The following is a 68,582-nucleotide window of genomic DNA, read 5'->3' on the forward strand; positions in this document are numbered from 1 at the left end:
TTATAAAATATGTTTTTTCCCACTAGTTTGAAGCAAAGGTTTATTTCCTTTTCATATCATAATAAATACATGAGTAACGACGACACATTTTATTTTATGTTATATTTTGTTTTTTATTAACTTTGGTATAACGAAAAGTATCTTCTTAATCAATTTAAGAAATCGAATATTTAATTTAATAGAGTATTCTTAATTTAGTGGAACTTTATATCAATGAAAATTACAAATTTAGTTCTAATATACAAGATTTTAGTGATTATTTATTTTAATTTTTTAGGTGTCAAATTAATACAAGAATCAAAATTAAATTATTTTATATTAATTTGATTCTTAAAAAACTAGGAAAATCAGAATAATCCCAAAAGGTGTTAAATTTGAGTCAAATGTGTTATTTTTAGTTTTTTATGAATATTTTTAGAACATTTTGATCCATATGTGAGATTATTTAATGTTGAATTTAATATCATTGACAATTAATTTAAATTTTTTTTTACGAAAATTGCTTCACCTAACAATTTAAATGCATATGTTCCTCTAAATTCATTTTTCATTTCTGTTTGCGGCAACTAAAGCCCACTCTTATATTCAGCGCGTGTAGCTAACTCCCAATCTCAGGCCTTACTAAATGACGTGGAACATGTCCAAGATGCCACATTTAATGGAAACAACTTTAAAGATCAAATTCTAATGAATATGGTACTGTCGCTTTTTTGTTTACGAAATTACCCTCAGACAGAGGTCTAAATTACGGAATCTACCATTGATGTAGAGAAAAAGTTGAAAGGTGTTAAGGGTATGAAATGCGTGTCTCAAATGCATGCATATGGATACAAAATTTAATAAGTGGAATACGAGGCGCGTGGCAAACACGCATAGATGTCAGTGTGGTCGAATCGCCACATATTATGGACATAAGGGTCAGATTTGAGAGATGAAAAATGACATATCATTTTATAAAATCTTTCTATATAAGTTGATACTGAGTTTTAAATTTATATACAATCACCCATAAGTATTGATTTAATTGTACAAAGTTTTATTAGATCCTTAATAGACAAAATATTTGATTCCATTAAAGGATATTTATTAAGAAAATAATTATGTATTTCGAAAGAGATTAGTTTCTTATCAATAAATAAGATATTGGTTAAACCAAAATATATTTATACAATCGATACAGTATTTATATTAATTTATATTACTTTTATTTAAGAATTAACAATGATTAATACACGAATGATAGATAACATGTTACTAAAAATGTACCATATTAATTCCATAGAATAATAATTTGAAACAATATTATATAAAAATACTCCTGGTTTTCGGGAATAAAAAATGGTTTTCTCGAAAACCATTAACTGGTTTGTGGTTTTGATGTTGGGACTATGGGCGCAGTTGAAGAAAGTACTAGAAAAAAGGGGTAAGTGTATTATTATAATACAAGCCTATGGTTTGTGTATAATTTAGTATTAATAAAATTGCTTATCTTATAAGACTTTGAACGTGGCCAACTAGGAAGTGTTTGGTGGCTGATTTTCATTGAGTGCATTAAAATAGTAGCTCCTGTTTTAATACACGTGTTTTCCAATTCATTCCTATTTTGTCTCTTTCTTGCAATTAGGATAGAATAATCACAGGTGATTTGATGTAGTTTAACGTTAGTTTGAGTGTTTAAATTTTAAATACAGTCGATTTTCATAAAAAGAAATTAAAATTCATTTACATTTAAAAAATTTATATTTTAAATTAAAACATTTTATAAATGTTGTTAAGATGTAATATATTTTTCTTTATTTACATGGAACAATAATGCATTTTTAGCTATGCATCAAAATTAATTTCTTTTTATTTTGAGAAAAATATATATACTAATAATATAAAAGATTTTTATAGTTGTTGCATCATTCACTATTTATATTTTACAATATTGAATCTTAAATAAAAATAGGATATATAATGTATAAATCTTTATAATGTCAGTATTACTCTATTTTATTTTTTGTTTGTTTAGGGAATGTGAAATATCTCTTAGCCATCAAATGCATTAAAAAAAAATTGTTTACATTAAAGCATTTTTAGTTATGCAATAAAAATAATTTCTTTTGATTTTTTATTTCGTTAGATTTTCTATGGACAAGAGTTTTACTTACTCATATGATATGATTATGAAGCATATATTCTCTATCCGGTTGTGATATTCCATGTATGCATATCTAAACTCAGATCTTGTCTAAATATTTAAGTAATGAATATAAAAACTAAGCTACCCAAATAAACTAGTTATTTCTTAAAATTGAACTGGATTATTTAATATTACAACTTCAATTAAATTAATTTTTTCCAGTTGTTTATTTGACTTTGACTAGTGAATAAATGTAAATTTAGAAAAGTTATATTTTAAAAAAGTGAACATGTCATTGAAAAAAAATAGGTAAGAGATATTAACTAACTAATAGATTTAATACTCCAGTATAGTTTTTAGTGACAGAATATATTACTTTAATACTTTTGCAATTTTCAATTTACTTTTTCCTCTACATACCAACCATGTTTTTACACCACCGCATTCACTAGATTGAAAAAAAAACCATAATCAGAACCGTTGTGATCTCTTCTACTAGACCTATGAAAAACCGATTAACTAAAAAACCGAGTCAACCGGTTCAAACCGGATATTGAAACCCCAGCTTCATCTTAGAACAAGATTCATTCTCATCACCATAACTTATTAAATAATTCAATCTTTCTCTTCTTTACTGGTACCACGTGATGAACACGTGACACCGGTTCAAACCCCAGCGTCAATTCCAATCTAACCTCCTCAGCATTCTCTTCGGCCCGATCACCCAATTTACGGTCTGACTCCGGTTCATCATGAAATAAAACCGACGTCTCCGCCGACACCGCACTATCACTATATTTGCTCTCTCCTTCAGCCGCGGCCGCAACCTCAGACTGGTGGCTCAGCGCTGACTCATGACTCGCAGACCGGTTGACCACCTCTTCAGATTCCGGTTCAACTGGACCGAACCGGGATACATTGTCAACATCCGGCTTCACCCCATCTCCTCCTCCGGTCCGTTTGAACCGGGTCCGGGACTTGACTGCTTGAACTTCTTTCGACACGTGGCGTATGTCGTAGGGCTTGAGAGGTGGGCCCCTCCCGTTTGAAGCCGCCTCTGAAGTTATCGGCGTGATCGGCTCACCATTCAAAACGGCTTCAACGGCGGCTTGACAAAGCTGCCAGCTACCAGACCATAATAGACCAACAGATCCATAAATCGGGTTCACTATTCGGCCACATGCCTCATATAGCAAAGATCGAAAAATCGCTGCAACAATCAAAACCAATTGACAATGAGAAAAGTAACCAATAAATATATAAAACATGTCTAAAAGGATCAAATAGACAATAAGAGACTTAATTCCCAACAAAAACAAACTCTATCATTTGTTTTAGATCACCAAATAATTCGGACACTCGTGCACGAGACATGCACCCAGTGATGTCTGGTGAAGATAAATATACATAGTCACTTGTCGGTCACTAAACAACAACCTTATCAGAATCGATATGTGAAAACATTAGGATGGTGTAATAAAGTATGAGAAAAGTAAGAACCTGGACGAAGGTTTTGAGGTCCAGCGTTGATGAGGTTGATGAGACCAGCACGACCATAAAACTTAGCAAGAAAAACAGTAGCATTAGCTTGTGACTCTGGTTTCTTGATCCATTGCAAACATGGTCTGATGCTACAATCTTCACTACAACCTTTTCGTAACACCCTGCATCCGTTACAACTCATACGCATTTTTATCAAAGAGATGTGAAAGAATAATAATAATAAGAAGAAAAGAAGATTGTGGGTAAGAAAGAGAGAGAGAAGAGGGTAATATAGTTGTTTGGGGTTATAAGGCGCTGCTAGATTTCACATATTCTAGGGGATGCACCTGTTTTCTTTATAAAATATGTTTTTTCCCACTAGTTTGAAGCAAAGGTTTATTTCCTTTTCATATCATAATAAATACATGAGTAACGACGACACATTTTATTTTATGTTATATTTTGTTTTTTATTAACTTTGGTATAACGAAAAGTATCTTCTTAATCAATTTAAGAAATCGAATATTTAATTTAATAGAGTATTCTTAATTTAGTGGAACTTTATATCAATGAAAATTACAAATTTAGTTCTAATATACAAGATTTTAGTGATTATTTATTTTAATTTTTTAGGTGTCAAATTAATACAAGAATCAAAATTAAATTATTTTATATTAATTTGATTCTTAAAAAACTAGGAAAATCAGAATAATCCCAAAAGGTGTTAAATTTGAGTCAAATGTGTTATTTTTAGTTTTTTATGAATATTTTTAGAACATTTTGATCCATATGTGAGATTATTTAATGTTGAATTTAATATCATTGACAATTAATTTAAATTTTTTTTTACGAAAATTGCTTCACCTAACAATTTAAATGCATATGTTCCTCTAAATTCATTTTTCATTTCTGTTTGCGGCAACTAAAGCCCACTCTTATATTCAGCGCGTGTAGCTAACTCCCAATCTCAGGCCTTACTAAATGACGTGGAACATGTCCAAGATGCCACATTTAATGGAAACAACTTTAAAGATCAAATTCTAATGAATATGGTACTGTCGCTTTTTTGTTTACGAAATTACCCTCAGACAGAGGTCTAAATTACGGAATCTACCATTGATGTAGAGAAAAAGTTGAAAGGTGTTAAGGGTATGAAATGCGTGTCTCAAATGCATGCATATGGATACAAAATTTAATAAGTGGAATACGAGGCGCGTGGCAAACACGCATAGATGTCAGTGTGGTCGAATCGCCACATATTATGGACATAAGGGTCAGATTTGAGAGATGAAAAATGACATATCATTTTATAAAATCTTTCTATATAAGTTGATACTGAGTTTTAAATTTATATACAATCACCCATAAGTATTGATTTAATTGTACAAAGTTTTATTAGATCCTTAATAGACAAAATATTTGATTCCATTAAAGGATATTTATTAAGAAAATAATTATGTATTTCGAAAGAGATTAGTTTCTTATCAATAAATAAGATATTGGTTAAACCAAAATATATTTATACAATCGATACAGTATTTATATTAATTTATATTACTTTTATTTAAGAATTAACAATGATTAATACACGAATGATAGATAACATGTTACTAAAAATGTACCATATTAATTCCATAGAATAATAATTTGAAACAATATTATATAAAAATACTCCTGGTTTTCGGGAATAAAAAATGGTTTTCTCGAAAACCATTAACTGGTTTGTGGTTTTGATGTTGGGACTATGGGCGCAGTTGAAGAAAGTACTAGAAAAAAGGGGTAAGTGTATTATTATAATACAAGCCTATGGTTTGTGTATAATTTAGTATTAATAAAATTGCTTATCTTATAAGACTTTGAACGTGGCCAACTAGGAAGTGTTTGGTGGCTGATTTTCATTGAGTGCATTAAAATAGTAGCTCCTGTTTTAATACACGTGTTTTCCAATTCATTCCTATTTTGTCTCTTTCTTGCAATTAGGATAGAATAATATACTAACATTTAAAAACTACGCATTCCACTAGTAACACAAACATTGTAAATATGGGTAAGCATGCTCTCGGTTGGATTGGGTATAGGTGTTGAAATATTATTATTTTAAACTCAATTAAATATAATTATATTATTTTTAGTGAATGTCTTTTGAATATTGTATATTAATATGTAATTTGAATATAAAATGATATATTTATATATATTATTAATACAACTAATGATACTTATGATCAAAGAGATATTACTACTTTGTACATAATTGAATAGACACACATACAAATATAATAATGAGCAACCACAAAATGGGGTCATGCCAATCATACTTATCTTTTATCTGACTTCAAATATTGATCGAATCTAATTTTCGAACTCTAATCTAACAATAAAACTTGAAGAAACTTGATTATATTTGAATCTATCACGATTAGGTTAAACTGAGTAGCATGCAAGGTCGTTTTATGCTCCCCACCAGTAATAGAAACTTATTGTTTATGTATGTTTTGTTTATTGAGAAAATAGGATAAAAGTATAATAAAATATGAGCATAATATGTTTTTATTATATTTCATGTTTGACGTGTATAAGATTATTTATATGATAATGATAAATATTATAAATAGTACATGCAAATAATAATATTTTTTAAGCTAGAATAAAATATACAACAAATGGGCTCATCAATAAGTTTATTAGACAAAAAAGTAAATCTAAGATCTTGTTTGGTATTAGTAGATTTTTAGAAAAGCTCGGGTTCATAAATTATATATAAAAGTCCGTATTAATAAGTTTTATTACATTATTTTACACATATAAGCCTTGATAAGTTAATTTTATCAACTACTTTCCATTTTATATATTAGCTTATCAACCTTTGAGTTTTCAGCCTTCAACTAACTTTTTAGCTTTTAATTGAGGGACCATGATTAATTAGAAGAAAGACTTATTTCAGAATCAACTTGTATGTAACACAAAGACCAAAAACTTTGATGCAAAAACTTTCAGAATCATATCTTAAATTATATCTCACATCCATCATAATATGAAATAAAACATAAAAATAATAAAAGTTTAAAATTTTTAAATGACATGAAATATTTTTATTGATATAAAAGATAATTCTATATACAACTTAGAACAATATATCTCTATTTATTTGTATGAAGGTGTCTTGGTGTTGGACAATTCCAATAACAAAATTGATTTTAAAATATGCTTACTTCACAATCACATTAAAATAATCAAGTTTTCTACCACGGAAAACAGTTTCAACCAGAGTCTCGCAGTATAAATTATCTATGCCAAAATAACACTATACCTCTATTTCCAACCAATTAAATACTATCAAGTGGAATGTTATTAATTTAAAAAATAATTTAATATCTATTTGATGTATATTTGTCAAAACCATATTTGATAATAATGGATTGGACATAAAAAATCTTTCAAGTGATCTGTGTCCGAATTAAAACTATGTTCTTCATATCACATTCATAATAATGCAATCATAAATATCCAACACTTATGAGCATTTTCAATCATAAATATCCAACACTTATGAGCATTTTCAATCAAATTAAATATCACATCAATTTTACATTCCCTAATAATTTCTTTTAACATAATTATGAAATTGAGGATGTCACATTGTTGGTGATAGTTTGCAAAACAACTTCATTAATTCACCAATGAATAAGACATGTTTGTTTCACAAATGAATAGATTGTGCTTGTGAACTTAATTGTTTGTTTATCAATAAAAATTATGTTCTTTGATTAGTTTGTCCACAGAATAAACACATCTATTGATGAATTCTCTTATAAATTGAGGTTATGTCTTGCTCCTCAAAATATCTTCTTCTCCAATAACATTAAGATGATTCTCGAAAATGAGATTAGCAGAATTAGTAACCGATAATCTCTGGGTGTTTATTAAATAATTTCTAGAGCAAATTTACTATAATCCTGCATCAACTAGGGGTAGGAAGCTAATAACGTTTTAAGTACATTGTTATCTATTTGAGAGTGATACTTATTTGGAGGGGCAACCACACCTTTAGGAAATGAACTAATTCCTTATGTATTAGGTAAGAGAATACTTTTGATAGTACAAAAAATATATATATTAAAGCACAATTTATTTGTGTTATTCTCATTATCTACTCCTTATTTCAATACACAGTATGTTGGATATTCCAAGTGTGAATGAAGAAGTTACATATTGGGCAAAAATGGATGAATTAAAGAGTGTATAAGTGGATGAACTCATAGACCTAATACTTTAAAGTTTTGGGTCAAAATGTGGTGTCAAACTCATTTATATGTTTTTTTCACTTACAAATATTATAATCCATAGATGAGATAACACTGTATATATTAGGGAATACATTGAATAATTAATATTATATATAAGAGTATCCTTATCTCTAAAACTCTTCAGATTTGACACACCAACATTTCAATCACTACGCACACATTCCAATAAACACACAAAAACTATTGTTTCCGGGCATTTGTAATTTGAGTTTGATCTTATGCTAAAATGCTATATGATTGATAATATATTGCTTAACATTGATAATAGTCTAATATTAAGCTCTAACAATGCAGAAAAATAAAATAATTACGCTCTAATGCTAATGCTGGCAGAAGTATAATATCTATAATAATGAGAACTATTAGTTAAACAATGTAAATTAGTTTTATCATATTTTATCTTAGTAATAATTGATGTTTCTAATTTACATCATATTCCTATTGTCTCTTTAAAATTAAATCTATCATTAACGATGATAATAATTTTATATTCAACTTTTTAAAAATTTAGTCTATTTTAATATAAATTTTATTTATATAAGTATTAATAGATAATAATAAATTTATTGAATTAAAAATGTGGGTTGGTTATCTACCTAAGACTAAATCTATGACTATAATTATACATAAATTTTATATTTTTTTTATAATTTAAGATTATATCTACATATTTTTTATTCATGTCAATATTAATATAATATATTAAATTCATTCAATTAAAAAATACGAGTCTACTTCCAGCACATAAGTGGTTCTAAAAAAGATAAAGTAATATTTTCATTTTTTATTTATTTATAAGAATTGTGTATTATATATTTTTCATGTCTTTATTTTTATTTCATAATATTTTTACTATATAAAATTATAAAAGAAAATGTTATGAGAAGATGACATCTTAAATATCTGAATGAAATTTTTTGAACTATAACTATATTTTCATAATTTATGTTGTTTGTTCCAGTGTTGTGAAACCCGAGCCGGACGTCAAACCGGCAGAGGTCCCGTATTAGGTTTAACCGGTTTAAACGGTTAAACCGTTCGGTCTGACCGGGTGATTTCGTACATAATTAATAATTTTTATTTATAAATATATAGTTATATATAAATGTAAAACTTTATATAATTAATAATTATGTATAATTATATGAAATAATACCTCTTTATCTTTTTTTGGACCGTAGTAAAACAAAATATTAGAACATTGTCCCATTTTTTTTTCCAGAGCCGTTTTCAAGTCCGGTCAGCGGTCAGACCGGTCGGACCGTCCGGTCCGGTCCGGTTTCAACAACACTACTTTGTTCTAGTTAATTTGGATAATGACATGAAAGATAACTCATAAAAAATATTAGTAGAAAGTTAAAGACAAATAGCTTGACATGAAAAAATTATGAAGAGACTTGTCTCATGAGTAATGACATGTAAGAGAAACAATTATTTTTCATGTGAAATAAGTAGATAAACAATGACATAAGAAAAAGAGTTAATTAAATGGACAGAAATTATATAAACCACTAATATATTTTTAACTTCACAAACTAATCATATTTATATTCATACATTATCCTAACTATATTTGCAAGAGAAATAAATGTAATATTAAAAAAAGGTGATGAATGTAATTAAGTTAAACAAATATATTATATTATGAAAATAAGTCCAAATAATATAAAAGTGGTTGTCTCTTCATTATTCTTGTTCCTTAGAAAATATATTAATAATTTTAAAGAGATATTGTTTAAAATTTTCTTATACTATATTGTAATGAACCAAAAATAATGAAGAGCTACATATACTAATTGGTCTTATCTCCACACTATACCATATTTTGTTTAACTTAATTACTATATTCCTTTCTTGTTTAAAAAATTACACTTGTATCTCTTATATAAATATTCAATGTATGTATGCAGTGTTATAAAACTTGGCTCGGACCGACTAGTCCGATTGGTTCAACCATGAACCAAGCCTCTCGTGTAACTGATTTTGCATAAAAATTGATTGACACAGTTTGACTCGGATGATTTAAGCCTAAAATCGTTGACTTGAATAGTCGGACTAATTGAACTGAGTCAATCAAAACATATTTTTTTTAAAAACAATCAAAACACTATCATATTTAGATTAAAAATCAGATATTTTAACTTATCTGTATTTATGTTTGTCATTTGTTAACTTATATAAGAAAAGTTTCCTTGTTTAATTAAATTTTAAACTTATTATTCGCTTTTTTGCAATTAAAGCATGACATTTATGTTGTTTGACGATGTTTTCAACTTATTTGTCACATTTCATAGTAGTGAAATATTGTTTATTGGTTATTTAATTAAGTATAATAATGTTTTTAAATTTGAAGTATAAAATTATTAAATAATGTTAGCTAATATTATAAATTTTTTAATTTTAATGCAAATTGAGTCGACCAATTCAACTATTGACCCACTAGTCTAACTGATAACTCATTAACCTAATACTCTTATTGAGTTATTCACCGATCCCAGATTAATAATACTGTAAATCGGGAAGGTTTGTGCATATATAATAAATGATAAGTGATTTTGCTTATTTCATTAAATTTGAGGAGGTGTGAGTCTAATTTAAAAAGAAGGAAAGGAGACACATGGAGAAAAATGAAATAGAAATGTGAAATGTGTCGTTCATGCAATGGAGGGTTCTGAATCTAATTCTGAAAAGCAGGGTGCGTGGCATTTAAGTTAAGGTGTGTCATCACTGAACCAATTTGGTCGGAATCTGAACGTCACTTTTCCACTTCAGCTCCTGGTTTTTGGGAACTCTTGTATTTCCTTTAAAATATTAAATCATTTTTTCAACTTATTCCATCTCCTTTTTAACTTTCAAATTATATTCTTTTTTGTTGCTTCTTTAATTTTCAATATGCATTAAATTAAATGAAGTTTTTTAGTCACAACATTTCAATGTTTAATTATTATTGACTATAAGTATAATCTTAAAGAGTCAATGTGAATTAAATATGAATAATGAATTATAATGACAATTAAATGAGAAAAGTTTTATGTCGTGACAATATGAGTTTTATATATTATCTTCGCATTATTTATTATTCACTTTTAATCATTATTGACTATTCTATGAATTAATACAAATTAATGGTAGATGATGAATTAAGTGTATATAATATTACACTATAATTAAATATTAATTATTTTATTGTGAGTCCATACAATTTTTTTCTCTAACCTTAAAGGATCAAAATTGTAATATTTATGCATTATTAGTATAAAAATTTATAATACTTATTTGATCATTCAACATCATTCGGATTACTTTTCTTGAAGAACTAACCATGATTAAATATGTATGGTGAATAATGTAATAACATGTTATAAAACTCAAACATCGTGAGTGGATATTTTTTTTCACATTATTAAGCTCATATCACAAATATATATATTTGATGGTATAAGTATTAAATGACAAACATACTTAAAAAAATATTAACTCTCAAATACTGGTAATGAAAAAATCAACGGCGGGTTTCTGGTTTGGATTTCACTCCATGGGCGAGACCCTTCAGCATCCCCTATATAATAATAATAAAAAATGAATTAATAATTCAATAGCTAATTATTTAGAAATTTTTATATTTTATATTTTTACTAAGTGACTTCTCAATAATTAATTGCTTAGATTACTCGTAATCTAAAAGGGCACACTTTATAGTATTTGTTTAAGGCATCGGGTACGCGGATCCGAAGTTCCACATATGCCACCCATTGTATTCATCATTTATGCTTAATAAAATAAACTATTGACAGGTTTGAATATAAATGATAAATAATTGAAAAAATTGTATATATAGATAGTGTATGAGCTTATTATATTCATCATTCATGACTAATCGTGATTGAATTTCAAAAAAGTAATAATATAAATAAGTAATTGATGATGTACTGACTGTATATCAATTTTATACTGACAATACATAGATATTACATGGTGAATAATTTAGTTTTTTAAGTAATTGATAAAGGTTCAATATTTTTTTGCCTTGTGTAATTTTTACATTTAGAAATTATTACGGTAAAACTTCAATTGTTGGTCCTAAATTACATGTAAAGTAAGTAGACTAATTATATTATATCTATACTAATATATAAAGAGAAAACATAAAATAACTATCTATGAAGTATTTTATGTTTCTCTCTTTTATCTTTTATAACTTTTGATTTCATGTTTATCTATACTATACTAATAAACATAAAATAGCTATCCATAGAATGTTTTATGTTTCCCTTTTTAACTTTTATAACTTCTAATTTCGTGTTTATATAAATTTCTATAATTTATCTATATCTATATTATTAATAAATTTCATACTATTAATAAAAACAAAACAAATAATAACCATCGTCATGACATAATTTTTATATTCCAAATTTATGTTTCGTAACATCTTTCTTAATAACTAATATAAACTTCCACATATTACTTTTATTGATTTCATTTTTATATTAATATATCTTTAATCTTTCATACACTCTCTTATTTATATTTTCATTATCTATTGAGTTTATATGTTGCATTTTTTAAATTTAAATTGTTTCTTCCTTAAATAATATAACATGAAGCTGATAAATTATATATTAGAAAAATTATGAATGCGGACCAATTGGTACGGAGTGCTCATGGATTAAGATATTGAAATTCCATCTTAACTTTTTTGACGAGGTTAAACTCTTAAATCCTCCCAGGCTTGTCCACGTGAAATGTATTCATATACAAGGTCAAATATATTATTTTGAATTTCTTTTTAAAAATTCGTTTATTTATATATGTACGAGAATAAATTATGGTCTTGTCCTTCTTCTTTTTTCTTGTATTTTTATTTATTGTTTACTTATTTTATGTCTCATTTCGATCTTCAAAACTATATATTTATTATTCTATTTCCCCTGCAAATCATTATTTAAGCAGGATTTGGTTCCTCTTATAATGGTTTGAATAGGTCTTTTTAAATCACAAATATTTTCCTATATATACATAATCTTATTCAAGTAACAATTATTCACAACACCTATAGGGTAATTAGTTTTCTCAATCATTTTTTTTTCTTATGCAAGATTTGAAGTAATCTTATTTAAGGAAAAATAAATGTATCACTTCAATCAATCACTTTTATTACATGTATGAATGCACTAGAAAATAAAGTATAGATTGATTAGAAAACCACGTATTGAAATGATCAGAATACACATATATATATATATATATATATATAGAATGAGATTGCAACTAAGATGGGGTGAACTAGCTGACTTAAAATTATGGTCATTTTTTCTGCAAAATCAAAAGTTAAAGTGCAGCGGAAAATATATGCAGAAATTTAAACAAATAAATAATCAAAGAGATAAGGGAGAAGATAATACACAATGATTTTTATACTAGTTCATCTGATTACAATATTTCACCCCGAGATATTTAGTAACGCATTGTCTAAAGATTTTTTACTCTTACAACACAAGAGATTTTTTACTAAAGATTTTGAGTTGCAATTACAATATTTCACCCCGAGATCTTATGTACCTTACACACTCACTAATCCTTATTCACTATTGGAAAACATCTTCCCAAGTGATTCTCATCCCCTTTCTTATCACACCCTTATGAAAGAAAGTATTATGTAATAATAATGAAAACTATATAACAATGGCAGATTGCCTTTACAAGTTTGAAAAATAATATAACATGCAATCCAATCAACTCTTTTGTATATTTAGTAATAATACTCTTTATAAGTCGGTAAACTTTGGAACACTTTACTTTAAGCAATTTCAGAAAAATCAACTTTAAAAGTTTAAGAACTAGTTGTCAAAAGTGCAGAAAAAATAATTTCAGAATGTGTGTAAGAGTTTTTAAAATTTGTAGGAGAGTTGTGTATTTCTGATGTGAGATTCAATGCATTTAAATAGACTTTTCAATCACCCATAGTGCCTCTATGAAAAGATAGGAATAGATTGGAGTAAAAGCATTTCGTTTGGGATGAAAATCTTTCATTTTGAAATCTGAAATCTGACGCAACAACTCTCAGTAATTGACTACAACTAGTGGGTAATCGATTACCCAAACATTCTGTCCAATGAGCATTTAAATTTGATTTAGAGTGACCGATTACAAAAAGTGGGCAATCAGTTACTCAACTTCATTAAAACTAGTAATATGTTACTCAAAAACAATAATGGATTACTCTGATCAGTTTTAAGTTGGATAACTCTTTTCTCACATACATAATCTCTTACTTAGATGCAGTAACCCGTTATACACTATTGTTGAATATATTTTTAGTATACTTGAAGTGTTTCAATTTTCTTTTAAAATAATTTGAACATTACTACTATTGTATATTCGAGAGTATAAGATAAAAGTACATATTTAGACTTAGACTAATTTGTCTTGAAGCTTTGTCTTCACATATAGACTCCCACTGAACTAAGGTATCATGAGAAATAATACCCATATGAGCAATATGGTCATGAAAGACTTTAGGTACCAAACCCTTAGTCAGTAGATCAACTAGCATAAATTTGTCCTTATATGTTCTATGAAAATTTGTCTATTCTGAACACTTTCTTTAATAACCAGAAACTTGATGTCAATAAAATTTGGCTTTGTAGAATTCCTATTATTGCTGGAGTAAAAAACCACAAACTTACTATCACAATAAATTCTCAATGGTCTTTCAATACCATCGACCACACGTAAGCCAGTGACAAAATTTGGCAACCATATGCATGGTCTGATGTTTCAAAATAAACTATGAACAACGCAACCATGGTTGAAGGAGTTATGGTCGTCTGATTAGCAGACTTCCAAGATATAGCACCTTCAGCCAAGATAAACACATATCCAAAGGTGGAGTGTCTATTGTCTAGACACCTAAAAAACAGAGTCAAAGTATCAAATGATCTCTAAATTCTCAAACCTCCGATAAGTGAGCACGCACTCCTTTGTTCTCTTTAAGTAACGCATAACACGTTTGACTGCCTCCCAGTGATTCATTACAGGATTGCTCAAATATCTTCCCAAAAACTCCTACGACAAACATTATTTCGGGATGTGTGCAAAGTTGAGCATACATTAGACTTCCTACTACAAATGCATAAGAAATATTTTGCATCTCATATCTTTCAAGGTTATTTTTGGGGCACTGTTCGAGACTAAACTTGTCTCCCTTAGCTATAGGGGTATCTTCTGGTTTACTGTCTTTCATGCCAAATCTATCTAGGACTTTATCTATATAGCTTTCTTGTGACAACTTAAGATATATTGAGAGCGATCTCTTAGTATATGAATACCTAATACAAAAGAAGTTTCCCCAAGATTTTTCATTTCGAAATTATTCGTTAGAAATCTCTTGGTCTCATGCAATAGTCCTATATCATTACTCATAAGCAGTATATCATCGACTTATAATACCAGAAATATGAATTTACTCCAATTGAATTTGTGGTACACACAATCATAAACTTTATTTTCCTCAAAACCATACAAGGTAATAATCTGATGAAACTTGTGATTCCATTGACGAGAAGCTTATTTAAGGTCATAGATGGATTTCCCTAATTTGCATACTATTGACTTTGAGCCAATTAACACAAAGTTTTCTGATTGCACCACATAGATCATTTATTTAATGTCACTATTTAGAAACACAATCTTGACATTCATCTGTTATAGCTATAAATCAAATGAGCTACTAGTGTCAATATTATTCTTAAAGAATCCTTCGAACATACTTGAGAGAAGGTTTCTTTATAATCAATGTCTTATTTCTAAGTGTAGCCTTTAGCAACTAGACGAGCTTTATATTTGTCAATATTAGCCTTCATATCCCTGTTGGTTTTAAATATCCACTTGCAATCAATAGGTTTCGCATATTCAGGTAATTCGATAAGATCCCAAACGTCATGATCAAGCATAAAATTCATCTCATCCTTCATGGCATCGATTCACTTTTGAGATTTAGAAATTTTTATGGCTTGACAGAAGTTCAATGGATCATCTTCTGTTAAATCGATGTCTTCCTCATGTTCATGAAGTAATACAATATAATCATCAAGAATTACACTTCTTATCTCTCCAGTGAATCTCCTTAATGACACTTCTACTTTCGAGGTTGTTGAATTTGTTCTATATGTACTTGAGAGTGAACCTCATTGTTCTCTTGTTCAAGAATATTGTCTAGAACAATATTCTGAACATTATCTTCTATTATGGAAGTTTTTCCTTGAGTGGTAATAAGCACAAGAACTTGTTCACCATTAGTGATAGGTTCTTCCTCAAAGACAATATTTTTTATGTTCTCTTCCTCCGAAAATGAACTTCATCAAGAAATCTTGAATTTCCCATCTCAAAAAAGGTCTTGAAGTGGGATCATAAAATTTCTTGTCCCGAGAGCGTTCAACATAGCCAACAAAATAGTAGCTAACAGTTCTTGAGTCCAGTTTCCTTTTATACGACCTATAAGTCGCTCCTCAGCTAGAAAACCCCAAATGTGCAAGTGTTTTAAGCTTGGTCTTTTATTACTCCAAAGAGTCTCTGACAAAAAAGAATGACTAATCATACTTCTCACCATATCCTTTAGAGTTCAGTTTAATCGCTCAACAACACCCTTCATGCTAGGTTTGCCTGGCATAGTGTATTGTAGAACAATTCCATATTCTCTAAGAAAAACACAAGAAGTCATTTGAGAACATTCTTATTGTTCTTTCTTTTCTTATTCTGAGAGGTCATAGCTAAGTGATTACTTTCAGTCTTATCTCTATGCAACCATAAATGAAAAATAACCATACATAAATGAAAAATAATATAGTGATAATAAATCAAACTCATACATTATTGGTGAATACATTTTTTTAATAATTGACAATTTCAATCATGTTAGGTCGACATTATTATCTTTTTTGTCTAAACTCTCTTTTATATATAATAATTATTTTACTTTTATAGAGAAAAATTAGATTATCTCATCAACCTTGTTATAAGACTAATTTCATTAAAAAATAATTTAATAATAATTTAAGCTGACTATAAAAATATTAATTGAATATAAATTTTAATACTTGCAGTATTAAATGCACGACTTTTTTCTTCTAAAATAAGTAAAAATATTATTTGGTTGAAGTTTAAGTATAAAATTATTATAGTTTGTGTTACTCTCATGTTATATAAACTTATTAGACTTGTCATTTCAATATCCAAACTCTGATGTTGTATATTAGTTGAAGACACATTAACTACTTCAGATATTCATTAAAGATAATGAAATTATCAAGTATAAGGCAAGGGCTCTTTTCTATTGTTTTTTTTGAGGTGGAGGTCTTCTATTTTTGTATTTTAATGTATTTTTTATTTTGAGTTATGTATTCTTCATGTTATCTTTATCTTCCAATTTGTCTTTTTCCAATTCACCCTCTTCTGGAAAGCTGCAATATGGTGATGTCTTCCACCTTTAGGAAAAATAAGTGATTTTGCATTCTCCAAAATGTTTACATTGTACTATCATGTTACTACAAGTGAATGTTCTTGAGTTCTTGAGGCTATTTTTGTTGTCCTCAAATCTCTAATGTAGCTTCATATATAGATAAATGTAAGTATATATGAATTGTAAAAAAAAAGGATAAGATTTCATGGACAAAAGTATATATGGTAAGGTTTTACTGCAATTCATTGATATAAACCATGACCTCTCTCTTACACTAATTACACAATGACTCCAACTAATACCATAAACATAGACACATAAATTAAAACAACTACTAAAAGTAAAACATAAAAGTACATATTAAACATTAAAAAACAAGGATAATATAGAGAAAGATGATAATAAATAACCATGCATGAATTGCATTATTCAAAGCTGCCATAAACTTTCAACCCAGTCATTACTGTTTGATGATTCAACACCCTCAAAATTAAATTCACTTTTCTCATCAGAATCCCACCATGAAGGGTAACTGCAATCCCAATTTGTCTCTACTTCATACTTCCATTCATCCCAACCTGACAATAAATTACTTTCACCAATGATATCAAATGAAAACAAATCCTCATTTTTCTCTTCCACCACCTTTTCAACAACTACACCATCACCATTTCTTTCACCACCTTCTAAAGGAGCATTTTTATCTGCATCATCTAGTAAGGTTTCAACATCAACCCCATCATCCATTATAACTATCTTCTCTTCCTCAACCTTGTTGTTTTCCACCTTTTCTTCAACAACATTCCCCTCCATTTTTTCTTCCAAAGTGTCCTTTTTCTGCTCCTCATTGATGTCATCAATGATCACCACCACATTCTCTTCCACCACCTCTTGTCTCTTTTCTTCATCAACTTTCTGCACCTCAGAACTCTTCTGTTGTGTCTTCCTTGCTATCTCAGCACAAATTTCACATCTTCCATTCTCTCTCTTAACAATCTCGCAGCGAGTTTTGGTGCTCTTCTTTGTCTTCTTTGAGCTCTCTGCAAGAACCAATGCAAAGTTCCCTTTGTGGTTCTGGTTGGAGGAAGAGGAATGAGAGTATGAGATTCTAGTTCCAACCCTCTTCATTTTCGGTGTGAGAAAAGACTATGATGACACTATAACGAGAAAAAGGAAGTTGTGTATGAGGTTTATGTTTTGTACGTAGTGGAGTAGTGTGAGGAGTGAATATATATAGACACTTACATATTGTTACTTGAAAATTAAAAAAAAAACACTAAATTGCAATGGTACCTATAAATTTTAGTAAAATTATACAAATCATTTCTCATTTTTTTATACGTACACAAACTCCCTTAATTTTTATACTTAATTATACTGACTACCCTTACATGAAAATTAAGTGTAATCTTTTAACCAAAAAATATGATAAATACAATTAAGTTAAACAAAATATGATATATTGTGGAGACAACTCCAAATAATATATGAGTTGATAGCTCTTTATTATTTTTGGTTCGTTATGATAATAATATAAGAGCGATTTAAACAATATATCTTTAGAATTGTTGATGCATTTTGTGAACCAAAAATAATAAAGATACATTGATTTGTATATTATTTGATCTTTTCTCCATAATATATCATGTTTTGTTTAACTTAATTGCATTTATCACATTTTTTATTTCAAAGATTATATTTATTTCTCATGCAGAGGTGGTTAATGTAATGAACGTATAAAAATCAGGGGTTTGTATAGGTGTAAAAAAGTGATGGATGGTTTGTGTAATTTCACTAAAACTCAGGGGTGTCAGTGTAATTAACTCTAAAAAAAATAGATGCATAACGTATTCAAGTTCACGTTTATGTTGATGTTTATTATCCTTAACTCTTAGATATAAATAATATAAACAAATAATAGATAATGAACAAATTATATATATTTTTACACTAACAATACATATATATTAGACTCTTATCTTTTATTAGTTGGTGTAAATATTATATATTTAGTCACGCTTTTATTACAGTCTTGTACTACTTTATTTATATTGGTATATGATAGTATGTTTTTTATATAACCTATTATATATTGAAAATAAAAATTATATGTCTTTAATAATATCTTATTTCCTATTCCGAATCAATCAGAATGTTACGTTTTATTTTTAACTTTTTATTCATTTGTCAATATATGATTAGCTCGAGAATAAGACATCTGGGGACATGTGATCTCAGTCCATATCGCATCACCTATAGGTAAGGGATAAAAATCTGTTATCTTGAACTATGTCTTAAACCAATAAAAACGTGTCATGTAAATTAGAAAAATTATATATTCATTATTTTTCTATTTTCCCTTTATTGTCATCAGTTTGTGACATGGTTTGAGACATACTTTGGTATAACTAATCATGGTCAATAGGTAAGGAACTAATATTTTTTATATACATGAATGACTCTCCCAACAAGTATTGCTTGCAGTAATCGAACATTTTGACATTTTAATTACATTTAGATACAATGAAACTTAATATCACTAGATCAATATCTCATTCATATATAATAGTATTTAACTACACATATCTAGCACAACTATAATTATAAATGAGTTGAACCATTTCTAAATTATTTGAATTTAACTCCTTAAATATTCCATCATACTTTTTTAATAGTTTAACAAACATGTTAGACCAATAAGTATGACACACAACATAATTATTAATTATAAATGAACTGTATAAATTTGTTTTCTTAACAGGAGATTCATTATTTGAATAATATATTTGTACAAATACTATATTTGAGTCTTTTACACTTGTTTATAAAAAAAATTATGTTTCTCTATTTTCTTTAGAAAACTTTATATGATATTTGTTGGTGGGGTTTCTCTTGTTATTTGGACAAACTAAGAGGAGTTATATATAGAGGATAAGATTTTAAAGAGAAAAGGGTAAAGGAGTGAAATCTGCGAGAAAGAAAATGAGGTAAGAGCTTCCTTGCAGTTACAAGAAATAAGAATGTCCAAACATAAAGTGTGGGACCCACCAACCGACTAGATAGTTAAATGAAAGTCAAAGTATATTGGAAGTTTATATACAAGCAGTGTAAAAACCCACCATCAGTCCTAATATTGGTATGATACAATAATTATATCAGTCATACAATTATACCAGTTAAAATTGACTAAAACTGATTAAATTGATTGATTTTCAATTCAACTATACTGGTCATGCTGACCAGTTTTTATTTAAAATTATTTTTTAATAAAAATAAATTTTTTTAATGATGTTTCATTGCTTTCTCAATATTAATGTTAATATATTATATTTGTATATCATCTAAATTTATTGATATACACTTTAATTAGTAAACCACCATTCGACCGTTCTACCATTATAGTAGTATCTCGACCGGCTTAATAACTTATATGTTATTAATGCTTGTGTATCTAAGTACTTTTTCTTCCGACTTTGCATGCATACATCACCTAACCCATTGCATATGTGTTCAAGAAACCGTTCCATTATATTCCTCCTCATTTTCTTGGCTTCTTTAATTTGTTTTAAATTATTACTACGTAGTGATTTATTGTACAGTACATGACCAAGGAGTTTCTTTATGTGGGGAGCATGAGAGATTAAAGAGCTAGTATCACGTCTTAAACCAAACTTTCAAGCAAAATAATTTTATGTGAGGCTTTATATTTGAGTAAACTTAACAATTTCTTTCTCAAGTATGGGTATCACATAACTAGCCCACTCATTGATAGGTACCAAAATATTACTTGAATTATCACTTTTATATCACTTTAGCTCATGATTAAGTCTAATTATTAAAAAAATGATCCTAACTTAACATATTATGTGAATTATCAAGTTTTATCCTTTAGACTATCTATGTAGGCCAAAATCTGAGGAATCGTTACAAAAAGTCAAACTTTCAGACAAGAACAATGTAGGCCCAACATAGAAGCCACATTCAATGGATCTGACAAGACTTCAAGGGTGCGCTCAACGCAATCCCTAGTTGAGCGAAAATCACATATATCAGAATTTGTGTTGAACGCAATCCCCATACTGAACGAAATTGGAAAACTTCACCCAACGCAACTGGCTAGGTGAAAGGTCGATGCTCTGGCAGACGAAGTGCCGACCCAGCGAATTTCCTGCGCTAGGGGAATCGTACAAAAATCAGACTCTTTAAAAATAGGTCAAATTGGGAATTTGAGACACATTCGGGCATATCATTTCTTACTCAAATTTTTTAAGTTTTTTAGACTAGTGTAGCTCAAATTAAGGTGTAAAAGCAAGGGGAAAAGGTTAGTTGAGCTAATTTATGCTCACTGATGAGGAGGTAATTTATTCTCCACTGAGCTTTATTTTTTTTATATCTTTGTATTTAATTACCATGACAATGTGTAGCTAAACCTCTTCCTTATTGGGATTAAATGTAATATTTATTTGATGTACACTTTGATTCAAATTTATACTTATTTGTTATGCTTTCATTTTTATGAGTTGTTTATGTGCTTAATGCTTAATTTGAGGTTGATACCGTTTTTGTAAGATTTTGTGAGTATGAAAGTATGGAGAATTTCTAATTCTAATTCTAAATAAAATAGCTCATCATATTAATATAATTGCTAGATATATCTCTTATTTTGATTTTGTGGATCATAGTTATTCATCTTGTAGAGTTGCTAGATATAACTCTTATTTTGAGTACAATTGCTAGATATAAAACTTTATTTATAAGTTGTTAAATTGACTAAGACATTAGTCTTTTAATATTATTGAGGTCCCATTATTAGTGAAAGAACCATAGTTAGATGAATTCGTATTGTTAGATCAAGTGTGCATGGATCGTGAATAAAAAAAATACAAATAAATGGATGTGAATGGTAGATCTAGGTTTTTGTCTTTGATAAAATGGAACAACTAGTATTTTTAATAACAATAAGTATATCAAGATAAGTCCGACACTCTAAATAAGCCACATATAAATGTCCACTTCTACAAATTTCACTCTTTAGATGTTGAGTCATCAACATAAAAAAAAATGTATGTTTTACATCAGATTTAGACAACTCTCACCCTATAAATTGCTGGTTCCAAGTTAAGTTAATTTTATTATACTTGTTATTTACAATATCCAAACTTGGACCATATATCCTAGTCGAAGAAAGTTAAGCTTGAGTACTGAATAGTGAGCCTGCGAAGTGGCAAATATAAAGAGTTTAGGGAGCTATTTCTTTTCTCCTTTTTATGTTTTTATATTTATTTTTAATTTCACTTTAAGGGACAACCGTGAGCCTAGCCCTCTTTGCCAAAATAAAAATATAATTTTTAGATTTAATTAGGATAGAAAAAAAATTAGACCACACCTCAGAAGCATTTTTAATGAAGCAACAAGATGTTAATCAATTGTTATCTATTTGTTATGCTCTAGATAATCATTGCCTGCTAAAAACATATACACTTCTTAGGTGCATATCTAAATTCATGTTTAGCATCATGTGCTATATGAGTGTTGTTAATTGCTACTATCATTAAAAAAAATATTATTAATTTATTTCCAAAAAATATTGAACAAATTATTAATATTGTTTACTTTGGTCACTTTACAATAAACACTCATCTTAAAATTTATTTTAGACATAAATATATATCGGATTCTCCACATTACTGACCCATACCTCTAATATAACCATAACCTCCAATGTAATGCTTGCTGAAATTGTCCATGAGTATACTTAAGAGGAGTTGCTTCTTCAATAGAAAGTTTCATTCAAAATTGGTTTAATATAAATGATTGAGTAAATCCATTTAATGGTTATTAATCGTTTCAAACGAGTTTATAAATTTGTTGACTTCATGTTCTGAACCAAATATACACTTCAACTCATTAAATGCATCATTGCATATATTGCAATCACTTTAAAGCCTACATTTATTATTTTATTAACTATATAACAAAAGTAACTCCCAACATCAGCTTGGGACACTTGTCGTGACCTTGTGCAAAATTTTCCCACTTAAAATACCTCATTGCTTAATGTATAGCCTAGTACAACTCATAAAAAACACCCTTACCAATTAGTTAAAGATAACTCATTAATAACAATTATAATAATATAAATAACATACAATAAAGTGATTTGAACCTCTTTTCACACCCACTTTTTTCTCTCCATTTTGTTTTATGTCCCTCTTCTTCTCTATTTCATATCTCCTTTTTCATCTTTATGGTAGTTACAATCGAATACTTCCTTCATTGGATTTATTTCACCGTCATCACGAAAAACATGTGTAGCCATCTTTGATAAAGCTAATTTGATGGTTTATGTATCTCATTACTCAATCTTCATCATTGTAGACTTTTTCTTATTTTGTAGATATGTTCTATAAACTATAAAGTACATCTTTTCATTGATTTTTTGTTTATTTTGTAGAATTTTTCGTATTATAGACCTGTTCTCATTTTTTATTGATTGTTTCGTCTATTTTTCATAAATTTTTTTATTTTGTAGATATGTTATTTAAAGTGTATTTTTCATTGACTTTTTTATTTATTTTATAGATATGTTCCTATTTACGTTGATTTTTTTTGTATATTTTTTCATTGATTTTTTTTGTATATATGTTCTCATTGACTTCATTATTTTGTAGATTTATTCTTCCAAAGATCATCTTCTTCAACGTGTAATTTGCAAGGATGTCATCCTTAAGAATGGCCAAACCCTAAAAAATTAATAACATAGTGGTTTTCTCAAGTCTAATATACTCACTAGGCATCATATTGGGAGTATGAGTTTCTTATATGATGTTGAAGTTCTCTCATGATTAAAAATTAATTTTAGCTTTTCATAATACTATAAGACTACTGTCATTTAATTATAATTTTTATTAATATTTTCGGGTGTTAAAATGTTGCTTGATTAAGAATTTTTTTATCTTATTTGATTATAAAAAAATCATCTATATCTATTTAGGTTCCCTCAAGTCATATAAATAGTGTTGTGCTTTTTAAATATACATTTGTGTATGATTTTGATCAAAGAGAAATATTCATTTATTCCCTTTCTTTAGTGCCATTTATTACAAAATTTGGTTATGATTTGAGGTATATACCTACAATAGCAACATGTACTAGAAAACATGACCAAAATTAATTTAAAAATTTCTATATCATGGATCATTAGTATCTTGATTTTATTATCAAGAACATGAATTTAATATGTCGGCATAATCACTTTAAAGGTATATTTTCCAGTTTAATATAATTTGTCTTTCGGGCATAACATATTAAAGTCTAGACATAACTTATTAGTAAATCCATATTCTGCATAATTTATGTATGATATCCAAAGTTGTTTTCATTACTGTAGCACATATACATGATGGGGAAATCGCAAGCTAATGAGAAGATTTTTAACTATAATGATATTGTTTTGAGACAATCTGTTTTAGACATCGAATTATCGAGTTTTATTTAACTTATCTTTCTTCATGTCATTCTTCTCGTGATATCTTTATGGTTCCACCATCCATTCCATTTTGGAAAATGAAATGTCCCGTCATCTCAAAAATTTCATAGAGCCCCTTCAATTGTCTGATAAGAAATTGATTATATTTCTCATCAATGATAATAATGATGTTAATTAACATAGTTGAAGATAGATTACATCATAGACAAAATTTTTGAAAAAATAAGGCCTAAATAATCCTAAATCATTTCCATTGCTATCTACTAAAATTATATTTTAATTGTTGTAATCCTAAATAAATAATGTCTACTTTATTTTGAAAAAACTCTAAGTATGTAATTACATTGTTCTCATAAATAAAAAAACTCTTAAGTATGTAATTACATTGTTCTCATTTCAATTTCCATTTATTACTATTGTTTATACATTTCCATTACAATCTATTAAAATATTTTAGCAGTTTTAATTTTTAAATAATTAACGTCCCTTTATTTTGAAAAAATAAAAAATATTTAGTTAAACTATTCCTATTTTCATGTCCATTTATTACTTACATTTCATTCCTATTTATTAAAATATTATTTTTGAAATTGTCATACTAAATGATTGAAGCCACAATTATTTTGAAAAAACTAAGTAATTAATTCCAATGTCACCTTTCATATGATTTTTTTTAAAAAATAGGAAATAATAAACCACTTATATTAACGACTAATAAGAAATAATATATTAGAAAAAAGAAAAAATGATAAACCGGATACATTAAAAAATAGTCAGAAATAATATCACATAAATAAACAAGTTCTCCACGTGTACACCTATATTTAATTGGTGTGATCCTAAATAATTAATGTCTCATTTATTCTAAAAAAACTAAAAATTTAATTACAATGTTCTTATTTTCATTTATTACTACTGTTCATACATTTCCATTGTTATCTTTAAAATAATATCCTAGAAATAAAATAAATAATATTCTAACAAGAAATGATATCCTAGAAATAAAAGAAGTAATAAATCAGTTACATTATCAAATAATCAGAAATAATATCCCAAAATTATCTTTGTTGGAAATTGTTTGAAAATGATGGTTTTAAAGTGCATTTCGAGCATATTAATGTGGCCATTAATGGGGATCTTGAGGGTGTGAAATGAAAAAACTCCCTAAGTCTCACATTGCTTGGACGAGAGAAGTTAAAAGACTTTATAAGTCTTAAATTACAACCTTGGGATGTACCCCAGAGGTTCAATGGGTTTTGTGACTGGGTGATGAACCACACAAACAATATCCCTCCACACACGTGTCGCACTACCACCACACCGAAATTACGTTACACCACTTACACTCAATCTCATCCATTTATTTCTTTAAATCCAATAGACAAAAATGGTGAGTGAAATAAGTGATGAGAGAGAATGAGAGAAATCTTAGATGACTTTTAAATCTAATCATTTTTGTCCATTAGATTTAAAGAAATGAATGGATGAGATTGAGTGTGACTAGTGTAATGTAAATTGGGTATAAACTGATCCCTCATCTTTTCTCAATATGTTTTTTAAATTAAATTTAACACAATTCATTATCACAAAATATATTAATGATGAGACCATTTCCTAAAATTAAACAATCAGAAATAAATCAAAAAATATAAACCAAATATAAAATAAATCAATTTATTATAAGTCATAATACAAGTAGAAGAACAATATCAATGCAAAATAAAAATAACATTAGTAGAGGTAAATTGCTAATTTTATTCCTTTACACAAATGTAACTCCTTTATCTATACTACTATATAAAGGCAAAACATTCCTCAAGGGATTTTAGGTAATTTAACAGAAATAATTTCTATATTCCAACTTTATCTTTACTACTAACAAATCATATATCTAATGTTCATATATCATGCACTATGTATTCAAGGTCATATTTGAATTTATAAATTATTAGGAATGTCATTTTTTTTTTGCTAATAACACTTTCTTCTATATTTATCCTTTCATTCATAGCTTTGATGACTATTGTTGGTCATTTTAAATATTTCCACATTTTTTACAAAGAATAATATCATTATTCTTTAATATTTTTATGACTATCATTTTTGCCTTATTTCAATGTATGATTTGAGCCTTTCATATAAATACTCTTTGAATATGTAACTGGTTACAATACAATAATTTTATATATATATATATATATATATATTCATATTTTATGTCAATTCAAATACATGTTTCAACAATTTAATGTACTAAAAGTTTATATCTTATATGTTATAACTACCACCATACAATTGATTGTTAACGGTAACTGATATTCTAAACATTTACTCTACCAAATATTCCAAATTTTAAATATTCTAAATTGATGTTTCTCTTTTATCCAATTTCACATCACTTTCTCATTTCATTTTCTCGAGATATGTTTTTTCTTCTCACCGTCATCATTGTTAGGGCGTAATGTTAAACTTCTAATGTACGATTTGCACATCTACTTTACTTTTTATTTCCATATTCATTCTTATTCTTAGGTCTTGGATTCATATATGTTTTAGTTGGAAAAGTCATGTCACCACCATTGTGGTATGAATTTATTATTTTCTATTGTTCATATATTTCTTTTGTTACCCTTTTATTACTTGTGATTAGTGGTGTGATGAATGAAAAACAAACTCTTATTTGTTGAGCTTTTTTATCTTTCTTGATCTATGATGACTACATGTGTAATAAATATGATTATTCTTCTAAGATGCACTGTTGCAATTATTGATACATTTCTAACATTATCTTAGACCTTTCTTACATAAAATCATGTAACCAAGATGCATCACTGCATGTTTTGGATGTGCTACAATTATAGACTCATGAACATCTTCAAGTGATATTGTAACTATATGATATGAAATATTATACTCCTTTAATGATAATTTCTATTGGCATCTTTTCCGTCATAGGTGTCATTCCTTATAAAAATAAAAATAAGATGATGGTCTTATCCCACAACGTAATTTTTAATTCCTTTTTTGACATAGCTTTCATGTTAAAGTAAGCATTTTTGTTAAGTGTTGATCATTTCTTTTATCCTCCCGATTTTTGGTTGCAATATATAGGTTTGAAACAAACTGCAGGAGGAAAGAAATGCATTTTAGTAACATTTGACATGACTTTTGGTTATGGACTACCTCAAGGCTCATTTTGGAAATTCAACAAAATCAACTAAGTCTTTATCCAAAAAATTACTATATTTAACATGTCTTATCATATTTGACATTTGTGACACGTAAACTACATGTTCCAAACAAATAAGAAAGTAGATTGACATGCATGGGAGTGTCTATCAACATGCTAGTCATAATAAAATAAATTCTTAAATATGTTACTCCTTTAGACAATTCCCTCATTTTTTGTGATTTGAACAAATTCGTAAATAAAAATATATTAATATGCATAGTTGCAAATGTAAAAAAAATATTATCATCCAATGCATATAAAATTATTATCTTCTCCTCTATTTAGTAATTTTGTTTTTAAGTCAAACAGATTATCACACATTTCCTTATTAACTATAATATCATAACTCATTCTATTAATAATAGTATTAAATTCATACTATTTAAGTTTTAACAATAATTAATTTCAACAATTAGTATTAAAATTGATTATTTTGAAATAAATTTATTATCTATCATTTTTTAAGTGACAAAAAATATCAACAAATTTTCTTATTAATTTAATATCATAATTCATTCTATTAATAATAACAACGAATTCATACTATTTAAGTTTTGAAAAATGATTAAATGATATTAATTGGGGGTGTTTTAAGATCTACAATTTAAATGCATAATAACTACATATTCTACTTAGCATTTTAAAATTTAAAAAATGATTAGATGATATATCTAGTGGTGTAAGATCCTGTTAGATCCCTAGGATGACAAAAATGTCAAGGATTTGATTCCTAGGGGGCAGCCACGAACTCCGAAAAGAATTAGTTCCTAATCCAAAAGGTGAGGCGATACCCTTGGTAGTACCAAAAAAAGTTGAGAATATTTTAATAAGATTGAATTCAGACTATTTAAGTTTTAAAAATAATTAAATAAGATTAATTGAGAATGTTTTATGATCTAGTTAAATAATAGTATTAAAAATTATTAATTTGAAATAAATTCATTGTCTATCATTTTTTAAGTGAGGTAGAATGTCCATAGATTTTCTTATTAATTGTAATATCATAGCTCATTCTATTAATAATAATAATATATTCCTACTATTAATTGTGTAATTACATCATATTATATTTATCGTTTTAAAATCTAAAAATGGTTAGATCATATTAATTAAGAATATTTTAAGATTTATTTAAATGTGTTTCATAAAATTTTAAAACATAATTTTAAGTAGAAACAAATTAATTTTAATAAAAATAGCAAATAACCACAATCAGCAAGTCAAGGATGCATTACTGAGAATGAATCTAATTTGGAGAAATTTCTTAACATCCAAAGGTAAAAATCTGAACTTTTAAGTTGATTGTCAAATTGAATGACATATCAGTAATTGAAAAGAGGAAGACAATTTCTACCATATATTTGTAGCATCATTATTAAGCTTTTAAAATAAACAAAATAGACAGTACACCATATTACAATAAAATAGATATTACTTTTGTGTCTATCACCTCATTATTCACGTACCCTTCTTGGAAAATTAATATTTAAAAGTAGAAATAAATCAACTATAAAAAAAAATCAAACCCAAAATCAAACTGAAGAAGTGAAAGATGCATTGCAGATAATGATCATAACTTGGAGGAGTTCTTTCGCACCTTGAAAAGTAAAAATCAAAACTTTTAAGTTGATTGACAGATAGAAGAACATAACTTCCACCATATATTTATAACATCATTATTAATCTTTAGAAATAAACAAATTAGACAAAATTAATAATAAAATAAGAGCACTAATGTTTGACATTAGACGAAATCGAATACTCATAATATGAAGATTAAACAATTAGAAACTTCCAAACAATATAGAAAATACTCATAACAAAGATAACAAAATGGCTTACCACAATACCAGATGATGAAAATGATTTTGTTGGGATGCTTGAAATATGTGATTGTGTTAGTCTCACATTGTCTGGTATTGGAATATAATAGAGTCACCAATGTTATATATTGGACTCAAGTCCTTGTTATAATATGCATCAGATATAAGCACAAAAAAGAAACACCACATGGACAGGTGGGTCCATGAGTATGCTAGGGTTTGTAATCCTTATTCTATAATAATATCTTGGTAGCCGCTCAGCGCTCCCAGGGACGTAGACATAATTGGTCGAACCCCGTTAACAAATTTTCGTGTTTCTTCTCTTCTATTTATTCTATGCTCTTTATTTGATTGTTTGTGGCTAATGATGCGCAACGATCGCTTCCGCTACACCAACAATTGGTATTAGAGCCAATTGGTAGATGGCTCTTAACCCAAACGTCAAGTAATGGCTAAAGAGGGTGAAGGCGTGATGGCTAGACAAGGTGCATCAAAGGTAATGGCAAATATAAAGTAGATTTGTTGAAGGAAAAGGAAACATGGCAGAATTTTGGTGTGGGCGATGTATATGTTGATCCAGAATCCCAGAAGTTTATGTATTGAGTTAGGATCAAGATGGAGATAGGGACTCATGTGTTGAGTTTGACCCAGAGGCAGATGCTGACAATATCTCTCTAGATGTAGAGCGAATGTTCTCATTTGAGATGAGAAGTTGAATATCCTAATGGCGTGTCTGAGACGTCATAGTGAATGATATTAATTGTTAGCAGGTCTACAAAAGCACAGAGGCGCTCACTGACTTTGATGTAGGGTGTAATATGGGCATTGACTTTGATGCAAGTTGTAACATGAGCATTGGTAGAGATGTAGGGGTGTGATATGGGCATTGACTTGGATGCAAGGATGTGACACAGACATTAGTTAGCATTGACGCAATGTGTGTGTTGTGTGTATACTCCTTATGGTGGAGTATGATAGTTCTTTTGAACTAGGATTGTCGGTGTAGACAATGATGGTAGCGGTTGAGGCTTTCCAAGGAAGCTCCAAGGTTTAGTTTGACTGAGTATTGAAGAGGAAGATTGTTGGTCCAATATATCGAAAGACTTCCTAGCAATAGGTGGCTAGGCGGCATGTTCCATTTCATGGCAGTACGGGAAGTTGCAGTACAAGTTTGGAGAGCTAGGCTCATGGTAACATAGTCAGGGATACTCAGAAGGTCTATGTTATAGGGGAGCAGTTAAAGAGAATTAGACATTGAACAAGGTAGAGTCATATATTCACTAAGGTGGAGATTCTTGTGTAGATTTCCTAAGGAGCGAGATATTCGTCTATTTCAATCAAGGTGGAGATTGTTAGAATGCTTGAAATATGTTATTGTGTTAATCTCACATTGTCTAGTATTGGAATAGAGTAGAGTAACCAATGTTATATATTGGACTCAAGTTCTTGTTATAATGTGCAGCAAATAAAAGCATAAAAAAGAAACACCCCATGGGCAGGTGGACTCATGGGTGTGCTAGGGTTTGTAATCCTTATTCTATAATAATGTCTTGGTAGCCACTCAACGCTCCTGAGGACATAGATACAATTGGTCAAACTCCGTTAACAAATTTTCTTGTTTCTCTCTTTTATTTATTCTATGCTCTTTACTTTATTGCTTGGGCCAACACTGCGCAACGGTCGCTTCCGCTGCACCAACATATTTCAACACTAAAACTCCATATGTTTGAAAAATACATGTTTTGGATCAGATCTAGAACATTAGTATGTGTGGATAAACTTTGATGACAGTTGTGAGAGTCCAAATATATTCAAAATTATATAAGTTGTTTTTTATTTTATGGCTTTTATCTCTTTGCTTGGTGAAAAATGAAATAAAATCATAATTACTAGTGAAGATCTCGTTAGGTTAATTCATGAATGATGAAATCTACAAAAAAAATGAATCATGAAAAAATGAAATGAGTATAAAATCATATCTCGTTTGATGATGGAAGAAAATAGAATTGTTTAATAAATATGAAAAAATGTAGGAGAAGTAGTTTGTGAGTTTTAAAAGAAGAGAAGATTAAGAAGTAAATTGAATTTACCAAGATATTCGGTGAAGAAAATGGTTTCCGCATTAAAACCCCCATCAGTTTGAAATATACATGTTTTGGATCAGATCTAGAACTTTAGTATGTGTGGATAATCCTTGATGACAATTGTGAAAATCAAAATATGTTTAAAATTATATCAGTTTTTTTTTCCTTTTACGGCTTTTATCTCTTTGCTTGGTGAAAAATGAAATAAAATTATATCTACTAGTGAAAATCTCGTTAGATCAATTCATGAATGATGAAATCTATGAAAAATGAATAATGAAAAAATGAAATGAGTATAAAATCATACCTCATTTGATGACGGACGAGAATAGATCTAATTATTAAAGATGAAAAAATGTAGGAAAAGTAGTTTATGAGTTTCAAAAGAATAGAAGATTAAGAAGAAGATTGAAATAAAATAAGAATAGAGATATAAAAGATTATTTAATGGAAATAACTTCTTCTTTGGACACTTATCACATATATTCATATTAAGATAGTAGAAGAGGAATACAGTGTGTGAGAGTTTATTATAAGAATATGTGGCATGTTTTGGAGGGAAAAAATTTAAGGAGTGACTGACATATGTCCATGATGACATGGCAATGACATTTTTTTGTTATATAGTTAATAGATTTGTCTGTTAGCAGGTACCCACATTTGAAAGATAGATTGTTGAGTATATTCAAGTGTGAAGCCCCACAATGGATATGAGGGAGGAATGAAAGAGTTTATAAGTGGAGAAGGCCCATGGAACCATTGCCTTAAAGTTTTGTTTCAAGATATGATATCTCACTTGTGACATTCCACTCATCCCATAACACCATAACAATGGAACTCCCCATTGGTCGAAGACTTCCCAGTCATGGCTGTGTCCAATAATAACTAGTAGTAATGGGATTTTGTCAAGTGAATTACTGAGAGTACAAAACCCATAAATAGATTACAAACAAGGTTTGAAATAACGGTTTTGGAAACTATGGAAACCTTGTCACTTCAAAAAAATTGTAGACATTTATGGTCGATGCAGCCACAATTGTGATCATGATACAGTTTTGGTGACTAAAAAAACCTTCACACATTGTTGTCTATAGTATGCATTGAGTTAGATAGTGATCGAATCCTATGATATCAATTTTTATATCATTCTAAATATACAGATGAAAAGGGGATATATATGAAAGCATAAGGTAATCTTGAACAAAATCTTTAAAGATATAATAAATGAAAAGATGATAAATATGATAACAGGGGATAAATCTAATCATAATATTCGAAGATAATCATATAATAACACTAAAATTAAGATTAATAGGAAACCATGAGAGCAAAAATGAAATGACTGAAGACGCCACACAACTATCTGCAACCTTGCTTAGAAGAAGAAGAATGTCTACCACACTTAAGGCTTTGGTTTCCATGGGAATGAGTAGTTAAACCCCTTTTGTTTGTGACTAGATGTAACTAGTTAAACTCGTATCCAATATGAATTTGTGCTTTTAATATTATTTCATTATTTTTCATGTCTACTCTTGTTTTTAATGTTTGTTTGGTGTTACAACCCAAAGCATCATTTAAGGTTGGAATATGTGTAATGAGATTTCCCTATTTAAACTAGACCTAGAGTATGTCATCAAGTAACATGATAATTCTTGAAAGGGAGTTAATTGAACTAGCCATTATAACGTGCAATTTATTATGATTGATTAATTGATTAATTTGTCAATTGATTGAGAATTGTTTGATTAATTCATTTATCTTTTTATGCAATGAATTGGTAAATAGATAAAAATTGGTGGTAATAAGTTCATAGGAATAATTATATGTAATATGTCAATATATATTGGATACTAGAGGTTGAATGGTGAAGTCTAATCTTCGGTTCTTGACCATCAATTCAAATTTATTATCTTTTGCTCTTGTTTTACTTTTACTTTCATTAATTACTTTTTTCTACCAAAACTATTATTCACCCAATTTAAGTAGGTTTGCTAAACAATTTAATATCAATCAAGTTCTTATGGATATGATATTATTTATATAATTTTTTCAACCCGTTAATTAAAATAACAACCAATTTACTGGTTATCAGTAGCGATCGTGGAACCAAATTTAATCTAGTAGAATTACGGATCAAGAGGATTTAGTAACTTCTTGATTGAAAGGATTTATTTACATCTTTTATGTCAAGAAGGAAGGGTGACATGAAATCCATTAAGCCTAATGTTTGACGTGCTTAAGGAATCTATGGAGGCACTATATCTTATTTAGTTCTCTTCCTTGTCACATGTTATTAGTAAGTCAAAAAGAAAGTAAAAGATTTTGAGGCAAAAGGAATGAGAAGGGCAAATAACTGAAGGAGAATTATGTAGAATTTTAGGGTAAACAAGTCCATTGAAAAACAACTTCTTTCATTACATCAAGTAGAACAATCAAACTTGTTCAGGTACTAGCTTCATTGCCAAACTTCAGTGCATGGTTTAGGTGCTGAAAATGGCAACTAAGTTACTAACAACTTCATTAATAGCAACTTCTCATTCATTAACTTTTGGGAAAGGCTACTCTAAAATAAGCAAATTAAATAAAACGTATCCATCCTTAATTTTGGTAAATTAAATAGAAATTTCAATCCACTAAATATTCTAAGCATAGATACAAACCTTATTTGCTTATTGTGGAATACATGACTTCTAATTTTTAAGCGTTATCTTATGCAATGCACTTTTAAGATAAGGTTGTTGCATTGTTTGGTTGTGTGCATTGATTTACTAATGAGTACAATCATGTGTGGATCTTATATTATGAACACACATGTTTGGTCAATAAGCAACCGAGCATGATAAGCCAAACCATCCTCTCCACCACCCCTTCTCCCATGTGCACATTTTTCTTATCTATATTGCTAGTGTGACTTTGAAACAAATCTAACAAATAAAACATGTATATACTAATATACTTATAAAAATATATGTATATACTTATCAAAAAACAAGTATATATGCTACGTACTGAAATTTTGAGTTAATACTAAAAGGATTACCCCTTAATGGTAAATAAAGAAACATATTTTAGCTAACCTACAAAAAGGGATAAGATAAGAGAGTATGTTGAAAGGGTTCATCTTTTTTTTGCTACCCTACAAATTCACATTTTCTTTTATCTCCATGAGAATCAAACTCTACCTGAATTTTACTCCCAACATATAAAACATTACTGCAGCCAATGGACAAAGGGTATTATTGATCATAGCTGGCAATTTTTCTTATTAACAATGGATACTAAATTCATCTTCTTACAACCCACAATTTTCTTGTTAACCATGTATATTGTGTACTAAATTCATTTTATTGCAACCCACATATCAAAAGTTCATCTTAAAAAAATGTCTTCTAATAATATAGAAAAATTGACAAATCCCACAAAATTCTAATAATATTATTAACTTATCTTATACATATACTTTTGTTTGCTCACCAAAGGAAAGATAATTCAATAAGAAAACACAAGAGATGCTAACACAACATATGATCAATAATTACAATACAATAACACAAATTAATGCTCCAACTAGAAAATGTTACAGATACATATACTTATATGCACCAATATTGATAGAGTATCTTATTAGTCCATATGCATATTCTTAAAAAATATAAGTTTAGAATTAAGATAAAATATGTGCAATGCATATATAAATATATAATTATTCTTCTTAAATTCCAAATAAATAAATACTTTTTGTAGATCACTAAATATAAAATTTAAATTATATTGTCATAAAAGTGATTATTTATTATCCACAAATAGGAATAATATAGATTTTGTTTAATCATTGATCATTACTAAATGCATTTCTTTTTCAATCTCTATGCAATAGACATATATATTTGTCTTTTCTCTATCTACAACTCCATTTGATTGTTATGTTTCTCTTCTCTACTTGTAATTATCTAGTATTTGTCTTTCATTTTTTCCTCTTAGAATATTTCTTTATGTTATTTTGGGTATATATCATAATTTTTTTAAGAGAGTAAAAAATTATCCAAAAAATATTGGAATTATAATTTATTTTTTAAAACTTGATACTCCATGAATACATGCATAAGGTATGGAAGAATGTTGATATCAAATACCTATCAAATATATCGAAGTATTGATACTTCATAGTTCATACTATACTTCTTACCATTACAGATTATGTTCACTTAAAATGGTTGAAAATTGAAATAACTCAGAAAACAAAAATATCTTACTCCTCTGAATCACATACATACATTTTTTCAAGGAAGAGATAAGATTGTGAATCTTCCGCCACGTGTCATTTCCATATGGTACCTAATGATAATGTTACATTTCAAAAATTTCCACTTTTGTGTGGCCAATAATGCGATAATGTCATCACTTACAATATCCAACGGTTAAGTTTCACCAACAACAAATCCTCTTTATTTTATACCATAGGATTAGAAATATTCATATTCCACCATTATATATAGTAAGTTTGTGCAGAAACCAAAGCATAAGTGCTTAGTAGAACTAAGAAAAATGGCTTCCTCTATGATTTCTTCCCCAACTGTTACCACTGTTAAGGCCACCATGGTTGCTCCATTCACTGGTCTCAAGTCCATTGCTACCTTCCCTGTTACTAGAAAGGCTAACAATGACATCACCACCCTTTCTAACAATGGTGGAAGAGTGCAATGCATGAAGGTAAATCGTAAATTGTGGTTGTAGTTATATTGTGTTTATAACAATTACGTAAAATTTCAAGAAAAATTTATTATGGTCACCATGCAATTGTGGATAATTCTATAACGATAATATTGTGACTGCAATTATGGTTGCCGAATAACTTGTAATATTTTTATTGACTAACCCTTTTTATTGAATTTTGTGCATGGTATTAGGTGTGGCCACCCATTGGGTTGAAAAAGTTTGAGACTCTTTCTTACTTGCCACCACTCACCACAGAGTCTTTGGCAAAGGAAGTAGATTACCTTATTAGGAATGGATGGGTTCCTTGCTTGGAATTTGAGTTGGAGGTTAATTTTCCTTCTGCCTCTTTCTCTTGTTTTAGATGTTACTCACACATACATGATTATTTTGTATTTATCATAATTATAGAAAATTGTAAGAAAATGTTATTGACTAAGGATTATCCATGGGAGAGAAAGGTGCTACATAAATAAAAGGAAAAACAATATCCAAAACACTTTTATCATTTTATTCACAAAATAATATTTTTGTCACAGAACTTCACACTCCAATAATAAAGTGAAAGTTGAGGTCTATAATTTAAAGCAATAAATTTACCTCTTTTCTTTATATCTAACTCCGAGTGAGACATATCTCAAATGCTAGAGAAAATGAGATCTAGAGTAGGAGGATATTTTAATCTTTTAAATTGTGGGTACAAGAATTACATTGCATTTATTACTACTTATTACAATTTGGGTTGGTGTGCCATTCCCTATATCACATTGTAATTTAAAACATTATACATTTTACTAATAGGGTTATCATTATTGCATTTGTTACTATGATTATTGTAATGTAAAACATTATACCTTGTAGTAATAGGCATAACACCAGTATCACAAACTTTCTAACAGCATTATGTTATTGACTTTAATTTATCAATAACATTATTAATCATCCCAATCATAGCACAACTATGCCATATATATCTCATGAGACACCATATATTTCCACCTATGCTATAGTACAACACATCCTAAATATTAACAATTTTTTTGGTACTACCAATATTATTCCCACATTTTGGGTAAGATACTAATTCTTTTTGGGATGTACGATTGTCTCACCCAACAAGTGTCACTCACGAGAATTGAACCCTAACCTTTTGGTCATTTTGGGATCTAACGTAGTCTTACACTAGTAGATCAATGTCGTGTTGGTAATAAATGTTAACAAATAATGAAAAGATGGTATTATAGATTCTTAATTATGAACATTGATGGGTAATTTGTTTGTTTATTTTGCATGCTATGTGTGTGTATAGCATGGTTTTGTGTACCGTGAGCACAACAAATCACCAGGATACTATGATGGAAGATACTGGACAATGTGGAAGTTACCTATGTTTGGATGCACTGATTCAGCACAAGTGTTGAAGGAACTTGAAGAGGCTAAGACGGAATACCCAAATTCCTTCATTCGTATCATTGGATTCGACAACAAGCGTCAAGTTCAGTGTGTCAGTTTCATTGCCTACAAGCCCCCAAGTTTCTAAGTTTCTTAAATTTGCATGCAATTTGTACTTAACCATTGTCATGAGAACTACCTTTTGTTTTTAAATTCCAACCATGTTTGTTTGTAATTTTTGGTTTTTGAGGTTTCATCCTGTACTTTGGTTTCTGATTTCGGATTTCATCGATGGATGAGAACTTATGAATAAAATGTGTCTTTTATTGTCAAGAGAAACCCATTATCCTTTATTTACTTGCAGATGGGTTGAAATTATGCTTATTAGAAGGAAAAAGCTATGAGATTGTCTATAAAATAAACAAGCAAGGATATATCAATATATGCATTTTATCAAATTAATAGTGGATATATCTTCATTTGTTTAAGGTATTAGAGGATTATGTTGAGAATTAAGTTTCACATTATCTGCCTTATTCTCTTAGGTGTAGTTTGAATAGGTTATTCCTCATTGAGATGAAAACTTACATAGTCTAATGTGTTAAACATTAGTTAAGAAGGGCTTTTACTTTGTCACACATTTCAGGCATAAATGTTCTTATTATTTGGTCCTCCAATATATCTAAAAACATAGTGCACACATGCAGTTTCTTCAAAATAATAATAAATTAAATTTCTACACATTGTCAAGAAGATCCTAAACTTCAAAAATCAAATATGAATGATAGAATTCTTGGTTACCATGGATATTTTTATATTTTTTATTATGAGTAATATTTACATACAACTTTTGCACTTTCTTAATGGGATATAGTTGTGAAGGGATAGTAACTTATCTTGACTCTTTGGGCTGCATTAATGCTTAGACTTGACCCTTTAGGTATCTATATTTGTGGACAAGGATTCATTAAGATAAAGAACTAGATAAGAACTGCTACCACCTTTAACACCGGAAGACCCTACGTTTATCAAACTTGACAAATACAAGGACCATAGGATTTCATATATACCTTTGGAAACTTGAAATTATGTAGGACACGCTCTATTCATGCTTTACACAATTATACTTCAATTTAAGGAGAATAATAGAGAAAACTTTTTTCCAGGGAGGCAAAACTTATTATAAAATATTTTAAGAGAGATTAGTCTTAACAAAATATTTGAAGAGAACATTTTAAAAATAAAGACCAGATGGCCTTGCTAAATATGTGTGGAAGGTCTATCTTTTTTATTCATTATTTATGCACTAATAGTAGTGGAAAAGTTTTTATATTGTTGATGTATCATTCACCCTTTATATTTAATTATTATTAAATTTTAAATGTAAATAATACAAATGAATATTAGATTATATACTAGAGTGAAAAAATTATACTCAATATTGCACTCTTTTACTATAGTGTCTAGCTTGATTAGGGATGGCAAGTGAATAGATCAAGGTTGGGTTTGTATTTGCCTAACCCGAACCCGGCCATAGCAAGACTAAAAAAATAGATTATCATCCTCGCCCACGTTTGATTCAAGTCATTCTAACCATATCAAACTCACCTAGTGTTCTTCTACGTGGTGTCAGAACTCAGAAGGTTGAGGCGGGCAGTAGCCGGGCTAGAGGTCTTTCCTTAAGTTCCCGAGCTAAGCTTGGGTCGGGCAATAGATGGGCAAGAGTACTGCTTGGAGTTGCTTGAGTTGAGCTTGGGCTGGCAATAGCAGGGAAGGATAAAGGGTGATAAATGGCAAGAGTAATAGCTCAACATATATGGGAATGATGTTCTTCCTTATAGGGTAGATCCCATAATTATAGTGGGGTGGATGGAATATTCTCTTGCTAATGATATTGGCATGACCGACCATTTGGGTTTGTCGATCTACTTTGACTGATTTGGAGACTGCTCTATCCATGTCTGGTGGCCTGATCAGACTATACTTTGAGTATAGTTAACTTATAGCCTGTAATAGGCTTAGAAGCCGTAGTTTAGACATGTCCTTTCTATAAAGCAGTGAGTTAGGTGAGAGTTGCAGGCGACATGCAGCATGTGTCTGTCGTAGGTGGTGTGGCAACCATGTGTTGGCAGAGTGACAGAGAGGTGGCAGAGGTTTGGTCAAGTATAGGCTCATGGGATTGTGTCTGAGCGACGATGGGTCTTCTGGTGTAGTTCGGTTGGTCAGCTTGCACCATAAGTCCTTGTAGTATAAGTCCTCATCAGGCACTCGACCTTGGCCGACCTTGAGTACCCTAGCCCAGTTAAGAGTAGAGCAATTTAACAGAGGTGGAACACCTGCAACATACTACTTATATTTTTTCTCTGTTACTCATATGTTATATAACTAGAACAATACTATAATTTGAAATTAATTATATAAATCGAGTTTAAGTCAGGTTAAGGGTCTAATATCACCTATACCAAATCCGAACCTAATATTTTAAATTAGAAAAAACTATAATCCAAAAAAATGAGTTTTATTTGTTAAATTTGTGCTAAGTTCGAATAAGTACCCACAAATTTTAGTTATGTTCTTATCCTTCAGCAAGCATAAGTGAGATCATAACTTTACTATTAGGTTATGATTAAGACTATCATTTTAATGTGTCACGACTCATATAACTTTTACTTATCATGAGATTGATTTCTTTAATTTATTTTAAAAAAATCTTGGAAATTTCTTGACATTTCAGCATCCTTGACATTTCAGCCAAGCGATTGTAACTCCTTCATAACAAGAGAAAACTTCTCTAGACACAGCCCAAACACGTCATCTTTAGAGATACAATTAAACAATGACACGTCATTAAATTGTGGGTTTCACTTTATTAATTCGGATTCTTTTTTAATACTCTTTCTCTTTTTCTCTTCATTCTCTCCACCATTAAATTGTGGGTCCCACTTCATTAATTCAGCTTTAATGGTGGAGAGAATTGAGAGGAAGAGAGAAAGAATATGAAAAAAGAATCTGAATTAATGAAGTGAGACCTATAATTTAATAATGTGTCATTGTTTAACTATGTGTTTCTAAAGATAACGTGTTAGGGCTATCTCTAGACAAGTTTTTCTCCCGTAACAAATGTCATAATCAGTCTGCCTTGGAAATTTAAGTTGTGGGGAGAGATATACATAATTTTTTATTTAAGCTAAAAGTATGAGTAATATATATCTTATGATTAGGTAAAATGTTTAAGAAATAAAATCAAATTGACAATTCAAGTCTCACCCAACCAAAATACTAACATAATTAGTATTTGTCGATAAAAAAACATAAGTAAAAAAATCTATAATATTAAAAACATAATTTACATATTTATTGTGGCATACTTATTTAAATTATATACAGAATTTTATAAGCAAAACTACTAAATTAATCATCTAAGTTATTTTTTGTTTTTAATTTGATAATGTAACTTTTTTTATTGTTCCATCTTTGTCCTGCCAATTAATATGTTTTTCTTCAAACTCTTTCAATTCTCAATTAAAACTCACAATATTGGTATCATTGTGTTCAGAATGAAAAGATTTACAAATTCTCCCTGTGTGAATACACACCATTAAAAATTGAATTTTAAACTTGGAAAGTAATAAAAAAAACAACTTATATGATCCATTTGAAAATATAAATAACTTAAAGGGCTAGTTCAAAAATAGAAAATAACTTAACATCTATTAGAAAAAACATTTGGTACCAATTTAGTAGATTTGCCTACTTTCATATTATAACAAGAGTTTAATGCATGGGCATGGACACTGTGGAGTTTTACTTAGTCCTCACATCAATCTTCACTCTGTACATTATTTTTATTTTAAAGTTAATAATCATAAATAAATTAAAATTGGTCTATATGTATTTGATATTATATATAATTGGTTTTAAGTTCAGATAAAAAGTAAAAGTTAAGTTAGACAATCAATAAGTAAAATAAATCTTTGTTGAATTTTATGATACTATAATTATAGTAAGATGGAATGTTAATATATAGAAAAAATTACTTGTGAGTGCAAAACCAATTAGATGATTAATAAAAGTGAGAGAGAGATTAAAAAAAAGCCATACAAGATTTATCCAATAACATGTTTGATTGCATGGTTTGGTAAATAAGGTTTTAAGGCTTTTACTTTTGAATGCCCTCTAAATATAATTTACATTCACACAATCAAACAACAAATATATATACTTTTAAAAAAACTTGGTGGGGCACTTGTCCACTATCACTAATGTAGATCCATCATTGGTCATAATCATATGTGATATATATGATTTATGATTTATTTGGTTGTTTCTGGTATATCCTCTCAATGATATATACAGCTATACACTGAACAGAAAATAGAAAACATGTTGAGCAAGTTGCTTTATTGATCTTTTATAATTAGGGCAGGTTCATTAGTTTAAGACATAGTAAATATTTCTAAAAGGAATAAAGTGTCTTCTAGTATAAGAAGATGAGTTTTATTTTTTTATTAGCAATGATATATTAAAAGAAAAAACGTTAGGAGAACAAGTGGTACTCCTATCCACGCAAAATTATACACGCCAATTCAAATCATGAAATGTGTTAGATAAGTTATCTCATTCATCCATTAAAATCATGAAATGTGTTATATTTAATGATTTTCTATAAAAATATTTCTAAAAACTAAACAAAGTAATACAAATGTCATACTCTTAGTGGTCAGAGGTGATAAGTTATCTCCTTATATGATGAGACATTTTATTCTCATTTATAAATTAAAAAACATTAATAGTTAGACGTTGATCTAGTAGTGTAAGACTTCATTAAATCTCTAGAATGACCAAAAGATTAAGGGTTCGATTTCTAAAAGCGATATTTGTTAGGAGGACAATCATATACTCTAAAATGGATTAGTTTCTTACCCAAAATATTATAAAGCCTTGGTTGTACAAAAAAAACATTGATCCCACATAGAGAAATTTCATGATTAGATGAATCCAAGCACTTCACTTTTTTACAAGAGTCTTTCTATTTGGTTTTGGTCGGCAATGGAGAGAAAACCAAAGAGAAAAGGGTCACAGGGCTTAGCCACTTGCATGTGCTGGGACAAAAACAAAAGGGACCATTACATCATGTTCCATTTTTATTACCATCACCAGTTCTTTGAAGTTTGCAATTCAGTCCTCAAATCAATATTCATTATAATAAACAAGTATATTGACAGACATTTTATTGTTCAAGGTTCCGTATTTACCTGTAAAATTTTACATGCTTTCAATGTCGAATATACTAATTTCAGATAGAGAATAATGTATCTTCTCATATCAAGAGATAACTTATCTTTTTCAGTTAGTAAAAATGTGATATGTGTTATTTTGTTTATTTTTAAAAACATTTTTATAGAAAATGATGAAACAAGACACATGTCATGATTTCATTGGCAGGAGGAGATAACTTATATCCTTATACCAGAAGATACTTCATTCCCTTTCGGATAACTTTGCCTATTATTTGTAAAAAAATGTGCACTAAAAAAACAGCCACTCCTTCCCCTCTTCTGTTTTATTAACACCTCACTCCAAATCCTTAACTTCCTGTTTAGTGCACTTTGCCACGTCTGGGTCTTAGTAATAAAATGTAATGATGAGAAAAGGGAACAACATTTAATTAAGAGAAATACGTGGTTGGTAAGTAATTAAAAGAAAATTTACATATATCATAAATAAATAGTATATATAATCATGTCTAACTTTGTGTGATGTAATTATAGACTATTAAATTGCATTCAACATAATCTAATGAAAAACATTATAATTATGCACTATTAAATTGCATTCAACATAATCTAATGACATAAAATCTAATAAGATATTTCAATTACATATTAAAGTCGTATTCAAAATTCAAATCATATAATTATGTAATATCTTCTATCATTTGATAATATAGTCGTAGAAATTCGAATGGATCTTTGAGTCTGATGTCCTTGTTTGAATGAATTCATGACCATCTTAATGGGGAACCAGGATCTTGTGTCACTAGACATTTTTGTCCCCATATCTAATTCAATCAAATCTTACCATATATATATATATATATAAATTGTATTTATGATTTTTCTTTTTAAACATGTGATAACTTTTAATTAGGACACAATAAGATATAAAAAGGGACGTGTGATCTTCATTTTTTAATGGTGTTCCCAATCAAATGATTCCATTATCATTTAAGAGTTTCAATTATTGGTAAAAAGAGGCATGGAAATCTTCAAATGAAATTGATCCAAAAAATGCTTAGTAAAAAATGAATGAGAATGAAGTGAAGAAATGAAATGAGATGGGTGTCTCATAAAATAATCTGATGAGTAAGGTGGAGAGTTAAAGGAATGAAGTGAATGAGGTTTTGCGTTCGAATCTTATTATAATAAATTCAAAAAAAAATATTATAAAGTAATTTGATGATTAAAGAGAAATGATAGTGAATGAAGTTGAGGGTTCGAATCTCTCTTGCAACATAGACTTTTTTATTCAATCATAAAGGGAGAAGAATGAAAATGGTGACTTGATTTATTAACTTCTAAAAATGATAAATGTAATAAAAATTATATTTGTTCAATTCCTTATATATCCTTTATGCATGTATTGCATTTATATAACAGTATAAATATTTCAAACTTATTAGTAGAACTAGTTTTTAACTCATGGCATGCAAGTATTGTTAAATTTTAACAATAGTGATTGTCTCCATGGTTGAAAATTTATTTATGCATTAATTTTCTGAAGGAAATTTTCTGGTTTAATTTCATTTTTTTGAGTAGTTGCACTCCTCAGATAAAGGGCTTGATAGATGTTAAATACATAATTACTATATAATAAGATAGTTGATTTTAACAACTCAGGTATGACAAAAGCTGAAAGTATTAGAGATATGAATAAAGATTTCTTGTCGCTTGCCTCATATACTTTTTGTGTTAAAAATAATATGATATGTAATTTAAAATTTTAAATATTTATTATTAAATTGTTTTTGTTATTGCAAATCTCTATTCCATATATATAATGATTGAATATACTTTCAGATTGAATTATATTGACACTAGATAGAGAGCATGTTTGTCCGGTTGTTTTGGTGGGTGTATATTAAGTGACCAGCCATGTAAATACAGGACCATAATCATACTTTTAAAAACAACAAAAATAGCTTGCTTTACTTTGATCACTTTCATCTTCTTCTACATCTTCTCTATTCCATTCATTGTTCCCATGAGCAATCCAATAAGTTGTTCCATGTGACATCATTAATTCATTAGACCCACATATTTTGACCCTTAGTGTGTACCACATTCATTCTTCATTTGCTACTAAAATATAAATTAACTTTATATTATTTAAACAATAGAACTAAATAAAGTGTATATAAAGTGGTACATATTTTAAGACAAAAAATGTACTTCTTACAAAATTTTAATCTTAAAGGTCTTCTCTTGGAATACACCTCACCAAATATTGAATGAAAATATTTTTGGAATGAGATCCAATCTAGTAATAGACTTTCTAATACTGAAATATGGGAGAATAGATAAATTTAAAAGTTCTTAACTTATTTAATTTAAAATAATAGAAAATTATGTGTTAGAATATGACCGTAGTATTAGACTTTTTAGCGTTGGAGAGGATCTCAGCCATTCATCGTAAATTGTAACTAATTTGTAGTGTATTGGAATTGTGGGGTATATATGCAAAATCATCATGTGCTCATGCATTTCAATGCACATGTATGAAGAGGACAATCTTCCTAGGCCAACTGCAAACTTATATAGTCCTAGGAGATGAGATAAGTACTATGGTTATCTATTGGTAATAGACATGCAATTACCCTCCCATACTTTTAGGGATAATGTGAAAGGCATTCTATTAGAATAATACAATGATGTTATTGAATTTAAGATTTAGATGAGACACATACATATAGGTAACTACATGATACATCACTAAAATATATGATAACAAGAAGCTAGTGAGATGAAATTGAGGGGAAGAGAGTTAGGTCTATAATCAAAATTGAGCATGTTCAATACCACCTCCACAAACAAAATAAGACATCAACAAAGATTATGTGAGTGTTGCATTGTTGGCTGCAATATTTATCAGTTGAGATAACCTCTCCTTGTAAAGCACAAATAAATAGGGAGACATGAGATCACACTAGTGGGTACCTTTTGTGCAACAAAAGGTTCAAGTTGTAAAAATTGTATCTCATATATAGGTTTAATAGTTAAATTATACTGACTAAATTTTGGAAGAAATGTCATTTTGTTATCATATTACTTCTATTTGAATAATAAATGGAATCAAATAGATATTATATTAAAAAATATGACTATTTCTAAAGTCATCTTACATGAATGGTTATGTAAAATGGTTTAACCTTTGGAAAGTCATTTTCCATGAAGAAAGGTATGTGATGAACCATTGTGTGAGACTTTTTCAAGACTTCATCTTCTTATATTAAAACTCTTAAATCTCTTGATTTATTACTTATGAATGATATGATATTCTAGAGTTTTTTATGTTTTGCATTGAGTTGTAATATGCACAACTAAGGTGTAAGATTGTTACAACAAGGTTAGTTCTTGGAAAAAAAAGACTATTTGGAGTGAGGTATCTCAAATTTAAATGAAGATGTGAGTTCTTTGTAAATAGAGTTGTTGTTGAGGGTAATTCAACAAGGGTAGATCTAGAATTGAGATAGGATTGTAAGTGGTTGCTTATATTCAAAAACTCATATTAAAAGTTTTTTCTAGTATAATCAATAAGGTAAGAAAGTAATCATTTTTAATCAGATAGCGAGGTAATTTATCTCAATAAATATCAATATCAGGAATCAAACATTTGACTTCTATATTAAAAGTATTACTATTGTAATTCCTTGTAAAATATTTGTCAACTCTTAACTTAAATTAATATAAACTGATTTTTTGGAGTTTTCAAACTGTCATAATTACACTCTAAGTCCAATTTTTATTTTAAGCTTTTAACATCAGTCCAAAGCATATAGTAACAGTACTGACATATAAATATCTCCAATTGGGGTATAATGGTAATAACGAATAGAAATAAGTTGGAGATTTAATGAAACTAAAACAGCAACTAAACTTGCCAAAAGTTGCATCATCAATCTTAGAAAATTGGAGTTGACTTACTTAAAATTGGTTCAAACAAAGATTGTCTAGAGTGGGTCCTTGGCTTGAATTATATACATAGGTTTATTCCTTGCTGCTTTTCTCAGCATTGGATTTGGTTGATATATCTCAATCCCTTGATTTGTGGTATCAATAATATTGTCTCTATTAGTGTGGCTATTAACAAAAGTAGATGATTCTCTTGTCTTTGGCTATTACAATTTCAGTATATTCAAAGTACTTCGTTCTCTACTAATATGGGCGTTGGATCAAGTGATACATATTTGAATCCCCTTAAGCAAGAACTCGGGTTCGAGTTTTGTGGATGGAAAAAATGTCCGTCGATGGAAAAAATGTCCGTCAGGAGAATTAGCCCTACGTACCTGTGGATATTACCGGTTCGGACAGGATTGCCTCCAGTGCGAGGATACATGTGGAAACAAAAAAGTACTTTGTTCTCTCTTGTTTTGTATTTGATTTTATAATAACTACATTATATGTGATAAGATACTAAAATTTGCTTAAATAGTAACATTAATGTTGGTCTAGTTGTGTAAGTTTCACTAGATTATTGTTTATTATACTGGGTCAAAAATTTATTTCTTGAGAGCAACATTTGTTAGAATAGACAATCATGCACCCTGAAATTTATTTCTTGAGAGCAACATTTTCAATAATCAATACAGCAAAATGAAAGAAAATCCATGGACCAAATGAGGTTCAACTTATTTCTAATAAACTTCAAAACATTATTATGAAATCTTTTTTTTTTATCCCAGGGGTACCAAGGAAATTCTTAAAGAAAATAAGAAAATGTGTATGATAAAAAATGAACATGAAAGTTGAAACCATGCAGTGTTACTCTATTCAACCTATCACAAAGGTGCTTATTCTACATACATCAAACATCAAAATTGATACCAAAAACTTAAATGGTAATATACAAATATTACAAATAGCATTCCTGATTAGAAATACCATATTACTTCATTAAATAGATATAATTTCACATTTAGCTAAATATATTTACAAGGAATGTAAGCAAAATCACCAACTCTCTATACATTACATTCTAGTGGTGATCACCAAAAATAAATTTAGAAGACACTCAGACCTAACTGCTTTATATATTACAAAAGAACATGACTCTTACATACCAAACCTTCTCAAGATTTGTTTTTTCTGCATTTCTCTTACACTACTACTCAAAAGATATTCTTTCTGGTTAAGTCATTTATATAACTGGTCACACTTGGGCTCCTTTATCTACACTTTTCTTGATGGAGTTTAGGCAACAGCAGTGATGCCGGAATTCTGGCGATCCCTGTTGAGGCAATCAAATCCTTCTACTCTAACTGCAGCTGGTTTAAGTCCAAAACTCGTCCGAACACATCCACCTTTACGAGATGCTGAAGACGGAGAGGATAAACCGGATGGTGACATAGGAGTATGCTTTTCATCTCCAAATCGAGCATCCTGGATCAATGGGTTAGCAGCCCGGACAGGAGGAGAGCCACGGAAATATGGAGGAGATGAGGCTACCTGATTTGATATTTCATCCCCATGACTTTCCTGTTGAAATCGAGATACAATTAATAAACCAATATTGAGTCAAAGAACATTCATTAGATCAAAATCTAAATATATGGAAAGACTACATCTCTTTCAGCCAAAATCAGAATTATGAACATGAAATATATCAAAACTTGTCTTCCCAAAGAAACAAAGCATATATCATAATTCATGTTGAAAATTCATACATAGTAACATCGAGTAATGAATTCAAAATTTATGGAAAACTAAATCTCTTTCAGCCCAAAACCATTCTAAGAAGTTACGAAATATCAAAACTTCTAACCTCAAAGAAAGCATTTATCATATTAAAAATTCATGCATTATTAGTAATGTCTCGTAAGAAGTCATAAACTATTAATGCCCCGACAATTTTTCCCACTTGAAATTTCTTTACCTGCCTACTAGGTTCAAACTATAAACTTAGATCGTGAGACTATTGGCACTCCCATATGCCTATTCACACTCCTCTTTAACCAATCATAATTTAATAAACTAAAAAACTTGATCGGTAAGGTCGTAAGGAGTGTGAATAGGCATTTTGGGGTGTCAATAGCCCTACACCTAGATCATTTGTAATGAAATCATAAGTTACCTTCTTGAAAATAATGTCCAGCAGATCTGCCCCGGCTTTTGAATCAGACCAATCAGCTTGTTGACTAAAACAAATTGAAACACATAACAGATTAGATCCTCAAAGAGATTTAAAATAAAACAATATCATCAAAACTTAAACGACAAGCAATAGATTCTAGGATTTACTTCAAATGCCATCTTAAGGGCCTAATAGCCATGTTAGATAAAACCCCGACTCGGCGTGGCTTAGGGCAAACGACAGACTCCTTCTGATCTGATAGGTTAACAGAGCCTCTCATCTCTTCACAGGCTGCGAAGGCATTCTGACGAAGACTGTAATAGTTCATCTTCAAATTTGGTTTTATTGCAGAGTAGAGCGCCTAAACACACAAAATAGAACATATAAACTAAGAAAATGTCCGAATATATACACAAAAAGAAGAAGATAAGGCTTCAATTTATGAACATTTCCATTTATCCTGATCAATAAAATTAAAAAAAAATAAAGTAGTGAAAGAATTTCCAAAACCCATTTCACTCTTTTCAATTTTCAAAACCTGCAGACAAGGGTATAATCATATGCACAGATTAACAATAGATCTGATCTCAAACCTTGAAAAAGGTTCAAACTTTGACCCTGATGATGAAAATTCCATGATAAATCAGTAAATATCCAACATTTAATAATTTAAGTTACCCACCTAAAAATCAATGCACCCCTTTAAAAAATGTAACCATAGAACAAAAAAATGGGGTTTTCATTATACTCTTCTTCAATTACTGAACAAAAAACCATTTTCTTAAGAAAACAGACAAAAAAAGAAAGAAGATCAAACATTTGACCAGATCTGTCCCAAAAAAAACATGCCATGTTTGTCATTTCAAATTTCAAACAATACCCATTTATTAAAATTTGAAGAAACTTTGGTATTAGAAAATGGGTCAGATCTGAAACTATAAACAAAAAAATGTGGAAAAAAAAACATGAACATGTTAGAGAGAGAGAGAGAGAGACCTTTGAGGGAATCCTGTGAAAGAAGAAATCAAAGGAGCTGGCAGCAATGTGGAAGGAGAGGAAGAAAACACTGTCAACTCAATCTTTCAATTTATAGTATAGAATTATGTTGTAAAATGACCTTGTACGACGTCGTTTACACTACATTGTATTTATAATAGTTTTTTTATTGTTTTGTCAATTAATTATAATATACTAGGACAATGTTTCATGCACTTGCAAATTGCAATTACCAGCTATAGCCAGTAGATTTATAATATAATTAATTTTCTTAAAAAAAAGTTGTTGGGTTGTGATATGTAAAAATGTTTTTTCTTCTAGAAACAAAGCTTATGTGGCATAATATTTACTCTTAAATATAGATTTGTTTGTACTAAAGATGATTTTTAATCTTTAAAAAACTTGTGAATTGCTATTGTTTGTTTACTTTATAGCTCACTATTGATTTAGGGATAACTGCTTCTAATCGAAAAATATTACATTAGCTAAATCAAATTAGGTATGTGTTAGATGTTTGCATGTTTATTGTTATAGGTGCAAATTAGTTGAATCAAGTTTGGTTCAATTCAATTTTTTGTCCATGACTTGCTCAATTCAACTTAACACATTAAGGAGTCATTCATGAACTTTTGAGCAAGTTAATTTACTCAAATTTATGTCAATGAATAACTCCAATAATAATCATTTATAAAGATTTAGAGAAAAAAAATTATTACTAACCGTGTAAAATTTTTATATGCTGTTACTTCATCATTCATTTTTAAAGAGAAATAATTTTTTACATCAACAATGTATAGATATTTCACTCAAAAATTTAATGAGATTATTAATTTTAATATTATATATACTAATATAAAAAGTAGGTAGGTAATAATTATAATATATTTTAAATATATAAAACTGAATCCTTTAAATGGTTTGTATGTATATGTTAATTTTAGTATAACATATACTATATCAATATAAAAAGTTAAAAACTACTTAAATTTTTTTAAATTTGTAAATATAAAGAAAATGGAATTTGAAATTGGAAATATTAACTTTAATATATACGTGTGTCTGTAATATTATGTTTGTATGTTAATATAAAAAGTATATATATAATAATTATAAAATACTTTTAAAATATGTTTATAATATATATATATATATGTGAAATGATTCAAACAAAAATAGTTCACATATAAAAATTTTGATAAAAATAAATCTTAGTCATTTAACTTTACATATATTATTTAGATTAAAAGTTAATTAATGATAACATCCTTTAAAAAGTGATGTGTGTTTATATTTTAATTTAGAGTAAATATTGATTTTAGTCCCTCATATTTTTTTACTTTACCAGTTTAGTCATTCAAAAAATGAAAGACTTAAAATGGTCCAAAAATTTCAAATGTGAGTTAAATTAGTCCTTTTGGGGTCAAATTAGTGTTTACCAAGTGTTGTAAAACATGCTAAAAATGACTAATTTGACCAACATTTAAAATTTGTTGGACCATTTTAGGTCTTTTCTTTTTTGAAGGATTAAACTAGTAAGGTTAAAAAATATAAGAGACCAAAATGAGTATTTACTCTTTAATCTAATCATTCAATAATTTACATAGTTGTCGTTTTTTCTAACAATAATATCACTCAAATAGTTTTCCTATATATATTATTATATACACATATATGATTAGGGATGGAATCAAATAAGAATAATTATCATATAAAAACTAAACTTGTAAGAATATTATATGATGGGTCATATAACCATGCATAATTGTTTATGATTAAAAATTAGTCAATAGAAATATGATCACTAAAAAAGGGAGCACATTTGTTATCTTAGAAAGTGTGTTATTTCATATGTCATTACTTATGATTGATTAAAAATGATTTTAAGTTAAAATTTTAATAATTGAATAATTTTTTTACCAATTAAAAAAGATCAAATGATTCATATTAATTATTCTTATTTTCAACGATCAAAATAATCATCTACATAGTGAATCAAATTTTAAACAAATGTCCAATGAATTTAGTTCATTTTCCGTCCTACTTACTTTGTTTAATTAACCAAGCAATTTACATCCTTGCAAATAAATTCATGGTATTTGATATATTAGGTTGTTGTACTATTCTCACTTTTAATAAATTAATTGATATATTAGGCACTAAAGTAATGATTAATTAAACAAAATAATTCAATAAAGTAATCAGTCTTATTAAATTTGGACTGATCAATGATTCAGTTAGGATATTAAATCACTGGTCCAACGAGTGAGTCAATAGTTGGACTAATTGACTTGATTTATATGAATGTTTTAAAAAATCATAATACTAACAAATATTATTTAATAACTTTGTACTCTAAAATTTAAAACATTATCATACATGATTAAACAATCAACAAAGAATATATCACTACTATGAAATGTCACAAGTTGAAAACATCATAAAACAACATATGTGTTATGTTTTAATTGCAACAAAAACATTAATTTAAAACTTTAATTAAACAACGGAAGTTTTGCTATAATGTAATATAATAAATGACAAAAGTAACTACAAATAAGTTAAAATCATTTCATTTTTTATGTCAAAACTACTTGTTTCGATTGTTTTAAAAAATATTTTTTTTTAATTGACTCAGTTAGTCCAACCATCCAAGTCACATGTTTTAAGCATAAGCCAACAGTGTCGAACTGAGTCAATCTAACTTAATACAAAATCAGTTAGATTGAAGGCTAGATCAATTAGACGTCAAATTCACAATTGAATTGGTTGGACCGACTAGTCCGAGTCAAGTTTTATAATAATGAAAGTAATGGTTAAAACTCATAAGGCTTAATTTTGGCTTGCTCAATTGACCTTTATTTCATGAATTATATTATTATATCTCTAAAATTAATCTATCATTATCACTGATTTAGTGTATATCATTTTCAACACAATAATTTTTGTATATTTCATTTTCTAAATTTCAGTATATATTATATAAATTTTATTTATATTAATATTAATCTACAATAATAAATTTATTGAATTATAAAACAAGTTGCTCGTCCAAACACTAGAAATAATAATATAAGTAATTATTTGTGTGTAAGTTATTTACATTTCTGCATAATTAAACGTGATATAATATAAGTAGTGATATATATTATTAAAAAATACACTCACAAAATTTAATACAGGTAAGAAGGTGACATACATAACTTAAACCATTAATAAGTGTAACATATATCCTTTCAAAAGTAAAGTATGTAAGAAAAGTTATAAATAAAGTTTTCTTGAAACATATAACATTTTCTAAATACATGCTAGCGATTACTAACAAAAATGGACAAAGAAGTTGTGTTACAATCAGCAGCAAACATATGTGTTAATCATATATCAATAGTTGTCTATCACATTCACTCACCAATCCTCAATCATCTCTTTTTAACCTTCTACCACTACTTTCTCTCCACACATCTCTCCACTTTTTTTTATTACTATCAAGATATCCACACACACTAGAATAACAAACTAATTTATTTTGGGTGTGTGATTTCCATCTCAATAACTATCATTCATAATAATTAAACCATTAATCTTTTAGTTATCTCAAAATCTAGTAAAATCTGACATTATTAGACCAACATCTTGTTGATCATATCTCTCTACCTTGATCTATGAGATATTTGTATTACTAATTATATTTATATATTTTTAAATTAGTTTTATTTATATTTTCAAGTTTTGATAAAATAGTAAAAAAGTCAAATTTCTAATTTTATTATTAAAAAATCTATCCTTTTTAAAATATTGAATATATTTGGTATATCTTTTCATACCGGTGGAATTGTTATGCTTATAACTCAAAACAATATCTTAAACTCTCTATCAAACATTATCGTTAAACAATACAAACCCATGATCAACTTTCTTACTAAGAAAACAAACCAAAAATATTAAATTAAATTTAAACTTCTCAATCTTATATGATAATAAGGAGGGAATTCACTTGCTCCAAAAGTTCATTTAAAAAATTATTCCATATTTTAGTCATTAATTTAGAAATTCTAATAATTTAAATTAGTAAATAAATCTAAATAATTAGATTTTCCTAAAATTAATGACTAACTAAATTTTAAATTTACATTTGGAATAAGTCAATTCACTCTCTAGTAAAAAAGCTACAACAAAGTTTTTAACTTAGTCATAACAATATACTTTCATTATAAGAAAACCAATTATAAAAGTAATTTTTATTCTCTTTTTTTATTAATATTTTTTTTGCAAATCTAATTCTTCCATATATTTTACTTTTAAACTTTCGAGTGGGATTTGGCTTACTTTACATCGTAACAAAAAACAATATAAGATTTTTAATTTATCTAAATAAAGTAATGACTAATTCACCAAAATAATTAAATAAAGTAATGATTGAAACCCATAAGGCTCTCACACCCATCAATTCATTAGGGTTACTTTCTAGATCACAACCAAAAACAAACAGATTTTCTGATTTATTATATTTTGACGAAGTAATGATTGATTAACCAAAATAATTAAATAACATAATGATTAAAACCCATAAGGCTCTCACACCCATAAAGTGATTTGGCTTACTTTCCAGTTTGTAACCAAAAAAACATCTGATTTTCTCATTTATTTTCAATAAAGTAATGATTAATTAAACAAAATAATTAAATAAAGTAATGATTAAAAGTTATAAGTCCCTCACCCATAGAATAATGAATTGGATTATTTTCCAATTGTAATTAATACCCTCAATTTTCTATTTTCAATGTGAGTGAAAAAGATAAATTTATTTTTGTAGAGTTATCTAAGATTTTTTGGACGGTCATTTCGTATTTTGAATTATTATCTAAAAGATTTATGATTTGTTGTTTATTTTAAAGGGAAAAGTATATAAAAAATGTCTTTAGCAAGTAATTATTATGAACTATTTTTTCTTCATAATTACGCTTTAAACTTTAATATTTGGTAAAATTAGCCTCTCTATAAATATATTGTTAAATTGCTTATAAGTCTACATAGAAATGGATGCAACCAAACTCACAACAGTAGCAATGTAACAAAACATGTTACTCACCATTGATATCTACATAAATTGCATCAAAATAAAAAATTGACCAAAAAAATGATGATAATATTGACACATATATATAATTAAATAATAATGATCTAACAGGGTAAAAAAATGTATGAGTTGGAATTTTTCATTGCTATTAATTTAAAATTATCATCATACAAAAACCAATTTCACAAACACTTAAATTTTAAAGGGTAATATGAAAAAAATAGTTCATAGTAGTTACTTACGAAAGACCTAAAATTTAGGATATTTGTTTTTATAGATTTTCCTAATTCAAATAAGTTGTTTTATCCGTTATCTCACAACCAAATTAATCAAAGTAATTTTTTATTAAACATAGTATTTATTAAAAAAAAATTAATTCTAGAATTAGGTACATGAAAATTGGTATTGAATATATTTTATGAGTATTTAACGTATTCATAATAATATATTAAGTAACATATAACATTATTTTAAATTTAATTTTGATTTGAATAATTATGTTATTATAATGTTTATCATAAAATATATTAATCATATTTTTTGTTGTTCTTTTGATCCATATTCCTAATTGTACAATATTTTCCTTACATTTTAATCTTTTCAATCTTTTTATCCATTTATTTTTTTTATTTTTTTACTTTAAACTTTTATTATCTACATTAATATTCTTTTATCCCAAGTTACACCATACTTATCTTATCATTTATTTATTATAGTATTATGTATAACTCCATCATGTAGCTTTAACTTTTATTATTTATATATTTGTATTTACTTTCTATTTGAGAGTTATCCTAACAATCATATTTATGGATGATTTTATCTCCCTTTGGCTTTATCTTAATCTTTTTTTAATATCTAATCCCTTAAACTTCAGATGTGCTTATCTGACCTCTATCAACTGCCATTATTAAATTTTTGCATACTTTCTTCACATCAAAAATAACAAATGTATTGACACTCTTGAATTCATCTCATAGTTATTCCACCTTTCTATATATACGTTTTCTTTTATGTAATAGTCACACTTCATCTTTGTTTTACGCATAGATGACCTCCACATATCAGTACAAATAAAAATTTATACACATGATAAAACTTAGTCTCTCTCTTATTGGGCATGCATGTATCATCATACTCAATCCCAAATTATCAATCATTATGATATTTCATCTTGCTCTAGGTAACCCTCTTGTTTACCTATTCATTTATTTATTATTAGTTAAATTTTGTCTTACTTTAATATCTAATTAAAAAGAGATGAAATTGGTTTCCATAAAAGTGTAACTTTGTTTTCATGCCTATTCTTGTAATAAGTTAAAGTTGAAGTGTTTGGGGTCTTTTTAAATTGATGATGATTTGCTTATTTGTTGATGAAGTGAAGTTTGGGTCAAGTGAATAGTAGTCATGAAGTGCAACAATGTTGAAGTTATAAGTTAAAGAGGCTTAGACAAGGGAGAAAAACTAATATGGTCTTACAATATTTGATTAAAATACTTCAATGTCATTTAAAGATAGAGAGAGTCTTTGTAGATTAGAAAACTCCCATGAAAAATTGTTTTTCCGGTAAGAGTCCTTAATAATTTACATGACGATAGATAGTGTAACATCCCTAAAATTACTATATTTTTATAATTAATTTTTTAACCATATATTACAGTTTTATCTTATGACAAAATAAATACAATAATATAATTAATTTACTTTAAGAATGAATCTCAATATAAAGATAAGAAATAAGTATAATGATAACGTATGTACAATGATGTAATCAATTAACTATATTAAAATAATTTTCATGTTAACTAGAAGTATATCGGTTGCAATGCTAAAAAAGTATAATACTATTAAAGTCAAATTAATATTATACAAAGACATAAAATAAAAAATAAATCAAATCAAATAATTTGAAATGAAAAAATGGAATAACATGTAGACGATTATTGGAGGAATGAAAATTTTATCCATGACAAATTAAACATGAAGAAGTTGGGAGGAAGGTAAATGTTAACATGTGATAAAAATTATAATGAGTGACTATAGAGAGAGAAAATATTAAAATGTTTTACTCGTGAGTTCTTTATTTTATGAAAATTTTACGTGTGAAAAATTAAATATGAAAAAATTATGAGGAAAGTGGACAAGATGTTAATTCGTGTTAAATAAGTAAAATGAGTGATTAAAAAAAAGAGAAAAATATTAAAAAAATCTTATATATAAAATTTTCAATTTGTGGAAAAATTACCTTTAAAAAATTAAAGGTAGAAAATTTGTGAGGAAGATAAACAAATTATTAAAAAAGTACGATGAGTTACGGGAGAGAAGAATATTAGAGAGATCTTACTCTCAGTTCTCCTAAATAAGTAATATCTATCATTAGTCGAAGTACAATGGTTGAACGTTTTTACCAATAGTGGATCATGTGCAACATGTGTGATTAAACATCAAGGTTATAGTTTAAAGAATTTGAATATGCTCAATCCTTGTTCTGTGATTATGCTCAAGTTTCTGGACAATGTATGAACTTTAATAAATGCAAGTTCTACACTCAAAATGCCTCTGCTAGAAAGATCAACAACCTTAAGGATTGGTTGGGTTTCAATAGAGGTAGCCTTCCTGTTAATTACCTGGGAGTTCCCCTGTTTATAGGCAAGCCTAGAAGGATTCATCTGCAACCTTTGGCTGATAGGATCATTAACAAGCTTGCTGCTTGGAAAGGTTCTTTGCTATCTATAATGGGAAGGGTGGAATTGGTTAGATCTGTCATACAAAGCATGATGCTGTACTCATTCCACATTTATGCTTGGCCTGCACAATTGCTCAAAATAGTTGACTCTAGCATAAGGAACTTCATCTGGTCAGGGGATACCAAAACCAGAAAGATTGTCACAGTGGCATGGGCTACAGTTTGCATTCCTAAAAAAGCTGGAGGGCTTGGCCTGAGATCCATAAAGAAAATCAACCAAGCCTCTCTCATTAAGCTAGCCTGGAATATGCTTAGTTCTAACCAACAGTGGGCTTCTTTCTTTAGGGAAAGGTTTGGTTATTATTGGTCAATCAAAAAGTACTTCAAATCATCAATATGGCCTGGAATCAAAAGCAACATGTCCTTTGCCACTAACCAATCTGTTAGGCTCATAGGTAATGGCAAGGACACCAATTTCTGGAGGGATAATTGGATAGGAAGTCCTATAGTGGATCTTCTCAATATTCCTGATCATATTCACCCCAAGCTAATCAGTTCAGTGGCTGATTTCTCTACAAATAATGACTGGAAAATTCCTCAGGAGTTGTTTCAAAAGTTTCCAGCAGTGGTTTCTAGTATTTGCAGCACTAAACTATCTAATTACAAAGATAGAATCTTCTGGTCAGATTCTACTGATGGCTCTCTATCCCTCAAGGATGCATACAAGAGCATCATGCCTTCTTCTGATCCAAGGCAGTGGTGCAAGTTAATCTGGTCTAGATATATTCCTCCATCAAAATCCTTCACCCTTTGGAGGCTTCTAAACAATAAAATGCCCTCAGATGAGAACCTACAAGCTAGGGGATGCATTTTAGCTTCTAAATGCAATCTTTGTCATGGCCATGTTGAATCATCTCAGCACCTATTTCTCTCATGCCCCTTTGCTGCTGCAATCTGGGATTGGTTATCCAATCAATTCCAAATCTCTATAGACACATCTTCTGCTGCTAATCTCCTGCTTGCTGTCAAAGGAAGTGACCAAGTGCAATTCCTCATCACTGCTGCAATAGTGCTTGTTGTTAACACAATTTGGCACTGCAGAAATTTGAGCAGGTTTCAGGACAAACAATTGCTTCTGCCTCAAGCTATCAACAGAATAAAGAGCTCCCTCACTCTGGCTGGTAACTCTTCCTCGGCAATAGCTAGTTCCTCTCTTCTGGATTTCTCAATCATAAGGTCTCTAAAGGTGCAAGTAAACTATAGAAAATCTCCTTCAATCTTGGAGGTGAATTGGAAGCTGCCTCCCTTTGGAAGAGTGAAAATAAATACGGATGGGGCTGCTAGAGGCCATCCAGGGCATGCTGGAGGGGGAGGAATATTCAGGGATCACAATGGCTTGTTCATGGGTGCTTTCTCTACTTATTTTGGCATACATGATGCTCTCTATGCTGAGCTTTCTTCAGCCTTTTTAGCAATCCAAAAGGCTCACAGCATGGGATGGCACACAATTTGGCTAGAATGTGACTCATTGTTGGTCACAAAAATTCTCCTAGGTACTATGGTGATCCCTTGGAAATTAATGTCAACCCAAATTAATAATTTATTATGGGCTAAGCCCCTTGCTTAAAAAAAAAAAAAAATTTGAATAATGCTCCGCTATAGTTTTTATCAACCTTAATGAATGATTGAACGGTATAGTTTTTTCAGCGAATATTTATGCATTTTCATTATGTATTTACTCACCCAAAAACGTAATAAGGCATGAATGCATGAGTAATTAATTTATACACCATGGAGGATTAAACATCAAAATCATTGAACATCAAGGTTATAGTTTAAAGAACTTGAGTAATATATGCTTTGGACGTTATGGTGTTTTTACCACCGTTAAAGAATGACTGAACATTATAGTTTTCTAAACGAATATTAGTGGTTGTCATTATTTAATTTACTCAACAAAAAAATCTAATAAGCCATATTCTTTTTAGTAATAACACTTATTTACTAGTAATTGATATATCCTTTGTAGTAATATGACTTATTTAGTAATAAATGATTTTGTCGGCTGAAATGTTTTTAATATCCAGTTTTATGTTATTACAAAGTTAGTCCTTTTAAATCCAACTGTCAAAAAATGGAGATATCTATTTTAATAAAAATATCAGTCTCTTTCGTCATATTAAGTAGATAGTAGATGTTTTTTCTTAGAAATTATTATATTATATTTCTTTAATCCGCATGGTTAAATGCAAGTTGAAATAGATTGTGATTCATATAAATTTTGTTTACTATATCAAAAGTTTTGAGCACCATTCTCACTCAGAAATGAGTCTAAAAAATGAGTCTCATAAATGATCCCCATGTATGAAAATATTAGTCATAAAAAATACCTTTCATCACAATCAACCAATAAAAGAATAATTCTACCGCTAATTTTGTAAAATTTATCTCAACCCACTTAAAATAATAGAAAGGTAACTAACAACGTTTTTACTAAGTTTAGTAGATTGTTTTTATTTTTATTTTCATTTCTTAAATTAAATAATAGATTTCATAGATTCCTTTTCCATTTAAAAAAATGATATTAAAATTAGGAATATTTGTTTAAGAATGGCAAGAGTTGTGAGAATTTTGTTGATGGATCACACAAAACACAAACCCAAACAAAATAAAAAAAATAGATAACCAAATTTAAAAACATAAAATAACTATTATAGGATATTTGTAATATTTTTAACTAACAAACGATAAAATTAGCCAGTTTAAATTCAAGTTCAAGAAATGGAGATATCAGTAAAAACAACAGTTACTTTTTTTTATAATGATCCAAAAAAGTATGATTTTTCTAGATTTTATTGCTGCAAGAGAATAATGTATTTTTAGTCTCAATAGTCTAAGTAGATGAAATGACTTTTATTTTGCATATTGTTGATATATATATAAATGTCTATATATTTTTTTCATAAGTAATCAATTGTATTACAAAAAAAACGTAGAGACATAAGTTAAATTTGGTTTTTTTTGCAAAGTCACTTAAAAAATAAAAGTTTTAACTCATAAAAATTTCTAAATTTATAAGAGCATAATAATTGATAATCAATTTTTATATAACTCTAAAGTTCTTAAGAAAATCCTTATGATGGCACCATGTGTTTTTGCTTCTTATTTGTTCTTGAAAACTTCCTAATTAATTTTGATTTATTTGCCCATGGTTTTGGTTATGAAATAATATTGCATATCTCTTACCCATATATGAGAGATACTAGTGACAAATATAACATAAATAATTTTTTTTGTAGAAACATAAATAAATATACGAAATGATTAAAATATAACTTAATTTAATCTAATACTATAAAATTTACACCACTTCAAAGTAATTATGAAATTGATGTGCAGCTAATTTATGCATTTGATTACTATTTTTACCTAAGAAACTTAATTATTATAGAAACTATTTGAAATATTTGAAATTGTTTTATTTGACATTAAAATCTATGTTCATAAGTATTATGAGTCTCTTATGCTTTATTAAAATATATTACCCTATGTATTTTTGTTTTATAGTAGAATTTTCTGTACATCAATTTATTTTATGCTTAATATATTCTTATATTTTTATTTGTTTGTACTTTAATTTATAATATGCAAACTTTTAGGTATAAAATATGACAATTTTATAAAAGTATATATTATATAAAATACGATATGCTAGTTATTAATATGCTATGTATTTATAGCATGTAAATAATTATTACATATATCTTCAACAAGTGCTATATTTTTATATATATGAATACTTATTGTTATTTAATTGCATTTTTGTGTTTACTTATTGGAACGGGTATAATTATCAAGTCATATTAGATTCATAAATAATGTGTGCTTTAGTAGAGACAAATTATTACCTTTATATCATTTGCGGAAATATAGATTTTTATATAATGTTTAGACATACATCTTGAAATAAATTTACAAGTGATGTCAAAAAGTGTGAATTTAATTAGGAATAATATACTATCTATTAAGACGTGTGATTTCTTTCGAGATATTTGTAGGCCTAAGTAATATTAATCTAGTAATAGAGTGAGAACAATCTAAGATGATTATTAAAGTAAAAACATCATCTCTTACTTTATGTGGTTACAATGTGAGGTCTATTATTGATTTCTATACTTTTACTTGACCTTTGAGTGGGTTAATATTAAAAAATGATTTCTTATGCTCGATTTAAGGTTTAGAAGACAAATTTATTGAGTGTAAGAAAAGATTATCCATTACTCCTTCAGAGATTTCAAACTCATTATGTGGCATTAAGATTTGGGGTGACAAACCAAGACTTGTTTAATATGTGTGCTTAAGAAGATAGAGATAAATCATGCCTGAAAAAATTAGGCTTCATGAAAGAAAAACTATACCACTCATTATTCGAATTACGAACTAATTTTTTTTGTTTTAAATGACTTTTGAAATTATTTTTGCATGTTGTGAAATTTGAGGTGTTTAATTACTATAAACATTTTAAATATTTATTTGATAAAAGAGAGTTGAAGATGAAAAAAAATAACTTATATGAAGTTTCATAAGATTTTTGACAATGTGTGATTGATGCTTAGAGAAAGCGAATCACCTTCTTAATAGTTGTTTGGGAAGAATTTCATGCAAAGGATACTACTTGAGAGCTAGAACATGAGTTGATACTATGATATCTAGATTGTTTTAAATAATTGGTAACCTCAAATTTCGAGGACAAAACTTTGATTATGGAGGGGAGATATGTAACATCTCTAAAATTACTATATTTTTGTAATTTATTATTAAATCTCATATTATAGTTTTATTTTATGATAAAATAAATATAATGATATAAACAATTTACTTTAAGAAGATATCTCAATGTCAAGATAAGAAATACTAATAGAATTATCACTATTCAATTCTATTATTATTATATTATTATATTGTTAAGATTATATTTATTATCACTATTCAATTATATATGTCACGATATTATTTGATCCTGAAGGATATTATTTGCATATATTTTACCTTGTTCTATTCTTATCATTATATATCAAGATATCATTTGATTTTGAAGGACATTATTTAAATATATTTTACCTTGTTCTATCCTTATCATTACATGTCAATATATTATTTGATATTGAAGGGTATTATCTGTATATAGCTCATCTTGTTGTATTTTTATCATTTAATTCCTTATATAATTTATATCATTCTCTCAACTATATAAAATAGTATAAAATAATATTTTTATTATTATCATTATTGTTATGATTAGGAGTGTAAAAGTTGACTTTCGTTCGGTTTTTAGTGCATTTTAATGACCAAACTGAATCACTATTGAATGGTTCGGTTCAGTACAATTAACCACAAGTTTAACTATAGCAACCGAACTGAATCACTATTGAATGGTTCGGTTCTGTTCCACGGTTTTTTCAATTTTTTTCTTATAACAAATCTTGCATCAATTTAAAGTTCAAAATATTTTATAAGAGATTTTGTTGTCCATAAAAGGAAAAAGCTACTACAATTATTATCAAAATTTATGAATCATATATAGATGAGTAAAAAATTGAAACTCATAATGATTTGTCGGTAATATATATATATAACAATTATGTAATTTATGCAGAGAAAAATGAATATGACATATATATTTACACAATCCACAATTAGTAACATATATATATATATATATATATAAATTAATTAAATATAATAATAGTTACATATATAACCTTACAATTCACAATTAGGAACACCTATAACCAATGTTATGCAGCCCGGACTGCCTAGCCAAACCGGTCCAACCACTGGCCGGTTGCAATAACAGTCACGTTTCATGTCTTAAACGAATTTCTTATTAGACCGTTTTGAGCCGTTCAGAAAACGGTTCAACTGGGATCAACCGGTAATAACTGGAATAAGCCGGAACTTTGTACCCGGATGTTTTGTATTAAAAACTAAAAAATGAAGAAAAATATGAATTTATAGAAAAAGTAGAAATATAGATGATGATTGATGAAACATAGTGAAGACATGTGAGGATAATTTGAAAGGAAAAAATGCGATCTTATGTTTTGTTCTGAAACACGGATGAGAAGAATAGTGATGAAAAAAATATAAAAAATGTTAAACAGAGTTACAAACCCATTTAGCAGCCATAGAAACAAAGTGTCATTCAACCAAAATGTGTGCAATAGGGTAGTTGTTAACTTGTTATCTTAGGTTTTGTTTTGAAATGTTAGGGTTAGGTTTAATGGATGTGGACAATTGGTATTGGACTTATAACTTGTCTAATTCATTAATTCATAATATTTTTGTTTAGTTTTTTTTTTTTAATTTTTAACCAACTTACATTCTTATTTGTTTAATATATTTATTTATAGTTATAATGTCTTTCGGTCCGACCGACCGTCTAATTAGTTAAACCGGTCAAACATGAAATAAAATCTTTTCCAGTTTAATATTTGGTTTGGCTTTAACAACACTGCTTATAACAATACATGTATAATAATATATGATATATGTTAGTTTTTCAAACTCAATATCCAAAAAGTTGGAAGATATGTTTCAAATTATCAAGACACTAGAAAACAATTTAGTAAGGAATAACATATATAATACTAACATAATAAAAATTTAGTAACATATATGACATTACAATTCATACAAAATTGATAATTTAAGCCACAAAATTGGTTGAAGAATTTAATTAACAATAAAATATCATTCCATAGTATCTATTTCTTTAATATACAGTTCAGTTCAGTTTCAATGGTTCCTAAATTTCTAAAATCATACACAGAACATAAATGGTTCATTAAAAAAAATAAACCGAACCACATTATGTGGTTTGGTTTGGTTCAGTTCCATCAGTTTCGGGGTTTAAGCTGGAACCACTTATACCTAGCGATGATATGATTTAAATATTTGATTTCTGATCAGATTTAGATGTTACTAATCTATTTACTATTTAACAAAAAAATTTCCTTCACGTACATGCGTCATCACCTCCTTGAATTACCACATGTCACACTCACAACAAAAGTTTTCTCACTCAAAGAATTCTACCACCTCCAATACACCCCACCACATCATAATATTTGTTATTATCTCTTGATACATCTCTTTATCCTTTATTCTTCTTCTTTCTTCCATATTTTTTATCTCTCTCATTTTATTACTAATTAGAGAACCTCATCTCTCTTTCACTCCTTCATTTCATTACTCTACTTTTCTTCAACCATTTTTCTCTCTTCTTGGTTTATATCATTCTTCCATTTCAAAATTTCTTATTTTAAAATGATTTCATGCATGTAAATCTATTCATTGATTTTTTTTCTTTGAAGATGTTGTATTAAAATCTTTTTTTGTTTATTTTATAGATATGTTATTATTGTTGGATAACTAGAGGAGTGAGATGTCTCTAATGACTAGGGCGTCGATGATAGTTCTATTCGATATGGTGTCTCTTATTGTTTGTTCACCCTTGAAGCATCATTGCAGATTAGTTTTTCTATATCTCTTTGTTGTTTCTTTATTCTTTATAGAATTTTCTATTCAAAATAATCATTATTGTAATGTTGAAAATGACATGAACAGTGACGAGATCGTAAAGAGGAAGAAAAAAGTAAATAATCTCTGACACTTTGGTATTTTCATCATTTCTCCTTAATTTTCTAAAAAAATTGTTAAAATGTCATTTTGCTACCTAATCTTGAGCAAAAGTAGCATAATATTGATTCTATGTTTTTTATTTTTGTTTTACATTGTGGTTCATCTATTTTGTTGTACAACATGAATTATGTTACTTATGTTATGATTCATTCTTTCATTCTTTATCACACAATCTTTCATTCTTCGTTACACAAATAGATAAATATAATAAAAACTCAGGTTATGATTCATCAAATTTCACCCTCATTCACCAATAGGAATATGGCTTCCTATTTGTTCCCTTATTTTTTTATTCATTCATTTTATTTCATTTCATAATTTAATCTTACGTTTGTCATTTGTCATCTTGTAGTAATATTGATATTAATTTGATTGATTATGAACTTAAATGCTATGATTATATTTAACTTAATATTTGAAATAATTTTGATAATAATTGTGTAACAATATATTGATATTAATGTAATATTTATGAGCAAAATTTGATTTCATTCATTGTAATTTAAATATGAATAAATGGACAATAAATTAATTTGATTCTAAGAAATTTGCAAGTGAGAATTAATGCATCATTGAAGATTTGGAACAAATAAAAAAAATAACTAGGATCATTCTGTGTTGAACAATAGGAATGTGGTTTTACATCCGTTCATTCCTTTTCTTATTCATTCATTGTGATTCATTACATAATTTAATGATAATAATTCAATTGATTATGGACTTAAATGATATTGTTATCTTTTAGTTAAAATGATTATATTTCAGTTAATATTTGAAATAATTTTGATAATAATTGTGTAACGACATTGAGCATTAATGTAATATTTATGAGCAAAATTTGATTTCATTCATTGCAATTTAATTTGATTCTAAAAAATGAGTGAGGATAAATACATCATTTAAAATTTGTAACAAAAAAATAATAATTAGGATCATTTTGTATTGAACAATAGGAATGTATGTGACTTTACATTTGTTCATTTCCTTCCTTATTCATTAACTGTGTTTTATCCCATAATTTAATCTTATGCTTTCCATTTGTCTTCTTATTGTAATAATAATAATAATTTGATATGATTATCTTTCCGTTAAAATTGAAATAATTTTGTTAATAATTGTGTAATGATACATGATTATTAAGGTAATATTTATTAGCAAAATTCGATTTCATTCATTGCAACTTAAATGTGAATAAATGCACAATAACTCAATTTGATTATAAGAAAGTTGAAAGTGATGATTAATATATGAGTTATATTTGGAACAAAGAAAAAATAATTGAGATGGTTTTGTTTAATTTTCTCACTTAACTCTGTAAATATGTCCACCTACATTTTTAACTATGCAAATGCACCGGTAACATGTGAATTCTTTTATTCTATAATTTAATCTTATGTTTGTCATTTATTGTCTTATAATTGATAATAATTTTAATTGATTAAAGACTTAAATGCTATGATTATATTTAAGTTAAAACTTAAAATAATTTTGATAATGATTGTGTAATGATAGATCAACATTAATGTTATATTTATAAGCATAATCTGATTTCATTGATTGTTCTTAACTCCTTTGTCCTCATTCTTATCATTTGCATCTCAAATTGTCGAAAGTCTCTCATCTCATTTATTCTTCATAAACATAAGGCAAAATTTGATTTCATTCATTGTAATTTAAATGTGAATAAATGGATAATAACTCAATTTGATTCTAAAAAATTTATAAGTGAGGATTAATGCATCATTTAAAATTTGTAACAAAAAATTAATAATTAGGATCATTTTGTATTGAACAATAGGAATATGACTTTGCATTTGTTCATTCCATTCCTTATTCATTCACTGTGTTTTATCTCATAATTTAATCTTATGTTTTTCATTTGTCTTCTTATTGTAATAATAATATTAATAATAATTTGATATGACTATATTTCAGTTAAAACTTAAAATAATTTTGATAATAATTATGTAAAGATAGGTCAATATTAATGTTATATTTATGAGCATAATCTAATTTCATTGATTCTTCTAAATTCGTCTGTCTTTATTCTTATCAATTGTATTTCAAATTGCTGAAAGTCTCTCATCTCATTCACTCTTCTTAAACATAAGATTTAATATTTATATATATATAGAGCTACGAACCATACATGATTGGTTATAAGGTCAGATTTACTATTCTCACAATTTTTATATGAGAATTGTTCTCATTGAGTAGCTCCCTATATATATAAAATCTTAAATAAAATACACATATAGGAGTTACATTTTTAAGGAACAAATATATTAAATAAAATACAAATATATTATAACTATTTTATAACTTACAATTGATTGAGAGAGGAAATATATTTTCATAACTTATAATTGGTTGAGAGAGAAAATATATTTTCAAAATAAACGAATCAATATAAAATTAAATGGCAAATAAAAATATTTTTTAAAGTGCATTTTTTATTGACGTGTGTTTATTTTGTAGACTTGTTCTTATTTTATAGTCCAGTTTTCATTTTCATTAATTTTTTTGTTTATTTTTCATAGATTTATTTATTTTGTGTTTATATAAAAAGAAATAACAAACTAATTTATAGCAAATCATCTTTGGGAATCCAAAATACATGAAATATTTAAATATAGACCATTGAATACACTTGATTTATTTTATTT

General features: G+C 28.0%; 3 protein-coding genes across 3 annotated transcripts; 1 reads left to right on the top strand and 2 right to left on the bottom strand.

Annotated features, from left to right (window-relative positions):
• On the bottom strand, positions 2,514-3,887 carry LOC109347415 (LOB domain-containing protein 41-like). The gene is made up of 3 exons (XM_019587258.1): positions 3,626-3,887; positions 2,850-3,335; positions 2,514-2,815 (listed from the first exon to the last, which is right to left on the bottom strand). Exons 1-3 carry the CDS (start codon positions 3,813-3,815, stop codon positions 2,805-2,807), a joined length of 687 nt encoding a protein of 228 aa, XP_019442803.1. The 5' UTR covers positions 3,816-3,887; the 3' UTR covers positions 2,514-2,804.
• LOC109347417 (ribulose bisphosphate carboxylase small chain F1, chloroplastic-like) lies at positions 36,503-38,464 on the top strand. The gene is made up of 3 exons (XM_019587259.1): positions 36,503-36,712; positions 36,910-37,044; positions 38,025-38,464. The coding sequence occupies exons 1-3, from the start codon at positions 36,548-36,550 to the stop codon at positions 38,253-38,255; spliced, it is 531 nt and encodes a 176-aa protein (XP_019442804.1). The 5' UTR covers positions 36,503-36,547; the 3' UTR covers positions 38,256-38,464.
• Positions 48,258-50,541, bottom strand: LOC109347418. Its single transcript, XM_019587260.1, has 4 exons — positions 50,453-50,541; positions 49,624-49,817; positions 49,457-49,520; positions 48,258-48,861 (listed from the first exon to the last, which is right to left on the bottom strand). Exons 2-4 carry the CDS (start codon positions 49,782-49,784, stop codon positions 48,577-48,579), a joined length of 510 nt encoding a protein of 169 aa, XP_019442805.1. The 5' UTR covers positions 49,785-49,817; positions 50,453-50,541; the 3' UTR covers positions 48,258-48,576.

This window comes from Lupinus angustifolius, chromosome LG05, assembly GCF_001865875.1.
Source record: "Lupinus angustifolius cultivar Tanjil chromosome LG05, LupAngTanjil_v1.0, whole genome shotgun sequence".
NCBI classification, from domain to species: domain Eukaryota; kingdom Viridiplantae; phylum Streptophyta; class Magnoliopsida; order Fabales; family Fabaceae; genus Lupinus; species Lupinus angustifolius.

What these genes read in the sequence shown, in the direction of transcription:
- LOC109347415 (XM_019587258.1), bottom strand. Translation starts at nt 3,815, where the DNA reads ATGCGTATGAGTTGTAACGGATGCAGGGTGTTACGAAAAGGTTGTAGT. An exon ending in ACCTCAAAACCTTCGTCCAG is followed by an intron (nt 3,336 to 3,625) that starts GTTCTTACTTTT and finishes TGATTGTTGCAG; the next exon opens with CGATTTTTCGATCTTTGCTA.
- LOC109347417 (XM_019587259.1), top strand. Translation starts at nt 36,548, where the DNA reads ATGGCTTCCTCTATGATTTCTTCCCCAACTGTTACCACTGTTAAGGCC. An exon ending in GAAGAGTGCAATGCATGAAG is followed by an intron (nt 36,713 to 36,909) that starts GTAAATCGTAAA and finishes GCATGGTATTAG; the next exon opens with GTGTGGCCACCCATTGGGTT. An exon ending in GCTTGGAATTTGAGTTGGAG is followed by an intron (nt 37,045 to 38,024) that starts GTTAATTTTCCT and finishes GTGTGTGTATAG; the next exon opens with CATGGTTTTGTGTACCGTGA.
- LOC109347418 (XM_019587260.1), bottom strand. Translation starts at nt 49,784, where the DNA reads ATGAACTATTACAGTCTTCGTCAGAATGCCTTCGCAGCCTGTGAAGAG. An exon ending in CCCTTAAGATGGCATTTGAA is followed by an intron (nt 49,521 to 49,623) that starts GTAAATCCTAGA and finishes AATTTGTTTTAG; the next exon opens with TCAACAAGCTGATTGGTCTG. An exon ending in TGGACATTATTTTCAAGAAG is followed by an intron (nt 48,862 to 49,456) that starts GTAACTTATGAT and finishes CGATTTCAACAG; the next exon opens with GAAAGTCATGGGGATGAAAT.